General features: G+C 42.0%; 2 protein-coding genes across 3 annotated transcripts; one reads left to right on the top strand and one right to left on the bottom strand.

The window, feature by feature from the left end:
- Window positions 1–20,061: 20,061 nt before the first annotated feature.
- SPDEF (SAM pointed domain containing ETS transcription factor) lies at window positions 20,062–24,861 on the top strand. The gene is made up of 5 exons (XM_044451193.1): window positions 20,062–20,536; window positions 22,828–23,025; window positions 23,475–23,522; window positions 24,112–24,252; window positions 24,683–24,861. Exons 1-5 carry the CDS (start codon window positions 20,071–20,073, stop codon window positions 24,859–24,861), a joined length of 1,032 nt encoding a protein of 343 aa, XP_044307128.1. The 5' UTR covers window positions 20,062–20,070.
- A 9,204-nt stretch (window positions 24,862–34,065) lies between these two features.
- On the bottom strand, window positions 34,066–48,164 carry PACSIN1 (protein kinase C and casein kinase substrate in neurons 1). 2 transcript variants are annotated; one of them, XM_044451170.1, is made up of 9 exons: window positions 48,102–48,164; window positions 45,144–45,300; window positions 43,702–43,937; window positions 42,615–42,770; window positions 39,006–39,181; window positions 36,593–36,713; window positions 35,916–36,040; window positions 35,538–35,731; window positions 34,066–34,175 (listed from the first exon to the last, which is right to left on the bottom strand). In XM_044451170.1, exons 1-9 carry the CDS (start codon window positions 48,162–48,164, stop codon window positions 34,066–34,068), a joined length of 1,338 nt encoding a protein of 445 aa, XP_044307105.1. The 2 variants fall into 2 exon arrangements, with proteins under 2 accessions (XP_044307105.1, XP_044307115.1); XM_044451180.1 differs by having other exon boundaries at window positions 35,538–35,792; window positions 35,980–36,040.
- Between the last annotated feature and the right edge of the window lie 23,925 nt (window positions 48,165–72,089).

Raw genomic sequence — 72,089 nt, 5'->3', positions numbered from 1 at the left:
ATATTTTAACCAAGCAGTGGGTTTGAATTACTTAAGAAATAATAAGTCTATTTAGCATTAGAAAATTAGACCTAGTAAAAGGTGAAATCTGCAGGAAGTGAATGACTCAGAACAAAAAAAAAAGTAATACACGTTTGGGGAAGAATTTTGCCTTGTTACCTCTGGGACGTCCATATTTCTGGGAGAACATCTCAATGGGATTGGATCTTGAGAGTAAGTATTTGGTATTGTGGTTATGTTGTAGGTGTCCCTTAGCTCACCAGTCCATTAAAAGGTCCCACACCTATTAAAAGAGCTGCTATACATTTTAATTTATCAAATCTGGTATATTCTACACAGTTTACTGTAAGTAGCAAAATATCTTGGGCTATCCCTGTTTGTCTTGCATAAACCTCCCAGGAAGGGTGAAAGGTGCTAATGCATATAGCAAAATAAACAAACATAAAACAGGTCGACATCTTTCAAAACTCCCTCTGCTCTGTGTGGCTCTTGCATAAATTGGCTTTAGAACATCACCATTTCCAAGGGTCTGGTGGCATTGGTTTTGTATCCAGCATAGCTCAAAATTAAGGAAAGAAAAACTCCAGAAGATACCATAAACATCTGTGTCACGAGTAGACTGAGAATACAGGTTTCTTCATACAAACTTCCTGTGCTTTCTCCTTTTCTGCTTTAAAGACAGTGCTATCTTATATGTTTACTTATTGAGTTTTGCTCTGCAATTCAACCAAATCAAACATATTTGCCTGTGGAATTAAGTTTAATTAATAGGCTCATTGTCTGGGGGAGGCTTTATCCTCTGTTTTCCAAGTTGCTGATCTGGGCTCTGCTCAGGACAGAATAAGAAACAACATATTGCCAAAACTGAGTTTCATCATGACATTAGAAAATGCTGCCTGGTTACTGGTCCTAAATCTGACCAGCTACACAATGTAACATTAATCCACTCTCAAAGTAAGAGGAATTCAATGAGAAAATGAAGGTGATCTGGATAGTAAATTCCAGTGCCCTAGGAGGGTCTTTCTGATCCACCAGAGTTGAAGTAGCTGTTTTTCCATCCACACAAAATGTTGGTGGATCTGGCTTTTGCCTCTGATTAAGCAGGTATTGTCATAGCTGTGATGACACTAACTATCTGTCAGCCAGACTTTCCTGTGCATATCTGACACTTCCTAGAGAGAAGAGACCATGTGTTGCTTATCCATGCTTTTCTAACCCTTTTAAATGGCCGTGGTCAGATATTTTGCTGCCTGAAGCAAAGAATTAAATGGAAACTCCCTGTTCCTTTTACAAAAACTGAATGAACAGGCAGCGCAACCTTCCTTCAGATTCAAGGGCCATGACTGTGGGAGAGCACCTGCTCCGCATGCAGAAGGTATCTCTGGGGATAGCTCAAATAAACCTTGCCAGCAGCCTGAGAGAGCCACTGCCCATTGGTGCTGATGTGACTGGTCTCAGTGAACGAACTGTCTGACCCAGCAGAAACCAGCTTCCTATGTTCTTCAGCACCAGCCTTGGGACAGCATCTGTCATTACACCTGAAGGTGGCTGGCTTGCTTAGGCGGCAAAAAATAGGCTGCTTGGCTTATGGCTCTGTCCTCCATCATAAGAAGGCAGGCAATCCCTTTGCTACTCTGGCCTTAAGCTGCTTAGGCCTTTAAAGGTTAAAATCAGCACCTTGAATGGAGCAATTGGGCAATCACTTTCAAGGCTGGTGAAACAGGGTTCCCGTATGATGCACCAGTCAGATTTTTCTTTCATTGTTAAAGAAAAAGCCCCCATTATTTCCTCTGCACCAAAAAACATAATTACTTCCTCTTACACAGGCATATCATGCACAAGGTTAATGGTAAGGACTGGGGCTCATCTGCCACATCACTCAACTGGTAGTCAAGTTCATCACTGACTCACTCTCTTGTGCCATTTCAACTCTTTTTCGTGTCACAAGGTGTGGCTCCAGATGACAAAGGGACAAACTATGGATTACAGCACACACGTAGTTTGGTGTATGTTTCTTATAAAATAGTGAATGTGTGGACAGAAGCATTCAGGACTGAGAAAATAGTTCACAGGGAAGGGGGATCAACCCTTTGCTCCTACACTACAATCTCTGACATATCCCTGTGGCGATTTTTTTAAAGTATTCATGATTATTTTTTTGGTGCATTTCCTCCATCATCAGGGCTGGTCCTGCCATTAGGCAGAGTGAGGAGCTTGCATTGTGCCCCTCTGTGGCAGCAGACACGGAGGGGCACGATGCAGTCAGGGCTGTGCGTACAACAGGACCTTCCCTTTGCCCCCAAAACTAGGAGCAGTAGAGAATGGTGCCCCAGGTAGTAGTAGAGACTCAACTACTAATCCAATTGGCTTTTATACAGGGAATTTGGAGAGTGCTATTTTGTCCTTCACCTCAGACAGCAAAATATCTTTGGCTGGTTCTTTCAGTCGTGGAACTCAAGGCAACGCAATATGGTTTCCAGGTGGTTTCCCACATGGTCATTTCTCCACTGTTTAATATTAGTCTTTTGGCTGTCTAAAAGTCATGGAAAATTCACTTATGTTGTCACTGTGATATGTTCTAAACAGCAGGCAAATAATTTAGAGGACATGTGTATCATTTAATCTTAGGGAGTATTCAATTTCTAAGTTCTACTGGACACTGCCATAAACTGTGGGTAAACAAAGCATCAGTGGTATCACACCTCTAATAGATTGCTGATTTATACAAACTCTTATTAAAAACCCTTATTTAAAAAATGTTACGGTGTCCAGTAAACCCAAACAGAAGTTTTGCTGAACAATGCATAACTTAAGATTCATAGATTCTTCTGCCACAATCATATTAAACCACTATTCATGCTTATAAATGCTTATTATCTGTGAATAAGTATGATACGCAGAGTCTTAGAGATGAATAGGATAGTTCTGTATTTCCTAATCAATGGAACACTGATCTGCTGTGCCGTTTGGGGAATGCTGGATTACTCCAGTACACTTATTCAGAAGGCAAAGTACCAGTGGCAACAGAATTGGGAAAGACCTGACAGAAGCAAATTTAGGATGCTTTAGTGAAAACTGGGAAAACTTCCTCCTTAGATATTCAACAACATGGACAGAGATTGGTGAGAAGTGCTCACGCATAGGCAACTGGATTAGTTTTACTCATATATTTTATTCATTTTACGCTCCATTTTTGAAACTTTCTCTAGAGGAGGCTGAGGGTGAGTCAGTGGCATGTTTGTGGCTTTCTTCACTTTCAGTATAGCTGTGCTCAGTCTCTCTTCCAGAACACATCAAGTAGATGCAAAAATAATGCAAAACCATAACAAGGCTAACATAAAATACCATGATAACATGGTGGTCTTCAAACGTTCTTAAAAGCTAAAAAAATCAAGAGAGGCTCCAATGCTGAACTGCTTATGGCACCATTTTCACGAGGAGATTTCACATTTCTCTGTCTAAACATGCATAGAATTGCATTCTTCATTCATTTGTCTGTTTGCTTATTTATTTATCAGTCACCCAATAACGGGGGGGGGGGGAGTGTTAGAGACTATAACAAAATAATTTCAAATTACAGAATCTTTTATAAAAGAGAATGGGTAAAAATGTAGACCTAAAACATTTTTTTTGGAGAGTAAAATAGCCACATTAAATGAACAGCATCATTTAGGTATCAGAAAGTATCTGAGTTCAAAAGCCTGTAACAAGTTGAAAATGCATTAAAGTAGGTACCAGGTGAGCCCCTCTAGAGACAGCATTCTATAAATGAAGGACTAAGCTGAGAAGGCCCTTCCTCTGGTCACCTGTCCTGTTTCAGTTTATACGGACACTGGGAGATGAGTCTTCAGTGATGAACTCAGGGCATAGCTCAGTAGATAAAGGGAAAGGTGATCTTTTGGATACCATGAGTATAAGACATATAGGGCTTTAAAAAGTAACTTGAACTGGGTCCAGAAACATGTTCTTTCTTGGAATCTGTAGGACAGCTGTTTCTCAGAGCACTGGCAATGGGACATGGCTTGAGTTACTACTGGAGAAAACCACAGCAGTAATAAAGAACAGAATAATAAAGGTAAATAAAGGAAGAATAAAGGAATTTAGGCCCTGGGGTAACCATTGTGGTGGTGGGATTCCCCTCTTGATTCACTCTGAGGTAATAGAAGTCCAATTGCCATGTGCCTCCCACATCTGAGAGGAAAATTTCTTCTCAGAAGGCTGCTTTCCTTCTTTGATAATAAACTGTAGGTAGATTTGAAAGCCTGTTTGATATGTGTGCAGTCCTCAGGATTTCTCCCACTTCCTTAACAGTTAAGGTGGTCAACAACTGAAGCTCATTGTCCCTTTCTTGTGCATCTGTCTTGCTACCACAACTGCACCATATGCAATCATCAGCCTAATTGCATGTCAGCTCTAGTAGCTGCTGCCAAACCCTACAGTATAGAAGGAATGGCTTGCTTATCCCATATTTCCTTTTATTTCTTAGTGGCTTTTGCCAGTGGTGGAAATGCTTTATTTTTCCTTTCTTTTTTCTTCTTTTGGTTGAATTGAGAACGGGTTAAGATGGGGTATATTTTGTTCAAGCTTGTAATATTAACAAATTAACCTTTTGCTTCCTAGTTGAGTCCCTGTGAAACACTATTTTGCAGCTATTTGTTAAAAGGTGCCATTGTGATTGTTTATGCAAGTTCCTGAGCTCTCCGACCAGCATGGTTGCCAGTGAGTCTTAAGACCTATTCATACATGCCCTTTGCAAATGTTATCCCTTTAAGGAAACAGCCAGGAGTAATTTCACAACATCCTCACTTCCTCTACTCTGTCATTTGTCACAAAAAGGTTAAATGTGGATGGCGAAATCCTGCTTACATCTTTCTTCTTATGGCATAGTCCAAAATCAAAGAATTAGTAGGATAATGCCTGTAGGAATATTAGGGGTAATAACCAATTTTGAAGTTGTCATGAATATAGGCCAGGTCTAGTCATAGCTAGCTACTATTGTTAATACATGGTGCCAAACAAATTAACTTGGGATATCACAGCAGATTTCTTGTTGCTCTTAGGACATAAATAAAAAGTCCTGCAGTTCCAATAATTTTACAGCCACCAATGTTGGAGTTATAGGACATTTTCCTCTCTGAATATGCATAGGACTGCACCTTTGGGGGATTAAGAGAGGTCAGTGAGCAGGCCTAATATCAAAGTTTTGTAGCATTAACAATAATTCTGCACCAACTAAATTAAAAAAAGTATGAAGCATCTCATACTTACATTATGGAAGCTAAGAAGATCTCCACGCCTTGCTTAGTTTTTCACCATTTATTGTACCTCTTCTAGATGTTAAAAACAGTGAGCTGCTACACAAGGCACATCATATCTTCATCCCTGGAAGATCAGTCAGTATTCCCATTTAGCTACTGAGATTTCCACAAGCATTGGCCACATGTTTTCAAGCCTCACATGTTTTCAAGCCTCACTCAAGACTTTCTTACCAAATGAATTCTGAGATTTTCAGCTGAATTCTGCATCAGCTACTCAGTTGTGCATCTGTTGTGTATGTGTTGTGCAAACTTTCTCAACCAGGTGCCCCTCCAGATTTTTCAGACTATGACTCCCACCAGCCACAGCCAGCATGTTGGGCATTGTAAGACAAAATGTCTGAAGGGCACCAAGATGTGGAAGACTGGTTAGTGCACATGCAAATTGCAAAATGCAGCTAAAATGCAGATATGCAGTGCTAGAGATGGGGTGTCTGCCAGGTAGAGTCTGATTAGTCCCAACCTGCTTCAATACCCATCATTTTGGCACAAGGCGGTTTAGCTCTTTCGATATACAGATTTGGAAGAAATCTCTCAAACTGCCATTTGACACATGCTTAAGGCTTTAGTCTCAAGCTCTCTCCAAGGTGCTGGGGCTGCTTATGAGGAAGTAGTAATAATAAACAAACAAACAAACAAACAAACCCTACACCTGTTCCATGATTAACTGCTGTTTGCTTTAGTCCCAAGCAATTAGATTGCCTCTGCAAGCTGCTGGCCTTTGAAACATTAATAGAAGCACAGAAAAGAAATAAAATTTCACCAGCCACCTACCTCATGCATTGGAATTGCAGATTCAAAGCCAGCCAGTCTGTTGTTCCTCCTTAAATCATTAAAATTACAGGATTTAAGTTATCATCATGATTCAGGGATCATGACCCTCAGTGTGTGAAAAAAGAGAGCTGAGTGAGGAAAATATGTTTGAGGGGTGGGAGAAAACGAATATACCTATGAAAAGGAGACTGATTGTGGGAAGTTTTAATGGAGTTGGGAAGAAAATGCCCTGATTCATTAATATGTTGGGTTCACCAATGAGAATATAGGTTTATGGGAAGAAAGAAGCAAGAAAAGCAAAGAAGATAATGCACCCAAAGGATCTACAAATCATCCATAGATTCCTACATGGATGCAGCAGGAAGAATTTGGGAAGCTGATAAGGTTTCTGAAATCACACATCAGGTGGTGAGGTCTGGCATCATCAGGGCATGATGGGATGGGGTACAAAATGGGTTTAGAGAGAAAAGCTAGCTTTTGCTTTCTTTGTTTCATGCAATCATTCTCTCCTTGGCTTGCTGTTCCAGTGAATCTCCTCCTTGTTTGGAGCAGCTTCTCCAAGTAAATAGTTCTCCACCTATCCCATAAAGGCAACAAGCAGTCTGTGTGCCAAAGCAAGAGAAAGCCAAACAAAGGTCCCCACCCTTAGAGTACAGCACATTTTGCCAGAAGATTACTCAGGCTTTTCACTCTCACAGCCTAGAGGTTCTCCTCCTGGCCAGGTTATCTTCCCAGGCATTTGGTTTCTCAGAATGACATTGGCACGCATATCATTGGTCTGGAAAAGGAGAGGGCAGGCATGCAATTTCTATGTCAACATGACTTTCCTTCCACCATGACTATTAAGTCTTGGGGTCAACAGGTCCCCTTCAGTTCTCTTGGATAACAGTCAAGTGGCTCAATCAATTCACATCCTTGGTCTGGCTTCAAATGAATGGATACTTACTGAGGCTATATATATCTTTCCTTACACGAGATCAGTTTGATGGTGCCACTTTTTGCATAGTAAAGAACTCTCCCTGGCATGTTAGGACACTGGAACAAAGCCTAAAACATAGGAAGCTGGCTTATACCGCTTTAACATTAGTCCATCTAACGGCTTTCCAAGACTTCAGGTAGAATTTTTCTCTATCCCTCTCCGGCAGTGCCAGGGATTGAACCTGCCAGTTTCTGCACATGTTGCTTCCCCAATGAGTACAACTCTTCCTTTGGTGCATTTTGCCTTGGTTCAGCAACATGCAGAGTTGAGCACACGGTGGTGAAGTTCCAAAAAAGCAGGCCAAAGTACAGTTGCAATTCTGTGCTGCAATTAAGCCAGCACATTCTTTCCAGAGGCACTGCAAATTCTCCATTGCCCTTTCACATGTGTCATGCATTGTGGGGCTCACCCCTTCCACCTGACACAGACAGTTTTTGTGTGATTTGAAATGCAAATATCATCCTTGATCCATTAGCTTAAAGGATAGTTAATGTAGCTGGAACATAGCAAACACAAATTCTATCTGGTGCAAAGATTCAGACAAACTCCCAGCAGATTAGATTAGAGGTGAGGTCTAAAGCTGTAAAGCCTTCTATGCCAGAAAGTAGTTTGGCTGCACCTCGTTAAAGCCTTTGTAACCATTACAGGTAGAACATTTTATAATTTTTGATTAAGACTTGTGTCTGTGGGTCCTGCTTGAAATCCTGATGTTAAAAGTGGCATTTTGGCCTATCTTTTTCTGGTCAGGACATAATGGGGCTGAGTGTGATATGTGACAGTGAAAAGCCAACAGGCAGCCGCAGCTTTATTGACATCAGGCCCACAAAACGTCTGTCATCCCTATCATCTTTGTTATCTCCTTTGCTTGTGGTCAAGGCAGGAGCACGATCTAATCCCACTTCCAAGCAGCTCCCCACTGTCACAATTTGGCAAAGAGCTTTCTCAGGACTCAGGCCTTGCAAGCTGTTACCAGATTCCCTTTTGTCTTGGAAGCCACATGGGGGCCGGATTCAGGGCTGATTTTTTTAAAGCCTTAATTTAATCCAGAGCAAATAAACTAGAAGCTTGGAGCTGGGCAACATCTCTCTGAGAAACCTAGAGGCACAAGCACCCCATGGTGATTCCTAGTTTCTGAAACATTACCGACAGACAGACAGACAGACAAACTGGAGAATTTCTGAGCAGCTGGCATTGTCCCTGGCACAGTCTCTGGCCTTTGGAGTGTCAGTCTTCATGGATATCTCACTGGAAAAGATGCATAGCTTTTCCAGGACAACTGAATTACAGGTTGATACAAACAGGCTTCCAAATTCAAACACATACTGCCAAATAGGACCATTCCCATATGCGCCTTTTCTTTGTGCAACCTCAGTATTCAGTCCACAGATCAACTCAGAGAATGGGATGGGTATGAACATGTCAGAATATTTTGATGACTTCTGTAAATTCTATAGGAAAACTTTTTCTGGGTCATTCATTTAGTCCAATATATTCAGACTCTGACAGGGGCTGCTTAAGGGGAAATGTAATTGCCCAGAGCACTAGTAAAGACTTTGACTTGTTGTAGCAATAACCCATGGTTCGTTTAACAGATGGGTTGTTGAATTCTGGGCTACTATAATGTGCAAACCCAGGTGCACTAACAAATCATGATTTGCTTAACCACAAGCAACCCATAAAGATAAACCAGGGTTTATTATAGGGCTGTCAACTTGGGATTGTTTAAACCATGGACTATAGTTTCACGTGAATTCAGAGCTGTGAGTTGTTAATGGGTTGTTTCATCAGTTTATTGAAGCAGTGGGCAGGAGCAGTTAAAAAACAGCTTAAACAACCCTGGATGCTCTGCATGTCATTACTGCTGCAAAGGGATTTGGAATGCAGGGAGGGGCCAGGAAAAGGAGGGGGGAAACAAGCAACCCAGAACCTGAGAAAAGAAACCATGCTTTGTTCAACTGTCTGCCAAGGGTTAAACATAGATTTACTACTCCAAGAGATAGAATCCTTGTTGGTCACTTTAAACTTCTGACAGTTTATTCTAAACAGAAGAAGGTGGTGGCTTACTCATCTGTCTAGTTCTTGTTTGAAATTAATGCTTACCATGCTATTATTGCATTCTGTGGCCATGAGTTCCTAAAATATCTTTATCTCATATGTATGTGTGTGGATGAGGGAGATTTAAAAAACAACAGCAACCTTAGTGCATCTTAACTTCATTGGGTGCTTTCCCATGTGAGACAAAACGTGTCTCATTTTTAGCCTCTCTTGTGCTATTTATATCACATGATAATGTTGTTAATATGGGATAGAATGAAAAAGTAAAACTAAATATTGATACTAGCTTTTGTTTTCCGCTGGTGTTCTGCATGACACTAAACACAAAGGTCCCTTTGTCTAGTTGAAAAGAAAGTTGTCTTTTACCAAGTCAGGCTGTTTGGCTGAGATTTTACCACCTGTTTACCTGATCCTTTGAACTGGAGATGCCAGGTAACAAACATGGGACTTTCTTCATAGAAAGCATGAGCCTCAGCACCTTGCCTAAATGTTCTTCAAATGATTTACTATCAGGCAATATTTTCCACATTGACTTATATATCAAAGAATCTCTGAGCATTATAGAGGATTCTGGACTATCATTTAGGCCGGGACATATGCTCATCTTCCTGGCCAAGCTTCTTATTCTTCATTATCACCCTATATTAACTATGAACATGTCCACAGCCAACACTCCCCTGAAGCTGCAGCCAGAAAGTGCAGGTTAGTAGAACTGGGCTAGCTATCTTTTACATATGGGACTTTGTCCACCGTCTCTTGATCTTCTCTTTGAGGAACCTTGGACAAGCCAGAACATAGTTTGAAAACAAATGCAAAATACTAAACAGCTGTTATTTGCTCACTTTCCCAGAAAGATGCATTATTCTATATGACCATTTTCCTAACTGAAGTCCATCCTTGTCAATAAATGAACAAGAATCACTGTCTTATACAGAAAATGAAAATGAAAAACTGATTACTAGTCTTCTGGGTGCTGGCAGAGGGAGAGACCCCTTCAGGAGACTGCTGCATTTCGACAGCGGAGGATAGGACTTTCCTCCTTGGGCAGACAGCTTGATTTCTTGACTCTTGCGTCCCTCCTCCATCCCCTTTCTGAGCCCAGCATGCTCACTCATCGGGATGCAATTCCACATGCTCATCAGCATTCAGTCCCTTGTCACTGTGGGCTTAAATACAAAGCTTCAAAGCTGATCTATTTTAGCCTCTACTGCTTGTAACAAAAAGTGTATGCGGATTAATCTATGATGTCCTTTTCTACACTTTATCCAGTATTTTTCTTTCATTTTGGAGTGAGAAGAGCACCATATCATAGCCATGGTATGGGCAGGCCATGACATGCGGATCACCATTGCCATACAATATCTTTTTACCTTTACTGACAAACCCTGATATTTTCTGTACTTATTAATAACTGTAACCTCATAATATTGCTTTCAGGGAATTAATCAGATCTATTCTGTTCTGAGCACTGAATTGCAATAGCTACTTTCCAGCCCAGCTTTTTTTTTTGGTAAAGTCCAAGATCTTGGTACTTTAAAATTCCTGTAAATTTAGAAAGTGCTCTTTGTCTAAGGGTGCAATCCTATCATTAGGGAGAGAAAAGACCTACAACTCCCAGCATTCCCCAGTCAGACTTATCTTAAACCAACCTTTTTCTATCAATCTGGAAAATCTCCTGAGGGAGATTTGCCACCCAACACACCTGGAGGGCATCAGGCAGCAGAAGGATGGGCGAAGTAGAAAGTGGAACTGGTTCATTCCAGCAGGATCTCATGAGGATTCTGTTAAGTTACATGCACTGCCTTGTTGATTCTTGACATATAAATTGTATGTGCAAAAGCCAGCATGCACACGTGTGTATTTCCCCTGCAAACAAGAGTCTGAGAAAAACCTCTTCCATTTACACTCTCTCCACTGTAATGGATGATCTCCTTTCCTCCTTAACACATTCAGTCATGACATTGCATTTGAGCATCTACCTGCCCACCTGCCCATGTCTCTGTCTATCCAGATTTACACCCCACCTTTCAAATAAATGATTAGGTGGCTTACAATAGAATCAGAGTGGCTTACATATGACAACATTCACTGCTTGCATGTAATCCATTTCCAAAGAGGGGTCTGCAGTGACATTAATGGGAGGGGGCATTGTTATTGGAGGCATTCATCCCAGCTTCATGTATACATAATAACAGTGCACAAGAGACACAAATATTCTTTAGACTCCCTGTCCCTAATATCCATTATTAGTGTTTCTTTGCAGACTGTAGACCAGAGACCAAACTCATTTACAATGCTCAAAATGTTCATAGTGTTTCTCCTCCTTGGAATCTGGGGTCAGATTTTACTGGCCTGTGACAACAGACGCTGTTCAGGACAGTGGCCAGGCAAGGCTGCTCATTTTGGGCCTTCATAAGTGTGCAATTCAACACTTGCACAGTGAACTGATTTTAAAAAATTGCACCCATTGGGAACACTCTCTTTCTAGATGACAGAGACAGAGACAATACAGGTGTCCAATGTGCCTTTTTTGCACTTTGGAGGGGGCCTCTTTGGCTGTCAACTTGAAGATTGGTTACTTTTTATTTATTTTATATTGTTAATTTTAATTTTATATTGTTATTTTTGTATTTTATTGTATTTTATTGTGTAGTAAGCCGCCCCGAGGCTTCGGCAAGGGGCGGCATAGAAATGTTCTAATAAAAAAAAAAGATTGCGAAAAATGATTTCTGCAAAAAAAGAGAAGAGGGGAGAATTACTGTGGGAGAAAAGGAGCTTGTTACTGGCAAGGGGAGAGGGCAGCAAATAGGTCCTGCTGCTGCTGAGATACTTGTGGGAGTACTAAAGGGAAGAGGTGGGCAATCCATGGTAAGCCTGATTGTGTGCCAGTGCCCTGTGGCTTGTTTCATGAATAGTCTGCACTATGCAGCTGGTTCAGGAGGCATGTCATCATGTTTTGTGAAGTCACCCTGTGTCAGTAAATAGCTGAAAGCAGCTTGTACTGTTGGTTCAGTGCAAAGAAGGAACTGAGTGCTTGCTTTGCAGAGGTTATGACATTCCTTTAGAGCTTTTTTCAAGAAGAGCCAAACTTCCAGAGATTTATGGCAATGATATGACTTTTAAAATGTCAGCTTCTTAAATTGTGCTTTGATTGGTATAGTATGCCAGGTTTCCAAAGCTCTCCCTCTCCTTTAAAAAAAAACTTGGTGGATTTTCTTCAAAACTTTTGAATTTTAACTTGGCTAAGGATTTTAATTGGAGTAAAAGGATTGATTATTAATTATAATACTTATGTTCTAACATGTTGTCATCAAAAAGATATTATTATCCAGGGGTCACTCAGAGTTCATGGATGAAGTCTGGAACTTCTGCACTTTTAACAGCTCCTGCATTCATGCACATTTGAGTAACCTCAGGCAAATCCCCTTACTTGCTCTCTCTTTTTATTTATTTATTTTATTTATTTATTTTTCGATTTATATCCTGCCTTTTTCCTACAAAGGGCTCAAGGCAGCTTACACCATTCTCCTCCATCTTATCCCCACAACAACAACAACCCTGTGAGGTAGGTTGGGCTGAGAGTCTGTGACTGGCCCAAAGTCACCCATTTGGCTCCATGGCTGAGTGGGGACTAGAACCCAGATCCTCTGAGTCCCAGTCCCATGCTCTTAACCACTACACCACACTGGTTCTCCACGTTTGAAACCTGTAACATAAGAAGGTCAGATCCACATGCATTTTTAATTAGTTTTAATTATCCCTCTACGGGCCAACTAGGAAATCTTTGGATGTCAGGCTCCTCTGTGTGACGAGTAGGAGGCACATGTGTTCCTAGATATAAACTGTAAGGTTCTTTCTCAAAGTAGTCTTTCAGTGGCTAATTGAGGATAATGAGTCTTTGGCTTGCAGCAACTAGTGAGATTTAATTATCTCTTATTTATCCTACATAATTTACAAATATGGATCTAGCCCTTGGGCAGAAACCTGTAAAAACAACAGCAAAGAAATACTACTACTACTACTAATAATAATTATTATTTTGGCATGTTGGAGTGAGCGAAGCTAGTAATATACTGTACAAAACCCTTCTGCAAATAAAACTGCTACACAACAGGTACATTTACTTGGGCAGATGGGCCTCAGAACCTCTAGAGAGGTCTTCACTGCTGTTGTTAAATGCGAGTTAAGATTATAGCGAATCTGAAGCATGGTGTAGCTACAATACTGGGGCCAGATGCTGCCAGCCATCATGGTGTGATTGTAGTGAGCCAACCAGATACCTCCTACCCATACTCCTAACGCTTATCTGATGACTGGGCCATCTACCCCTATCCTGCCAAACTGAAATGGAAGCGTGAAGAGAATGATAATGGAGCAGGGAAGGATTTTTCAAAGCTCACCATTCCCATCCATTTTTATCAAGAGTGTCTACTGAGATATTTCCAAAGACTATCCCCCCATTCCACACCTCTGGATGTTTTGGACTATATTTCTCATCTTTTCTGACTGGCTGAGTCTATTGAAACTAGCTGGAAACTAGTTCAAAATGCCTGGAGAGTTTTATGCTAGGGAGAGATGGCTTAGTCTTTGGCCATCATGATCTAGAGATTATTTTGGGGGTCAATGTAGATTTGCACTGGATCAACAGTGCTGGTAGTAGTAGACCTCCTCACACTCTCCTTCCCATGGCAGCCCCTCCATGAATATTGCACAGAGAGCTAGTTTGCATGGTATGCAAGGCTCCTCAAGGTGTGTGCAACCAATGATGAACTGGGTGACATTCTGAATATACAACCCCACTCAGGTTGATTGAGGGGCAGGGCCATGGGATGTGCGAACCTGGTTACCATGCCTTATTTTGGGGTTAAACTAACCTTGGAGAAATTACCTATTGAATTTTAGGTGCTAGGCTACTTCTGGGTGTCCGATGTGTGCTAACTTTTCACTGGTTTACTTTCAGTACAGTCCTATGCATATCTATGCAGAAGTCTCACTGAATTAAATTGAGCTTATTCTAGGTAAGTGTGTCTAGGACTGTAGCCTTAGATAGTTTTGCATGAAATCTCACTTTGTATAAATTGATATGTGTAGTCTGGCACTCTCCGTTAATTAGTTTATTAATTTATGCAGCCTAATAGCTGAGGCTCTCAGAGCAGCTTTAAGAGCCAAGATCTATACTTGGATTTAAAGGATGGAGTATGGGGAATGGCCACTGGTGCTGGATTTGGTCACTGTTGCACCTTGCAGTAACCAATTTCTAGAATTCCAGATGAAAAATCCTCCTCCTCCTCTTCCTCCTCTTCAACAACAACAACAACAGAGAAATGAGTTATTAGCTTTATGTGGGGCACAAAAAGAAAGTGCATGTTAGCAATAGACTCCTGCTCAGATGTTTTGGGCATCCTAGTATCTAACTGCACTCTCATTTCTGAATGATCTCCCCACCCCAAGTCCTCAGGGAACAGCCAGGATTCTGTTTGGTTACTGACAGTTGCAAAGGTTGCTATGGAAATCCAGGAGGCTCATCCCCTTCTCTGTTGAATCGAGGCCTCTGTACTAAAGACAGATGGATGTGATGTTTTAAAGGATGGATTAAAAGCAATATAAACTGAAAGGTCCTTTCTAATCACGATTTCAGGGTTTAAAAGGGTTATGGATGAAGAATCCCTCAGACGTCACCTGTTTCCTTGGTTTCAAGCTGAACAGATATACAGGGCTATTCTTTGAAAAAAAAAAAAAATGTGCCATGCAAAATATGGGTCCTGGAGTAGCCTGGGATTCAGGGGATCTGGGTTCAGTTCCCCAGCTTCCACAAGCTTTCTGTAGGATTCTGGTTCATTCCCCTAATCTCAGTTCTGCACATCTAACATTGGAATTACAAGCCCTCGGAAGGCTTGTGAAGACATCTCCAAGATTTCAGTCTCTCAGTTAGGGTATGGCCAGCCTACTTTTTTGCCAGAATCCTAGTATTCCAATCCTGTACATGGTAAAGATTGGAATAAATAAATCTGCTTTTGATGTTATGAGATGTTACATTAAGGATCAAAGACAAACTCTAGTTTCTGTCTACTTTTGTGCACTCTAGTCATCTAAATGTGTGACCCTTGCTTGTCTGTAGCACCTAAGATAACAAAAAAATACGTTTTGCTGCACAGATTGAATGATCGATCGATTGATAGATCGATAGATAGATAGATACTTTCAAATCCAAATCAAATCCCTCAGCTAGTGGAGAATTAATAGAATGAACTTGGGAAAGCTCTGACTCAAAGAATAAAAAGGCCAAATTAGCCTGCTGGTGTATGAAAAAAGCCCAAAATCTGCAGGTGGGTAACCAACCAAAATTCAAAAAGATTGTGTAGGCTTTCAAGTTCTCCCAAACTCTTCATCAGGTTAAGTGATACCACCTAGCTTGATGAACTGGAAAGCTTGCATAATTTTGTGGCATTTTGGTTGGTTCCAGTAAAGATATTGCCCAACTGTATATTTTGGTTTACCAAAAAATTCATATAGAGAGCCAAATCTCCCAGGAAGACCCTGCTAGTCCTTGGGTGAGCTTGCGTATCATGCTTGCACATCATGCCATCCTGAGAGGAAGCCACAGTGGGTGGAAGCCTCGTCCATTAGTTCTGACAGATGATCACCTGCTCAGTCGCTTGTGGTGGCCTGTAGCTCCTTCCCTCCCTCTCAGTCCTTCATTTCATTGCTAGCACATATCTAAGGGGCCTTCATTGCAGGAATCCTTGTTGCCTCATTCCCTTCATCTGCAATGGTCCACTGGGGTTACTGGCTCATTTTGCACAAAGCAACTCTCTTCCCCTGTATCAGATTGCAAAAAGGAAATACTCTTTGGAGGCCTTATGAGCATGGGAGTGTGTTCACAGTTATTTGCTTCTGGGTCTTACACAAGTCTTTAGGATCTGTCATTTAGCCAAGTGTTTCTATACCCGTCCTTTTTGTCAAAGTTCTTGTCAATTTCATCCTTCCCTTCTGGGCTTCCCCTGAAAGCAACCCCTTTTTAAAGGAAGGCTGTTTCATATTCTAATGAAATGACAGCACCCTTAAACATTTTCTCTTCTGCAGCCTCCAGCTGCATTCAGCTCCTCATTCCAATGTTGTGCTTGTCACCTCCCTCCCCTGGTCTTTGTTGCTATCAATCAGATGTGTACAGGGGTTACAGTATAGTGAGTAGGATTGCTACACATAGGTAAATGTTAAGGCAGAACAGGGATTGAGTGGGTCAAAATGGGCAAATTTCAGGCAGCCAAGAGAGGCAAATGACTGAAAATATGAACATGTTATGGCTGAGTAGTTAAATGGAAGGGGAAATTATGTGAAATTCCTAGCAGCATGCATTCAGTCCTACACACATGCTCAGGACCAAAAATTTTAAATTGTGTAAAAAAATTGTGAAAGTGTTTGTGTTGTCCTTCTGTGTCCCTTCCTCAAGAATTCTGTGCAGAAAATAAAATATATAAAAAGCCATCCTGAGGCCAAGGGTGCTGTGAAGGTCAGTGTGAAGGTCAGTGGGAGGTCCAGTGTGCTGTAGTGTTTAGAGTGCGGGTCTGAGATTCAGGAGATCTGAGTTCTAGTCCCCACTCCACCTTGAAGTTCACTGGGTGATTTTGGGAATCTCACAAACTGTCATCCTAGCCTACCTCACTGGGTTGTTGTGAAGATAAAGTGGAGAGAAGGAAGACAGTATAAGCTAGGTTTCTTGCAGGAAAAAGATGGGGTATGCCTAAAATAGGATATAAAATAATAAATAAATACGTAAATAAGAGATGAGGGAACATGGCAGTGCCAGTATTGAGAGCAGCTGGGGTGTTTGCTTGCTTGCTTGCTTGTTTGCTTGCTGCTCTTGCTGGGTGTCTCTCTAGCGGTTCCTGACATCCCATGACAAAATTGCCCTGCTAGGTTCAAACATCAGGCTTTTCTGGGAGCAAGATTCCCTTACCAATTCTACTACAAGCTAAGGGTTTTCAGGGTGGCTTGTTTTTGAAAAATAATCCATTATGGAAAAGTTGCTCTGGATTTGGAAGTTACACTAAGCCACCTTGCAAGCCCCAATGATAACATCATGGCTTAGTATAACCAGGTTATTTTAGCAAACAAGGGTAACCTGTTAGCTCCTTGAACATGCACATAGTAGCCATCCTTATTGCTTCTATCTTCTTTAGAGGAGTTTTTCTTTTACTGCAGATGTATTGTTTAGTTTACACATGTTTTGGATGTCTCAAAGATATGCAAATATAAATGTATAAATGTAAATGTCAGAATGCTGTGTAGCAACATTAAAAATTCTCAGCCAGTGAGCCATCTGATAGAAAACATGTGCCATCTTGGATTATGCAAATGGGTTTTGGAAATGCAACTTTTCCAGATGTGTAATCTCCCCTGTCAGTTATGGAGGAAACCAATGCAGGGGGGATGCAAGGTTCTGAAGAAAGGACTATGCTGCCATCCATAGCACAGGCAGCGGTGTTTGAGCTCTTAAGGGCAGAGTACTATGCCTCATGTCCTCCCTGCATGCAAGCCCCCAAACTCAGAGACTTATGTGCATCTTGTGCCTGGAACCAGGTGCATGGCATTGAGCTCTGCCACCATTGTACCTCACATCAGGTATTTTCTATAGATGCCTATTCTCAGCAATTTAGAGTTGGTGCTGGAGGGAGGAAGGGAAGGAGGCTGAGGTGCTGACACAGGTCAGCGTAAGTCCCAGCCTGGTTCCTTCCCTATCCCCCATCAGACCTGTTCCTCCTGCAAGGCCCAGCTGTAACCCTGTTTCTAGATGTGATGAGGGTGGGGCTCAGCCTTTGGAGTTCCAGCTCTGAGATTGCAGGATCTTGGAGCTGAGATACCAAGTAATCCTATAGGAGGCCATAGGATTGTGCCCCATGTAGCTTTACCTGAGCACTCTGAATTTTTTCTAATCTGTGTCTTCTGCCCAGAGAGAAATCCTAGTGGCTTGGACCTGCTAGGCTCAGCATATCTTCACATCCATGTCAAGTGGAATAGTTCTAATTCATTCATTCACATGACAACACTGCATGGATTTCATCACATGCATGTGGGAAATTAAACCACTGAGGTTCTTTCCATTCTAATTTAAACAGCTGCTAGAGTTGGGCTATTTAATATATTTTTAAGAAGAAAATGGGACATTTTGATATCTCACGAAATATCATGGTGGCAATGAGTTACGCTATGGAGATATGGAAGTCTTCTACCCACACCGGGTCCCTTCAGTCTTAGAAGGCAAAGCAAGATGCTGTGTGGAGCAAGCTGGCTCTTGGCTACTTACACTTGCAGGTGCTTATGAAAATGGATTTCTTTTCAGATACTGGCCTGCACTTTGAAAGGGTCCTATTTTGTCATCATTGTTATTAGTCGCAAAGTCATGTCTGACCCATCACAACCCCATGGACAACATTCCTCCAGGCCCTCCTGTCCTCCACCTTCCCCCGGAGTCCACCTAAGCTCAAGCCAACTGCTTCAGTGACTCCATCTAGCCACCTCATCCTCTGCCGTCCCCTTCTTCTGCCGTCAATCATTCCCATAATCGTTATATTTTGTCTAATATAAGATAATTTGTTGGGGAACTCGGGCAGAAGGTTGCTGTTGCTCTCCCATCTCTCTTGTGGGTTTCCCAGAGGCAACTGGTTGGCCACTGTGTGGACAGAATAGAGATAGGTGGTATATTCGTCTGATCCAGCAGGGCTCTTTTTCATTCTTTTAATTGTCTGAAACCATTGCTTCTGCCATAAGTGTCTGAAGGCAGTTCTGTTAATCACTTCCTCTGATAGTTGGGGAACCATTGGCTGTTGGAAGTTTTGGAGGTGGGAAGGATTGGAAGTTGGGGAACGATGGCTGGCCCAAAGAAGGCACTGAGTCTGCTGGTCTGCATACTATGTGAGCAGCCAGCATTTGCTTGCAGGGCTGTCAACTGTACGTTCCACCCCACTGATACTTTAAAATGTTAGTTTAACCACAGTTCTAGTCACTGGGCAATTTAACATGTGTAAATATTCACATAAGCAGGAGTTGCCCTACATTTGGATAAGATGAAACACACAGCATCCATAGAATGGTTTGAGCCCCAAATAAAATAAAACATACTCTTTCTCATGACTGTTATATAACAGGCTGTATGAAAAATGCCCGCAATATTTCATACATTTACATTTTATAAAAATGGAGATAACAGACTGAACTGTTTGGGAAGAACGATCGCCATTTGTTCAGGTATGAGTGATTGTACTTTAAGCACATAGAAAAGGAGCTGACCCGGAAACAAAGGTGCTGCTATAAAAGACAGCGTGAAGACTTTGCACGACAAATAAGGACATTTATGTTCCCTCCCCTAAAAACAGCCCTCCCCAAGCATTTCTGCATAAAGACACTCAACTCTAAGTGTTCAAAATTCAGCCCCAACTATATTTGGAGTCAATTTGTGTTGTGCTGAAGATGTCATTTTCCCACAAGGGCTGTTTGACGATAGCTTCATTGCATTAAAGATTTTGCTCCTTCCTTTTTCACAGGAAACGAGAAAGATTACTTTCATTCCCTCTCTAGAAAGTTATCACCTGATGCTAACCACGGGCAATTCTTCTTCTCTTCTGCATTCAATTATTCCCTCCTGCTTGGGGACAGGATTCCTTCCCTGCCCTCTTATTGCCCAGTGACCCAGAAGAGAAGAGTTGCCTGGGCCCATGAAGAGCTATTTAACCTATTTTCATCTAGGGGTCTCTTTGGCCACAGAGTGACTCTTTGGTGGTTTCTTTTCCTTTAACAGGCTTAGCTTTCCTCCATTGTGCCTGATCACTGGGCAGAAATGCAGAAATGACTATCAAACCACCTCTCCTGACTGGTGCATGTGTTTCCACCCCCCTTCCTTCCTTCTCCCTTTCTTTGATGACAGATCCGGAGACAAACCTGTGCAGAGTGATGGGCAGTGCTAGCCAAGGCCTGATTGTTCTTCCACACAGCCAGGTTGCCCTACAGGATCCTGTGCTGTTTTCTAGCCTGGAGAAGCTACCCCTTGCTCGAGACCCTGACAGCCAAAGCTGGAGGTCCCTTGACAGTCCGAGTCCCCCAGCCACCCCTGAACAGACTCTGCCCACGTTCTGCCTGCAGTACTTTGACATGCTCTACCCAGATGACAGCAACTGGGTGCCCAAGAGTCTGGGGGAAAGTCAGCCACCCACCAGCCAAGGGGGCAGGATGGAAGTGCCCAAAGAACCTGAGCAGTGCCCTATCATTGACAGCCAAGGGCTCAGCCTCACGCCTGATATGGACTACCAAGCCAGTCTCCATCTGGAGGAGCATTCCCTGGAGCAGGTGCAGAGTATGGTCGTGGGAGAAGTGCTCAAGGACATCGAAACAGCTTGCAAGCTCCTCAATATTGCCGCAGGTGAGTCCCTTCAGCATGCCTTTGTTCTCAGCCTTCAAGCGACACCAGGCAGAAGTGGTGGGCAGGGCTTAAAGCAGCCTTCAAGTGATATCAGGCAGAAGAGAGAAGTACGTTGGCAGAGTAGTTTGTGAGGTACCTGCTCAGAGCAATCATATATTTCTCTTCACTATCTAAATTCTGTTAAAATCAATGAAAAATCAAGCCCCTGATGGCTTCTGTGATTTGTAGGCTTGCCATTTGGCTTATGAAACAGAACTCTGTGAATGAAGTGAGTTTTGGTGCAAATCCCATTAATCTGAAGACTAAGAATAGTGTTCTAAAGTAGGTTGCATTGCCTTTTAAAGAAGAAATACTTAACGTGGTAGATGCAGGAAGCTAGCCAGAGCACAATTATAAGTTCCATTCCTTTCACGGATTGCTGCTTGACTAGGCATACTGCATCTGCTAAATATATATCTACCATCATGAGAATTTAAAAACTCACATTTTTAAAACAGAGCATGAGAATTTAGGATTTAAAGGAAGTTCTTGGCATGTGTTAAAGGACAGATTCCACAATAAGCACCAACTACGAGAACTCAGTCCTGTCCCCCCATCCCCAACCCGTAAATTTAAGATTGGAGTCATTTAAACAGATTCAACCAAATGCAGCCATGACACTTGTCAGATGAGGGAAAAACTGTGGGAGAAAATAAATAGGGATTAACTGGTGCTAGATGTTTGTTTGTCTAAGAAATACACCGCACCCTTTGATGATCTGGTTTTAAAAAGGAAACATTTCTGATTACATTTGGCAGCAAGGATTCTATGACTGCAGAATGGCACTGAGTTTCCCACTGTAAAGCTCTGCATGCACAGGCCAAGGGAAAGACGCTGCTGGTTGATCCAGTAATCTTGTGCAGTGTTTGCCAGCTGCAGGTTCTGGCTTTCAGCTGCCATCAGGCCCAGCAAGCATTGCCAATGCTTGGGAATTCTGGAAGTTTTGATTCAAAACACTTGGAGGGTGCCAGGCTGGGGAAGGCTGTGCGACAAACTTAACTCGATGAGAGCAAAAACCTCTGTGCTGTCAACAAGGAAGTGAAAAAGATGAAGTTTATGAAGGGGGCTTACATTTATCGGTGGTTTGGGTAAGCCCATCAAAACTTTAAATCAGACTTCCTCAACATGGATCTGTTCAGATGCTGTTAATCTATCTGTCAATTATCTACCATTACTGTCTGCTTTAAGTGGTGGGTGCTTCAGGATAGGACCAGGTTTCTCACCAAGGTTTTAGATCCCTTACAGTCTCAAGACTCACAAAACACAAGGAAAAGGGGAGGGGGAGGGAAAAGGAAAAAAAATGAGGCAGTTTTTGGGTAAGGCTGGTGGAATGGCCTGGCTTTTCCTCCCATCTGCCTTTGCTACAACCCACTGGAATGGCTGCTTCTGGTGAAAACTGAAGTTGAAGAAGCCGAAGGGAGTCATGTCAGCAGGGTTGGTAAAATAATAATCGAGCTAGGTAGCCTACCATCAGGATCATTTGTTCCCAGCTTCCATGAGACTCTTGCCCATACCACCTTTCCAGAACAAATCTTAGACATGATGCCAACACAAATCCAAAAGAAATACACACAAAGGCATTATGGCAGAACTTCTCAGCCATTGTCCTCTCCCTCCATGTGAGGAGGATGGCAGATGTGTGGATATAAGAGTGCTAATCAGCATGTTGCACAAGGGTCCTGTAACTGCCGGGTACATGATCCAAGTCAACAGTGTGTTGCTTTTATTCCCATTCCCTTTGAAGCTATTCATGATCAGCAGATGGAACTTCTCAGCAAGCTGCTGCAGATTTCCTTGTTTCCTGTAGTTTCAGGACTGTCAAGGAAAAGCAGAATTGTGGTACTGTGAGGGAGCTAATTTGATCGTACCCTGTCCTTTGTGGGCTTAATTCTCATTACTAGTGACTTCTATTACTACTCTCCCATTGGCTCAGGGTCTTGGTTTGATATTAGCAAGCACTATATACCAGGAATAGTGTCACAGCTTAGTATGAAAGATAGGGATTGTATCCTATGTTTATATAACTTGTAGGACTAAGCTACAACAATGGAATTGGGAACTGAGCTCTTGCTAGCTATGTGTAATGCTATGCATTGCTTAATGAGGAAATCTGCAGACCAGAAGATGGGAAATTCTGCTCTCCTTGTTGCTCAGAATACTCCCTTTAAAGCATTTGCTTTGAAGATTGATAATTGAGGAATGATAATGTGCACTGTGTAGTGTTTCTGAAATATATCTCATTTCTTTTGTAGACCCAGCAGAGTGGAGTCCAGGAAATGTCCAGAAGTGGATCTTATGGACAGAGCACCAATACCGGTTGCCCCAAATTGGGAAATCATTCCAGGATCTATCTGGAAAGGACCTGTGTGCCATGACTGAGGAGCAGTTCCGCCAGCGCTCCCCAGCATGTGGTGATGTCTTGCATGCTCACCTGGACATTTGGAAATCAGGTATCTAGTGATGAAGCTGGGAAACAGCTGGTACAGCCAGAATATTTGCATTTGAAGAACTACTTGCACCCTGGGCAACAGCCAGCTGTCATTCTCTTACCCTACCTGGCTGCCTCTAAATATTCCTGGGAACCAAGAATACAGAGAAAGGGAAATAATTTTTTTTGATGGATTGACTTCTTCCATTGGTTTACTGCCATGTTTGGTGACATTGTGCCAGCTTTCAGCCTGGTGGCACAACAAGTCTTTGAGCTGGATCAGTGCTGAGTAAGTCAAATTGTGGTGGAAAGGTGGGATGATAGATGAACCTATCACTCAGTGAGAAATTAGTCTTTTGCTTCCTTCCAGTTCTATGAAGGAGCCATTTTCTTGAATAGGCTTCAAGACAGGAGAACTGTGTGTGTTGGAGGCCAGCAGACCACACTTTGACAGTTGTGCTTCTCTTCCAGCTGCCTGGATGAAAGAGAAAACTGCTCCTGGAGAGATGCTTTACTGTGGTGAGTTTATCCTTGCCATCAAAGAACTGAAGTCCAAAAAGTGATAGGAAGAAAGAAAGCAGGGAGGTGATTGGCATGCAGACAAAGGGTTTCAGTAATTTCCAGGCCGGGGTCTTCCAGATGTGTTGGACTGCAGCTGCCATTGTCCTCGTCATGTTTGGTGGAGATGATGTGCGTTACAGTCCAACACTTCAGGAGGGTGGGCTAGGTTGCCATGGCTGGACAAGGTTGGAATAAAAGTAGTGTTCCTAGGGATGCACAGAATAGAACCCAGGTCAGCCCTGCCTCAGGCAGTGTGAAACACAAGGCTGACCTTCCTTGGACAGCTGCCTGGGAGTATCGTGAAAAGGCAACCTAGTCACTGCCAAAGACAGGTGTTCAAATAATGTGCCTAGCCTTGGATATTACGCACCTTGACCCGGGTCTCATTTGAGGTGTCACCTCAGGAAGCCAAAGGTCTTGGGATGATTTTGATAAAAGAACAAGCCACCACATTCTTTACCATCAGCAAAGTTTTCCGGTCACTTGTAAGATGCCCTTCCTGGCCATTGCAATTTGGGCTTTTCTGATAAGTGCTATATTGCTATAGGGAATGAAGAGGGTTGGACGGACAATGAGGTGGATTCATCCTGCTCAGGCCAACCCATTCACCTGTGGCAGTTTCTGAAAGAGCTTCTGCTGAAGCCCCATAACTATGGACGCTTCATTCGCTGGCTTAATAAGGAGAAAGGTGAGTAGTGTTGATTCCTTCCTAGAAATTCAAAATATTTTCCTGGTCTGGATAGCAGGCCTTTGCCTTAAGGTTCTGTTTATGCAAGAAGCAGCTTAATTGCTCAAATGTTTGTTGGGCAGTAGGTAGGTCTACCAAGTTGGCATACAGAATCTCTGCACTCCTTTTCTGGCGTTGCTTTTGATTTCAATATGTACTATTCCCATTATGCTTCTCACTGTCCTGAGCACATTTACAGCATTCAGTCCCAATCGCTCTTCACAAACTTTCCTTCTGGCTTTGATGTTCTTGTTGTTAAATAAGTCACCTTTTCCATTAATCACTCTTTTGATTCAAGCCTTAATTAGAGGTCAATTTTGGTTAGATTGTAAGTAGATTATGCATAAGTAGATACATATTACACCTTGTATTCATTGTGTTTATGTTCAAGGTATATTTAAAATTGAAGATTCTGCCCAGGTGGCTCGTCTGTGGGGAATCCGGAAGAATCGACCTGCTATGAACTATGACAAGTTGAGCCGTTCCATCCGGCAGTATTATAAAAAAGGGATCATCCGGAAACCAGACATCTCCCAGCGGCTGGTATACCAGTTTGTGCACCCAGTCTGAATAACAGAGATGAAGAAACAAAATCAGAATTGTGGGCTACTTTATGGTCTGGAGAACTTCTGGAAGTATAGCACCCTTATCCTCTACAATCCAATAACTTTAACTGAGCTGAAATCAAAGGATGGACAAGGGGCTGGCAACCTGTTGGGTTTCTCTGTTGAACTTCAGAGTTTTCTATGTTCCCTGATTGTGTACAGGGAACAGGGGGTTTTTTTTTAATTGTCAAAGTAAAATGGAAAAGATGAATTAACTGCTGTCAAATGGAGCACAAGCATTTCATTTGAGGGGTGGGGGAGTCTATGGTATTGTCTATAAGGAATCTTTCAAAAATATTATCTCCAGCTACATGCTACAGGAAGTCAAAAGAAAGTGGGAAACAGGTGGGTTGGGAAGGAGGAGGATGGTGATACAGAGACTCAGGATTTAACTGGTAGATGTGGCTTCTTTTCCATTGAAGTCACTGGAAGAATACTAGAAGCAATCTAAGCTCTAGGACAAATTGATTACAGAGCTAGAAAAGGTCTCATATGAGCCAGGTATCTGCAATAAAGGTGACTGGGAAGGACTTGAAAGTCCTGCATTGCTCCATATCCTATAATGTTGTGCAATGGTTTCATAAGCTGTCTAAATGCTCCAGCACCCCATAAATTGTCCCTGCTTTCCACTTAACAAGCAAAAAAATGATCAAGGGCATACTATGAGACAAGAAAACAGCTTTGTAAACTTTCCATTGGGTGTGTGTGTGTGTGTGTGTGTAATCTGACTTACTAATTCACCCAGTCAGCTCTTTTACTCTTTGTAAAATAGTTTTGAGGTTGTTGGATGTGTTTGCTTTGATTCCAAGAATAATTTTGAGTTTCAGTATAATGGTGTGAATCAAGGGTGCAAAATCTCAGTTCAAGGGACTGGATCTGACTTTCCAGGGCTCACTCACAGGGCAACCCCTTTTTCTCAACCATCAATCATTCAGTAGCTGCCCAGCTTAGTGCAGTTTTTCCTGCATTCTAAAAGGTTAAAATGCTTCTCTTAAGAGCTTTCAGATAAATATGCTAATTTTTGTTTTGTGTTTTTGGCCTTGCCCCTTTTACCTTTGGGATGTTTTTCCCAAGCGCTCCTCTGCAATGGAACTGTGGGCCCTCTTACCAGAAGAATTTCTGCATTCCTGATATGAGCAATAGCTCCGAATGTAGCTGACATGATTTGGGTCTGTGTTGATTGAGAACCTGATTGCAACTTACCTCAAGAAAGCAACCAGGGAAGTCTATCCAGGTTGGTGTTAGCGAACCAAACACTTTCTCATCTAAGCCATGAATGAGAGTAGTGACTGTTTCAAGGTATTGTTAGCAGAAGGACAAAGTCACCCCTTCCCAGTGTGTGAATGAGTCTTGCTGAAGAAGAAAGACAATAGGATCATGTACAGCAGCCTCCTGCCAGGGCTCACATTGACCTCAGGCTAGAACAGTGTGGCACCTGCATGCCTGTGGAGGCCAACTGTCTCAGCATCTGGGAAAGGCTGAGAAAAGCTGAGTCACAGCTAGGCTGCCTGGAACATTGGGCGGACAACCTCACGGCTTGCTGTGCTGCACAAGCAGTACGCAGGCAGAGGCAAGGGGCATTGACCTCTGGGGATAACCCACCACCACCACAACAGACAAAGCCTTCGCTGAGGCCTCTGTAACAATGTGGTGCAGGTAGAGTAGCGAATTCTGGGAACCGGAATCGCCTCCCAGGCTGTCTTCACACGGATCACTCCCTCTGTCACCTCCCTGCCTGCTAAATGATCTGTGCCAAGTTGGACCAACTGTGTGTACTTTGTGAGGCAGTGACTCTGACTGATGGGCCAGATGAAGGCAAGCATGGGTATTTCATGCATGTGGTGACTCTCGCACTGCCAACTGGGAGGAGAGAGAAAACAGTTGAATTGGGTGAAGCTCTTCATCAACCCTACACAAATAATGCCTCTGTTTCACCTGCACCAGAACTCATTGAGGCCACCAAAGACAAGGAGAAGAAATTCTACAGCACAGGAAAAGCACAATGTTTAGAGGCAAGGGAATTCTGAACTAGCCAGAAGAGAATGTGTGTGGTGGGTTATTCACAATAAATCAATTCCTCCCTCCCTCTTTCTCTGTGTGTTTGGACTGTAGGGATGCACAATACAAGTTGGGAATGTAAATACCTGTTGTAAGAAATACAGTATTGAGAAGAGACATCTGCAGAAATCTATTGTTGTCCCAGAAAATTCTTGCAGCAAAAATAAAATGCCAAAGGAAATCCAGATGACTTAATTTGCCCTCCTTCAATTAATGCAGCTGCCAAATCTTTCAACACATCATTCCATCTGTCCCAATGGACCACCAATAGTTACTACTAAAAGATCTTGTTCTCCCACTTTTTAATATTTCTATTGATCTCATTATTCTACCTCAACTAGTTTCCTCTTCGATGGAACACATGGTGGCTTACGCTATCCTTTCTCTCCATTTTATCTTCACTCCAACAACCTTGTGAGGTAGCTTAGAATGAGAGAAGGTGACTGTTCCAGAGTTACCCAGTGTGCTTTCATTACTGTTGTAAACTGCCCAGAGAGGTTTGGCTTTGGGTGGTATAATATTTAAATCAATAAATGACCAAGTGAGAACTAGAATCTGGATTTCTCAAGTCCCAGTTCAGCACTCTTATAGACCACACTTGAGATATTGTATTCTATCTAATACATTAATGAGAAGAATGACACCATCTTCAGAAGCACGGGTGTATGCACAAATGTTATTGTGAAACAATTGCACGTAGGTATGTGTTAAACTTTGAAATAATTATACTAATCTTAGAACATGTTTGGACTGTTGCTTCTCTTGAAATTTCGTAGAAGTTCTGTCTGATGAAGAACACTGTATTTTGCCTCTGGTTTAGTTTTAGGTGAAATTGAGAGACAAACTGTTACCTCCTCTGAGAAAAGTCACCTGTTTTAACATAACTCCACTGGCTTATCTCAAAGTCCAGATGTTTTGCTTTGAAATACTTTTTAGATGAAATTTTGGTAGCACCTGTGAATATGAACAACTGGCCTCAAGAGATCTAATGTATCAGTCTTCTTCAACCTGGTCCCCTTCAGATACGTTGGATTGCAACAGAGGCAGAAAATAAGTGTGGATTTTCTGGTGATTTGTTACAGATGAGGAATGATTTCTCACTCCTGGTTGTTTAACAATAGTAGCAACAAATGGCCCCATTCATGCCACACAAATGAATTTGTATAACCAAGGCATCTTTTTGTGTGGAACTGTGAGCTCCACACTTTCTGGTACTCACAACACATTATTGGGCTCATAATGCTGCAATGCTATGTCTTTTGCACCAGACTCCGATTGTTGGATAGCAGGTTTCTACTGGAAAGCAAAATATATCTTGCAAGCCTTTCCACCTTGGGACTACAACTCCTGCCATCACCAGCCACTATGAGCTGCCTGATAATAATGGGAGTTTAGTCCAATACAGCTGGAGGATGTTAAATTGGGGAAGGCTCAATGCAACAGGGATCTCCTGGACGTAAGAGTTTCATAAAAGAGGTAATTTCACTTGACTTTTACTTTTGAGGTATCCAACAGCATCAGCTAAAATTCTTTCCTCTACGTAGCTGTCAAAGGTATAGGAGTACTATTTTGTGCTGCACCAAGTCACCCAAATGGAGTTGGCATTTGCTATGCTATAATCTGCACCAACACAACACACTGTGCATGAATAAAATAATCATTTTATTATTGTATTTCTTAAGTATAGTTTTTGCTCTTTATGGAAGAAGAGGCAGACTGGCATGACACAGATATATAACTCTCCCTCTGATAGTATGTAGCTTTGCTGACAATGACAATTGTGTTTAGCTTAATTCATTCCTCCCTAGTCCCACAGGGCTTTAATCAGAAGGATTCAACCAAGAGGCCATTCTATCTTCCCCTCTTGTTTTGGACTCAGCATTCATGGTTGCAGGATGAATATAGCAGCCGATTCTCAGGACTTCTGTTCTACTGTACGTACTGTATTTCAGTCCCTTTGTTTGGAGGTACATGGAAGTAGCCATGCAAATGCTGAGGTTTGCAAATATTTTGCAGTGACTTTGAGCATCCTGTTGCAGGTGCTCAGGCAGCCATTCTGTGATCAGCATGCTAAAAGTCAATGCGTATGGAGTTCTGACTATGTCGGTTTTGACACAACTGCCTCCATGCACATAATTGCTTGGAAAGAGGCACAACTACCATTCCAGAGATGGGTGTGAGAATCGGCCCTTAGAATGTCAGTAAACTCTGTTAAGAAGCACAACTCTGCTTTATTCTCAGCAAGAATTGGGGATGGGATGGGGGAAAACCTGCATTACTGGGACATGTTGTCATCTGTTAATACCTTGGTGGTGGTACAAGGATGGTGGTGGAGCAGGATCAGGCCTATTTCAGCTGGAAATTCTTTCTGCAGGAATCAAAACTTTCTGTAAATCCTGTTTTTTCATCTACCATTAGATGCCAAATAGACATAATCAGCTCCCCTTTCTCATCTTAATTTTCAGTTTTGTACCTCCCCTTCCAAAGGGGGAAATGTAAACTCAGGCCTTTCCAAGCAGAGCACAAGTTAGAAAACAGTGCTTAATGTGAAAACCGATGTCAAGCTACCCAAAGATCTACTTTCTATGTTAGATTCAGATGGAGCTACTGAAAACATTTTGAGCACTGTGAAAACTAAACAGAGCTTTGTCACACCTTGTGCTATATAATTCAACTGTCAGATAGGCCAGAGGTTGATTTTTGGTATCACATTTGGTCTGGAGGTCAAACTGAATTTTGAGTTGGAACATTGAAAGTGAATTTAGATTGGAAGTTCAGTATCAGCCAGCAGTCTAGAAGTCAGAACAATCCTCTTGTTCACCCCTGTGGCTTGATCAATTCCAACAATAAAACTCATTTTGTAAACATGACAGCTACAGCTACATCTGGAGATGTTAAGAGTACAAGAATCAATCAAGAATTAAAATCCATATAACATTTACATAGATCAGTCATCTTTTTTTATACACAGTAATACAGTCAATCTCTTTTAGTTTTAAATTACACAGTCAATGTACAAAACAGGTGCATTGCTGAGACAACAGCATTCAATTTTCTTTTCTTAACCTAACAAAACAAAAAAAATATTTGAAGGTCGGAAAAATCTTGTCTACAGTACGCAGCATATTTGATTCATTCAGGAACAACACCTGGTCACTGGGCTGAAGAATTTGTAAGATAAACAGATTGCATTGGAGGAGCCAAGACTGGGTGTTTATAAGGAAACTATGGGATTGCTGTGGAAAAGACTGACTATTGGCATTCGGGGAAAGACCCTGGGAGTCATCATGAAAAGAGAAACACCACCTAGACAAAACTAAAGCAGCCACAAGCCCCAGGAGAATGAATCCAATGGAATGGGGCATTGTTAACAAAAGAAATGTTATCAAAATGTGCTAGAGTGTGTAACCAGGCATGGAACGATTTCTGGAAAACAGAAGCAAAAGTATTGTGCTTTGTGAGATGGGATGTGTGAAAGAAACAGATTAGTCAAAGGGAGGTAGTTGGATGATAGAGTGATAGGATTCCATCGTTCAAATATTTCAACCAAAAGTAGGACAACGTGCAGCATTGATTATTATTTCCATCATTAATGAAAGGGATATTTTGTTAATTTGAGGAAAGGGACCAGGATAAAGCCTGCCAAGGCTTCACTGTAAATTATCCTACCATAATCCTTTTTTTAGTTTCTTAGACAGGAAATCTTATCTTTGAGCAAAGGCAAAGATTCCCTGCCCCCAGTGGTAAGGAAGACTGAGAAGGTAAAAACACAAGGAAAGCTAAAGAGTGATTATTCCAGCTTCCTTTCTCTTGGAGAAAGAGTATAGGTATGCAAACCTTGCTAGAAAAAACAACCACTTATCCAACAATTCCTGAATAGACAGTCTAAAAGGAATGTCTGCATTTGAGGGATTTTTGGATATATGGAAAGTTTCAAACCTTATTTAAGCCATACTTTCTCCTTTAAAACAGGGGCGAGAAAACTGTGGGCTCACCAGATATTGTTAGACTGCAATTTCCATCATGTAACTCCAGCCAGGCAGGCAGGGATGAAATTGTGGCCAAAGATTTGGAGGTGATTGCATCAAGTGATTGCATCTAATTCAGCTTTGCTGGCAGTTTCAACAACTGTTTTACTTCTCTTTTGGCCATGTACTTTTTTGATAGATGCAACCTGGTTTTAAAACAGGGAATTTAACAGCATTGACCATGAATGGAAGTTGCTTCTGTTTGCAGAAGGATCCCTTTGATTTGTGCAATTCCCCTTTTGTTCAGGATATGGGAATAGTTGACAGAGACCAGCATTCAGCCCATGAAGAGTGTTCTAATTAACATCAGTCTGTCCTGTTGCTGTTGTAATTTCTATGGAATATGACAAAGTTAGTTATTCTGACTAGGGACATTCCTGACATTCCTGAGCAATTCATTCCATGACCACCCTCTAAAAACTCTGGGTTTAAGAATAAACCCAGCTCTAGGGAGGTGTTGGTTCTTCTCCGGTAGCAGGGACACTTCCAGTGCTACTTAGAAAAGTGCTGCAATTTCTCACCTTAACATTTTGGCAAATGCTTGATGCTCAACAGGAAAACAAAATGTGAAACTCTCATCAGGCAAAACTTACTAGGAAGGTTCCCTACACACACACTAAAATCAATACAACTTCTATTCACTGAGGTTTGTGTGGGAGACATTCTCAATAGATGTTTTTGCTGGCCAATATCTAGGTAGTAAGATCATTTCACTTGTTCCTTTGTTCACTTTTCAGGTGCTCATTTCTTGAGCACCTGAAGGGCTTTTGGGAAGATCCAACTCATTAAGCACAGAAGGGCCCTTAAAGTAGTAAAGGTTCTTTATTTAATAGCAAAACCCTTGGAGAAGTTCCTGAAGCTTAAAGATGTTTAGTTTCCAGTTTTAAAGTTCAAGAATATCTTTAGCCAAACATAGTGAGGACTGAAATTGTTATCCTTGCATCTGATTACTATGACAGCTTATGCCACAACGAACCTGTTAGCTTTTAAGGTGCTAAAGGACTCTCTGAAGATTTTTGTCATCCTATGCTAATTTTACTGCATTAGCTCTTTCCATTGCAAAAAGCAGTTTCTCCTCAGACAATTGTCAAGGATCTGGAAAGCAGAAGATGGGAAAATACAACTTTTGTCTGGTTTAGGAACATGCCTATTCCTTACCAGTTTCTTGTTTCTGACAAGCACAAGCTATTTGAAAGAAATCCCTTTTGGTCTTTAATAAACCCAGAATAATTTTGGAGAGTAAAGTGGATCAATGTTTGATCCATGTGGCAAGAAACTTTAAGGTTTTGAGTTTCCATTTAACTAAGTTCTAGGCATCCACAGATACAGCTCCCCATTTCAAAGTATTTGGGTTCAAGTAGATGAGAAAAATGATAATTTAAACAGAAAAATTTACATTGTGCAGCTGAAAGAATTCCTGATTAAATAGGAAAAAGTATCAAATTTGATTCCCCTTCCCACCCTTCAGGAACTCATGATGAAAATGCCCCTTAGCAATCTATTAATTCTACCTGAAGTAGACATAGCATCTCACCCGTAACTGGGTCTTTTCAGTGATTTCTCTGTATTTCTCTACTCCTTCACTTACCTGGTTGTATCCCTGGCTCTGAAACAAAGTTGCAAATCCATGTACAAATTCAGCTGCATGTTTTTGTCCATAGCAAACAGGCATAGAAATCTAACTGGCCTCTTCTTTCCACCACCTTTAGGATAACCTTTGTCTGGCACTGGTACTAATGCCTATTACAAATCCATGTCAGCTACTGAATGCCTTCCATGCCATGTGCTGCTCATGATACCACACCAACTGCTGCATGCTTCCTTTATCATGCATCTTCTATGCTGATGGCTCTCCTCCTCCAGTTGACAATGGAGATGCAGCTGCAACATCCCGGTATGGGGGACCTAGCCCTGCTCCCAGTTCCCTGCTCTATTTAGTGCGTGGTATTTCCAACCAGTTTCTGAGTGGTTCATGAAACACATTCCTTGACTTAGATCTCCTTCCAAGGCGGGCTTCCACCAGCATTCCAACCTCAACAACTTAATGGCCAATCTCAAGAATGTAAATCTGACGTGTAATCAGTTTCCAATAAAGTTTTGGAGTTGTATCACATTAAATGCATTTCTCTATCAAAGCCTGGTGGACTCTTTTTTCTGCCTCAGTAGAGAGCTCTCAGACTGAAAGCAGCAGAGATACCTATGCTATGTTTGAGTATTAAAGACATGCATTGTCCCGCCACCTGATCAGGTCACCAGTACTCAAGAGAAGCCACGTAAAAGGAGCCATACACTTCGATGATTGGCATAGGATGTCCACATTGTTTTCAGAGCCTCTGCTTGTCTCTAAACTATAGGAATGGGAAGCCATTACATGTCCCGTTCTCATGGGGGAAATGGAATCTCAGGGCACTGTGGAGGGAACCTTTTAATTCATGGCATACACTCTCAGTTAATACAATGGTTCTGAGTGATCAGCGGAGCAACAGAAATATTACAGCATAAGAATATGACTGTGGTTTTTTGGAGAAGGCAAAGAGTATTTGTCTTTTCCTTTTCAAAATAAGAAAAGACCAAAAGAAAAAAGAAAAAAAGAGGGGGGTACAGAAGGGAGAGGGGTAGAAAGAAATAACAAATTAATGAGGGTATACTTCATTTCCTCCCTATTTTTGTTTCATTCTATTCAGGGGGTTGATTGGCCTCAGTAACTTAAGTGACAGGGGATGCAAATAGTTCAAGCCAATTGGAATGTGGGTCATAACACATTGTCCTTAAAACCAACCAATCAGAAGTCTCATTGGATTGGTTTTAAAGGCTTGAGGTATTGACTTTCACTAACAGGACAAGCCCTCTGTAGACAGTATCGACCTTTTGTATCTTATTATTTCAAAAAAAGATTAAAGCGACCACAAAATACTCTTCAGAGATGGCTATTAAAAAAATAAAGGATTGATTGGAAAATACATTTAGATTTCTAACTGCTGAGTGAGTGACTGGACGGCAAGATGGCTACTTGGCTGGCATAGAGAGATGGGAAATGACAGAGGGTTGGTTGTTTTTCTGACAGCAGTGAGAACATGACAAAATTAGATAGATTCCACGTAGTTAGCTGGATAAAGACCAAGCTGCCCATTGTCTAGGCGACCTTTGCACCACCCTTGTTCATCTTCTTCACCTAATTTGGTTAATTCATCACCTAGGACAATAACAACAAATTAAAATTGGGATTTGTTGTGATACCATCCCTCTACCAGAGTAAGATCAAATTACACAAATGAATGTGTGTCTAATCATTTCCCCATTGGCCATTTTTCTTCTATCGAAGAGAAAATAGATCTTTCCCTGTATTGTTCCAGATACATGTTTAACCTTTGATAAATTTTTGAGCTGAAAAATGGTCATTGAAGAATGAATAAAGCACCTGTCCTCTGCGTCTCCTCAAGTTCAGCTACTCATGAGTATTTTTGATTAAATAATAAAATTGGGGCCTTGTTATATGCATTTGAAGGTGGAGTTAAATTAAGAATTTAATTTAATTCTTAAATTATCCCTTTAAGAAAGGTGCTAGGTTTGGTGCGCTTGGCACAACTGAAATGCTAGTGGTGTAAATGTCCATCTTACATATATCCACACCCGATATCTTCCAGCTTTCTGATATCTTTCTGGTCTTCCAGCTTGGCAGGATGCTTTAGACAACTAAGAGCACAAGCCAGTGTGATTATGATCCAAGCAAACATGGCAGACATGTGGAGGCTATGATGGCCTTTGCACTCCCCTTGTCCAAAAAAACCAATGAGATGGCTGATTTTGTCCATCTAAATGTTCTCCTCCTCATGAGTAGCAGCAGCTGAGGCAGGACAGTGGCAATGCCTTACTCCTTTCCTCCTTGCCCCCAGAATATAGCCTCAGTGCATGTCCCAAAGACAGTCTTCCATCTTCAGGGCTGTGGCCAGGTGACTTTCCAACATGGGAGTTCCTGCTACAACCTCAACTGAGTTTTCCAAGGCTGCAGAAGGGACTCCATGTTTTCCTGTGGCCAGCTGGGCAGTGTCTACTGGCCATAGGATTGTGCCCTTGTGACTGGTGTATGTGGACTTCACTACTCTGGAAGTCACCTGTGACAGCTCTTCAGGTCAAAAATAGTGTGCACCCCTGTACTAAGGGGGCCAGCTAAAAGAAGAGGCTATTTCAAGCCTTCTAATGGTGTCAGGTGTTAGCCTAAGTGCTTTCTAAACAACCCATCTTATTTTAGATAACACTACAATTAAGAGAATAGGCTGCCAATATGTATAAGGGACTTGAACTTTGTAAGGATTTTAAGGAGGAAAAAAGGCAGAGTGGATCTATTTTCCATTCTTGAATTTTGCTGTAGTTCCATATATTTTTAGAACAGGCAGTTGCTAGGACACATGTTAGCTAAAGTCCTAAAACGAGACATCCACTGTGGGAAGAAATTTCTGAAAGATCTGAAAGACAGTCTCTGATCACTGCTCTGCTCAGGCTCAGAGGGCCTCATTACCTCCCGAATAGCCATAGCTTATCACATTTTATGCCGTACCTGCTTTGAAACTCAGTTCATCCTGTTCCTGCCCATCGTAATCGTACAGAGCTCGTACGCGCACGCCTTTCCCAGCTGAATCTTCCTCAAAGGAGTTGGCACCGCCGTTGGCTTCGCTGGAGTTGTAGGTGTTGCCGCCTTCATCATCTGACCACTCTGCAGCGTAGGCTTGGCCACGTTCATAGCTGCTCACACTGACATGGCAACATGGAGACATGAAAACGGATGTTGTGTGTAAAGTACTCAGTGATATCCAATGCTAGGGGACAACAGCTGATCCTGGATTCTACTGCCATGATACGTTTTGCCCAAACCCTCCTATTCCTTCTGGTATAAATGTTACCAGAAGACCCACTGGAGGATGCTTGGCATACTGACCTGCCGCGGTCCCCAGCCTGTGCTGTAGCCTCCCCACCCGCACTGGCATTGGATGTATTGCCTGCTTCATTCTTTTTAGGTTTCTCTCTCCTGGCTATCGTTTGCGTTGCATCTGGATTCCACTCCTGCAGGTGAAGAAACATGCCGTGAACTCATAACAGCAGCCCTGCACTAATTTTCTTCTAAGTCCACTTGTGCTGAGCCCTAGTCCAGTATCCTCTTTCTTGCTGGAGGCTGCCAGATGTCTCTGGGAAAACCAAATACCGTCATTATTTGTTTTTTGGCGCCAGGCTAAGAGCTTTTTATTTAAAACTTATTTTAATTGTTAATTTATTATGTAGTTTTTTTTTTTAAATTAAGCCGAGATGCACCGGGTTTTAATATTTTTATTGTATAATTTTTATATGCTTTTGTTTGTTTTTGTTGTGAGCCGCCCCGAGGCTTTGTTGCGATGGGGGCAGCATAGAAATGTTTTAAATAATAATAATAATAATAATAATAATAATAATAATACAACCTCTCTAGTTATTGCTCCCCAGCAGCTGGTGTTTATTGGAGGTTCACATCTGCTCTGAGGATCCAGAAAATGATCATGACCAGTCACTTTTGACAAATCATCAAGAGCTGAAGCTGTTCAATCTACTAATGCAGCCATTCCTGAGAGAATAGTTTCTTACCTCTAGTTGTGGCCAGTTCATAGGCATCCCTGGGCCACTCGTGTTGCGGAACCAGCGCAGGTCCTCCTGAGCATCAGCCACGCGGATGGTCTGCTCCAGCTCACGGTAGACTTTAGAATAGCTGTATATCATAAACAGAAGTATAAGACAACACATTCTACTCAAAACTAGACATGACTGAAGTAGGAATCCAGCAGGGGAGTGGGAGGACCATAGCTCAAAGGTAGAGCATGTGCCTTGCATACAGGAGGTCCCAGGTTGAATGGGTGGCATCCTCAGGTAAGGCAGGGAAAGAGTCTTACCTGAAACTCAGAAGAGCTGGTGCCAGTCAGTGTAGGTAAAGGTGAGCTAGATGAACCAGTGACCTGGCCTCATACACAGCAGTTTCCCAGATTGTTAAAGAAAGGGTGGGGAATCTGCGACCTCCAGAAGTTGTTGGACTCCACCCCCTAAAATCCTGGCCACTGGCCATGCTGGATGGGGCTAATAGGTGCTAGAGTCCAGCAACATCAGTAGGGCCTCAGGCTGCCCACACAAGCTTTTATAAAATAGGAAAACAGCAGTCAGATTGCTCTCATCAAACACAAGGGGGCACCAGTGACACACGCATGTCTGCCCAACAATTGTTCTCTCGTTTAAAATACAAGGGGAAATTCAGGATGGGGTTTTCATTATATAATCACCAGCTGCCTCACTTAGAAATTTAGAGGGACCATGCAATGTCATTGTCTTCTATTTGTAACCATGTTTTCCCCTCACCACTTCCATACTTTTTTCTTAGTCCAGAAACTTTTCAGGAGGAAAAGATGGAATAGCTGCACAATGTCTTTTGACTGGCTCTTCTAGAAGCACCCCAAGAAAGATGAAATGCTTCTTTGCTGTTTTCTCATCTGTGACTTATAGTGATGTCTGAGCATCCATGCCAAAGATATGGTTGTTATCCATGGATAACATTTCCCTCAGCAGGCACTGAATTGGGAGTAGCCTGCAGCTATTTGTCTGTAGCTCCTGTATCATTTCCTTGTAGCTCACGGAATGCAATAGGACATTTGTCTGTAAAATGCCAGGCATACAGCAAGTTTCAAGAACAAACACTGGTATTGCTAAAATAATTTAACCAAAGTATTTCAGAGGAGCACTTCCTGACATGCAGACCATTAAGTATATTTATATGTGTTCAGGTATTACACTGACTGTTTTATTATCATGAATAGATTTATACTAATAGAAGAATGGGAACAATGCCTTCCATCGCATTGGAATTTTGTTAACACTGGAAATGCCAACTCTTCTCTCTCCTTTTTTCTCCTATGGCTGGATCTAGTTGCAGGAGGAGGGGCTGAAATAGCAGAATTGATTGCATCACTTAAGACTGCAACTGGGAATCTTAAATACTTCCCTTTACATAAATCCTCTGCAAGTAGAACATTAGTGCAGGGAAGGCCAGGTTAGACTGTTTTCACAGATGTTCTCGATTTGTATTTCTAGGAAGGATACAACCTCCAGATGGGTAGCAGGGATTCCACCTTCATTTGGAAATGGTACAGTCCACCTGATATGTAATGACTTTACCACTTCTTTCTGCTTCTTGTGCTGATATGGTTATGGCTGAAGGAAAGATCTGAAATGCTGGACTCTAGCACTTTCTTGAATGTGGTCAGCTCCAGACTTCTACAACATTTCACCGGCTACTGTTTCCTTTTAGCTCAGCCTGAGTACATCCAGTCTCTGCAAACTAAACATGCCTTAAGCTGAGTCTTTTGTCATCCCAGACACACTGTAGATTCATAGAGTTGAAAAGGGATTGCTACTCCAGGACTACAGCATGCCAAACAGGTGGATTCCTAGTCTTTGTTCAAAGACCTCTGGTGAATGAGAACCCATCCCTGCATTGTCACACAGCATGGCAGGCAGGCAGACATGAGAGCGGCACTAGCGAAGACTGCCTAGTTTGCATGGCCCGAGGTGCAATGGCAGAGTGGTGTTCCCCTGCATCACATTGTATGCCCTCTGGGGATACACTTTCCCCATAGTTGTTATTTATTATTTATTTATTTATTTATTAAAACATTTCTATGCTGCCCCTTGCCAAGGCCTCGGGGCGGCTTACAACATTGAATACAAAATACATTAAAACAATGACAATTAAAATATATACAGTAAAATAAAATAAGCCGCCCTGGCCGAATAAAATTCAATAATATTAACATTTAAAATGCTGCATAAATAAAAAGGTCTTCGCCTGGTTATTTGGTGTTGAAGTTAGTACAAGAGATGCTTCCATACATACATATCCAGCAACACTGAATGGAAATGAAGGTGAGCATGATGGAAGTGCTCATGAAGGTAGCATCCCTCTCAGCAAAGAGTTTCCCACTTCACTACTGCAGAGTTTCAATGGAAGGTGATATACCTGCTGTTCTCTGCCAGGTTCAGGTGCCGCTTGATATCTAACAGCACCTCCTTCAGGAAGCTGAGTCTCTTCTCTTCAAACTGCTGGCATTGCTCAAAGACCTGCTCCATACTCTCCATGTATTGTGGGGTACACTTGCTCAGTTCCTCCACAACCTTCTCATATTTTTCCTGAGTCTGCAGGAGCAACAGAAAGGTAAGATTAAGATCTCCAACCCAGTATAATTCAGGTAGGTCAGAAGTGGGCAGAAGATAGATTCCAAATGTTTTAGACATCAATGCCAATAAACCAACACAAGCATTGCCAGTCATCAGGAGTGCCGGGAGCTGACACCCAAAAATCTGTAGATCTACTTTCTGTCCATCTATGGCTTAGACAGATTTTCTGGACTGGATATTCAGTGTGCTTAAACATAGTTAGCTTCACTATACTGTACTACAACTTTTACAGACCAGTCCTGTGCAAGATTATTTAATGCAAGTCCCATATAATGATATAGGGCTTACTCCCAAATAAATCTGCATAATGTTGCCAGTCTTAAGAATGCATCTGCATTATGGCTTTCTTCCAGGTCAGTACTCTATTAAAATTAATTTTACTGTCGGTCCTAGCCATCTATACTGAAAAGATGTTGCTTTGAAGAAAGGCAAATGTGGGTGAAATTTATTATAGAAACATATTAGAATGGCGGTCCCAAGTTAATTTTGGATTTCTTCTTAATCACAGTTCTGACAGTGATAAGAACTGATAGAGAGGTTTTGATAGTAGTTCAGGTGGGATATGGAAGAAGAAAAGACAGCTGATATAAAAACCTGTAAATAACTAATTTGCACTAAATAGTAAACCATAGTTACCAGTAATTCCAATAACTATTTTAATAACAATAACGCTAAAGCCCAAGAGCACCAACAGCTGGAAAATGATTTTGTCTGTGTTCCTATTCTTTTCCTCTTACTCTACTCTTATTACAGCACAATCCTATGACTGGTAGATCCTTTCAGGCCAGCCGTAGGAAACTGCAGGATCATCATAACAATTGAGGAAAAGTCTTCAGGACAAGGGCTGGGGGATGTTCTGGGGACAGGGAGGCACCACTGGGGGGGGGGGGCATTCTGAGGGCACCACCAGCTCCTGCCAAATCCAGGAACTGTCTCGGTCCTTCATTCTTGTGAGGAGAGGGAAAGCATTTGGATGGGCGAAATTGACTATCTAACTGGTTTCCAGTGTAAGGGGAGCTCAGAGGCAAGCCTCCCCTGCTTAATTGGATGTTCGTTGCCTTCCAAGTCCAAAGGTTTATGGGCAACAACACAGGACTGTGCTTTAATCGGCTGAGATTGTGCCTGCCCTTGGTGTGATTTCTCCAAGTTTTGCACAAAGCTGGAAGTAATTTAAAAGAAAAAAATGACTTTTGAAAATCCATAAAAGAGGTTGATACATAACTTTCCTGTCAAGAAGACTAACTGAATGTGAGAGTGGGATTAGCCCGCAGAAGACCCGGTGGGTACATGTAGGGGGAGAGTGCAGCCTACAAAGTAACAGCTTGTGTCCCTCAAGTTGAGAGCGCTCAGCTGGAAGGCAGTGCCCAATTGCATTTCCTAGATGGGGACTGTAAGGCTTTATTTCTCCAGTCCATGGTCATATAGCTTCTCATTTGCCTGCCCCTTCTCTCCTGTTTGTGGCATGCACAGTGCAGGCTTTGCCTTGCAACAGTGGAGAGAGGCAAAAAAGTGAGGAGTAGGTCCAGCACCATGTTTTTTCTAGTGCTACTGAATTTCAAGAATTAAATTTCAAGCATTAAAAGGCTAGTTTTGTGGGGGACACAGCAGTGATTTGGGTATGCTTGATAAAACAGTGCTCTTCTATTTACAGCCAGATTATATGACATAGAAAAGACGTGCACACCTGAAGTGTGTAAGGAAAGCTGATGCAGTTGCAAATATGAGAAGAATGTATGTAACCGGATACATAAGATGTAGAAATGTACATGTATATGGAGTAGTATACACGCGAGAACTGTATGCATTGGCATGAAAGTCCATTGTCAGAGGAGTGTGGGCATAGAGAACGGAAAGGGTGTATATATACTCAGAAGCATGATAAGGGACCTTTCTTGTAAGGATGGGCAAGTGCATGAGAAAGGTGATTCATGGTTGTGTATGAGGAAGTATTGCAAAAGAAATGGTGCATGTTTGGTATTTATGTCTGTACCTATGTCTTCTGTGTATGCACATTTCTGTGTGTGATGGTTAGCTGTGAGGGAGGCTGGATTGTTGTTTCTTTGCATGAAAGAATGAACTGTGAATGAATGTACATAAGAAGGGGCCATATCTTAGTGGTACAGCATATGCTGTGCATGCAGGAGGTCCCAGTGCAATCTGTAGCATCTCCAGATGGGCCGGAAGAACTCCTGCCTGAAACCTCGGAGAGCTACTGCTAGTCAATGTCCTCAGTGCTAGACTAGACACACCGATGCTCTCACTCAGTATAAGGTAGCTTCATGCTCTTTAATATTTACACGAAACCACTGGGAGAGGTCATTTGGAGGTGGGGGCTGAGGTGTCATCAATATGCTGATGACACCCAGCTCTACATCTCATTTTCATCTAACCCAGGTGAGGCAGTCTCTGTCAAGCTGGATGGATTGGATGAGGGCCAATAAATTGAAACTCAATCCAGATTTGACTGAGGTGCTGTTGGTGGATGATCTGCGTGCCCAGAGGGTGGGCCTTCAACTTGTCCTTGATGGGGTTGCACTCCCCCTGAAGGACAGGGTTCATGGCTTGGGGGTGCTCCTGGATCCAAAACTATCACTTGGCTTTCAGGTAGACTAGGTGGCCAGGAACGCTTTCTTTCAGCTGTGTCTAATTTACCAACTGTGGCCCTAACTGGACAGGTAGAGCCTAGCCACAGTTACACACACTCTGGTAACTTCTCGGCTTGACTATTGCAACACGGTGTATGTGAGGCTGTCCTTGAAGATGGTCACTAAACTTCAACTGGTACAGAATAGAGTGGTGTGACTGCTGGTACAAACAAGTTCACACACCCATATCATCCAGCTCCACGGCCAATTTAATGTGCTTGTACTAACATAGAAAGCCCTAAATGGCTTGGGACCGAGATACCTGAAGGACTGCCTGTTCCCATATATATCTACCCAGTCCCTGAGAACTGGTGAGGTGGCCCTTATGAGTGAGTCATCCTTTAGGGAGGTGAAGAGGATAGCAAATTGAAGAGGGGCCTTCTCAGTGGCTGTGCCCCATTTATGGAATGGCTTTTCAAAAGTAGATCGCATGGCACCATCTTTACAGTCTTTTTGGCGCCAGACAAAAACAGTCCTCTTCTCCAGTTATTTTAATAATTGATTTTATTTATACTGTTTTTACCTTTAATATATTTTAACTGATGAATATCTGTCCTTGGCTGCATATTTCTCTGTTTTATTGTAGGTTGTTTTTATTATGGTTATTTTATGAAATATTGTTATTTTATGTGATCCACTTGGACTAGTATAGTGACATATAAGTTGAACGAATAAATAAATAATGTTCCCATTAGTGGGTGCTTAGGCATTGATTCTTCAGTTCCCTTGGTTGAAGTCACACCTACCTTCTGCACATCCTGCTTGCATTTTTCCACCTTGTCTTGCAGCTTCTTTTGCTGGTCTGGGGTGATGGACTGCTCAGTTTTGCTGTTGGCTTCCCGAGTCAATGCAAGCTTCTCTTCTTTGCATGCAAGGTGATATGCTTTCTTAGCTGCCTCAAGCTGGTTTGAGTTGAGACAGAAGGAAAAGAAGCCAGTCTCAGTGCAAGGTTTCATACCCCATCACTTTCGAAGCCTCTGCGTTAAGACTGCAGCTAACAATCTACTCCAAAGAAAATCCTTCCCCATTGCAAAGCATCTACCTCTTAATAAAACTTACTATGATTTTTTTTTTTTAAGTAGAGCATCCCATGTATGTATTTCGAAGCTTCTTTCTGGTTATTGCAGTAAACTCTACAAACTACATAGTTTGTACTTCTTAATTTAGCCATGTCAGCACATTGTAATATTTTCTCTGCAACAATGATGGCTGGACATCTCTTTTAATACTAAACCTTTCGAGTGTCCAGATTCTGAGACCATCACCAGGCAAACAGATTTATAGCAGTAGAATTATTGCTTCATCAGGACCAGATGCATTTAGATGCAGAAAGATCTCTGAAGGAATTACCTAAACCCTAAAGGTGGAACTTAACAGATACCGTGAACATAATGCATAATATTCTCCTTTCCATGCTGGTGACCTTCATATTATCCTGCAGGTATTACTTAGTCCTTGGGGAGAAAAAGAGATCCCAGCTCATGTCTCCTGCTATGCTTCTGTGGTTGCTTCAGATGGAGGTCTCCTAACATCCCAGTCAAAAAGTCTTGTGCAGTTGACTCTTTTACTTAACAGATTATCTCTGCTAAGGAAAAGGATAGAAAAAATGGTGGGGAAACATGGGAAGTTACGTCTTGAAGACATGATTATCTACGGCCCCTGTCAAATTCCATGAATGAAGGAGGATTGCAGAATAAAAATCACAACTGGAAGCACCCTGGAGACTGGGAGTGTTATTTCAACTACTATTCAAGGAAGCTGTCGGGCTTCTTTCCTCCTTAAAACTACTGAAGTTGTGAGGCACGTTGCCCTTCCCCTCTCCATTCTTCCTACCTCCTTCATCTTCTTGGCCCAAGGTTTCTGTGCTTTCCGAAAACCATCCTCTGCTTCCTTGGCCTCTTTGAAGCCTCCCATGATCTGTTTGTGGAAGGCATCCTTCTGCCAGTTCTTCACTTTCTCGAAGTCCTCATTCAACAAGCTATTCTTCACCTCCTGATGCAACTCGCTCACCTTGTCTGCCTCTGTCATTATGGCCATCCATGCTTTCTCCAAACTGCCATACTGTGGGCCTGTGCACCGAGAGAACCAGCAAAACTGGGGTAACCATTTGGCATCTGAAATAACAGCCTGTCCTTCTCTTACAGACAACACATGCTCATAATCAGCCACAGGATAAGGCGCTATCCTCTTTCCCATTTTTCTTGTAGAAAAACTGGCGGAGAGCTAGGAAGCATGCCATGGCAGTGCTTGGGAGAATATCAAGGCACTCTAATTGCAGACTTCACCATTTTCATTTGTGGACATTTACGTTATGCAGTTGTGCACTCCCCTGTCCAACACTGGAGTATGTATCTCACCTCACTGTTTTTAAACCAGTATATTGGAATATGAGGACAATGAGGACAATACAGTGAATTTGTGTAATCGGCAGACCCCTGAGATCGCTTGGAAGATTGGGGAAGTGCCATTGGGGCAGGGCTGAGCACCCCATCCCCTTATAGCCCTTCCTGAATCTTCAAAGCAATAGAATGAGAGTATTATTTATTTTTAAGAAATCCAAACACCCATCATAGATCTCCCTCTTCATATTTAGCTTGGCCTATCATATCCTGGTAAGGTCACACTTCCTGCCCTCCAGTATGGAATATCTTGAGTGCTGGCATTGGACTTGCAAGAATGGAATATCTTGGTGCTGGCACTGGCCTTACAAAAGTATAAGTATACAAGTGAGGTGGCAATTATATGGGCCCCTATTTGTCATTTGGTCCAACTGAATGCAGTAGGACTTGGTGCTTAGTAAACACATATTTGCTTGAAAAGGAAGGGCAGTTTTGAAACCTTTGTGGTGTGTATGACAACCACAAGGTTTTAATGTTGCTCCAACTTGTTTTTATGAATGATTTAATATACTGAATTTAGAATAATTCTTCTAATTCACAACATTGTTGATTGAAAAGTCTTGGGCCAAATGTTTATCTGGAAATAATACATTTCAAAATAAACACGTAATTGTTTGGGGAGGCTCTTTTTTAATGGGGACATGGCAGTTTCCATTACAGGCCATCAAGTCCGTATTAATAAAGCTTCCAAATGAAACTAATTAAACTGAAGAAATTCCTGGGGAGATATTAAACCAAGAAGAAAAAGCTGATACTATCTTGCAAATTTCAAAATTCCTGGGGAGAAAAGCTGACACTATCTTGCAAATTTCAACTCCACCCTACCATCCATCCTTCATCCCAGTAATAGGAAACATGGTTAGGAGTGAAAATTACCTTTCTCTATCAGCTGTCTCCACCGCTTGGACCAATCTACCAGCTGCTGGGCATATGCCTTCTCAATCTTCGCCCGCTCATGTACACAGTTCATCAGGTCATTGCACAGCCGATATCCATCATCAATCCGTTTCACTGTCCGTTTGTAGTTCCCTACCTGTCAGACACATGTAGAGCAGTGACTAGCTGTAGACCCAGAAAGATTCCTGGACACTAGCTTGGCTCACAGCACAAACCAGGGGCAGGAAAAGAATGAATTGCTTGTGAAGCGTTGGCTGAGGGACACGGCATTTCCATCAAAAAATATTGGTGTATAGAATCATAGAATAGTAGAGTTGGAAGGGGCCAGAGGTCCATCAGCCCCAACTCCTTGCTCAGTGCAGAACTCCAAGTTAAACCATCCCTCTCAACTGGCTGTCCAGTTGCATCTTGAATGCCTCTAGTGTGAGAGAGCCCACTAGGTCATTGGTGCCATTATCATACTGCTCTGACAGTCAGGATGCTAAGCTGGAGTCTGGCTTCCTGTATCTTGATGCTATTGTTCCATGTCCTGCCCTCTGGGATGATTGAAAAGAGATCCTGCCTATTCCCTTTGTGACAACCTTTCAAGTACTGGAAGACCACTATTGCATCTCCTCTCAGTCTTCCCTTCTTGAGGCTAAACATGCCCATTTGTCCTTTTTGCAGCCGCATCACATCATTGATTCCTTTCAGCTTGTGATCTACAGCAATTCTAAGATCCTTCTCACTTGCAATATTGTTGAGTCAAGTATTCCCCACTTGTAATATTGCATTTGGTTTCTTTTTCATAGGTGCAGGACTTGGCATTTGTCCTATTAAATTTCATTCTCGTTTTCAGCCCAGCACTCCAATCTATCCAGATCACCTTGAATCTTCTTCCTGTCTTCCAGGGTATTAGCTGTCCCACTCAGTTTTGTGCCATCTGCACATTTGATAATTGTTCCCTGCAAGTTTCTCATCTAAATCATTAATGAAAATGTTGAAGAGCACTGGGCCCAGGGTAGAACCCTGTGATACTCCATTTGCTACCTCCCCCTAGTCTGAAAAGGTGCTGATGAGAAGCACTTTTTGAGTCCAGCTCTGTGGCTAACTGTGGAGCCTCCTGACTGTTGTTCCATCTAGCTTACTTTTACCTAGTTTGCTGATCAGGAAATCATGGGGCACTTTGTCAGAAGCTTGGCTGAAGTCAAGACAGATTATGTCCACAGCATCCCTGCAATGTATCAGGGGGTCTACCCAATCAAAAAGTGAAATCAAATTAGTCTGGATGAAAAGGTGGTTTCTGTGGCCATTTTTGTACCTCTTTGCCACTGAGTCTGTGCCTCACTTGTCCAAGGCACAAATGGGCTACTTGTAACCCTACATAAATTGTTGGACTCCCATTTCCATCAGTAGCTAGGGTGTTGGGACTTGTGGTTCGGCAACATCTGGAAAGCTAGTGGTTCCCACCGCTGGTCTAAGAGCAGGTCCTCTTCTGCAATAGCAAGAATGGATAGACCACAGATTTTTAAAATCTCTCCTGTTTGCACGAATACCAGGAAAAGAACAATTGCGAGGGGCTTCCCCCAGAGACTAAGCCCTAGAATCTGTTTCCAGAGTTGGCTCTGGGGCATCTGGAGATATAATAAACACAATTGCTCCAAATAGGGCAGTGCCAAATGTGTGCTAATTTCAATTTTCAGACTGGAATGTGTGTTTTTTTGGTCAAGCAAAGATGGCTCCTGATTATTGCTCTCCCACACTTTGAGGATCATGTATCTCCTTTTCTACCTGTCTACAACCTCTGCTGCGACACTCTCTTGCTCTTTCAGTCAATTGAGGATCACTTCAGTGAGCCTGAGGATGTCATTAGTGTTAACTAGTCAATCAGATCTGGCCACCTGAAAGCATCACTGAAGAGAAATGAAGTGGTCTGATCTCTTGTTTTGGAAACTGAGTACTGAAAGAAACCTACCTGAGGTGTTGGAACACATTCTAGCACAGCACCTCTCAAACTCCCCCTCCCCAATCCCTTGTCAACTGCTTGACTCCTGAGGAATCTTGGTGGGCCACTGAACATGTTTTAGGTTTTGTCCTACAAAGCAGCACACATCGTATTTTAACAACTGTAGCCTTGTTTGAATGTGATGGATGAGCCTGTTCTTATGAGCAACAAAGTGGGAAGCTGGGTGCCATATTTGTCAGCCTTAAGTTCAGATGACATTCAGCATTCATCCTGGTGTGTATGTTTTCACAAGCATAGATGAACCAGAGTGTAAGAACCTCAGTTCAAAAGTGGAAAGTTTCAGAAGTCCTGTATGATTATGTCCACTGGGCTCCAGAAGGTTCTACTCATTTCCTCCCCAGCCAGATCCATGGCATTGACAGCCCTTCCTATGACAACACACAGCTTCTCTTCTCTCAAGCCATGGGTTCTCTCAAGCCAAGAACTAGTTTCTTGCTAGTTCAACCAACATCACCAATGAAAAAGCTCATTTGCATGAAGCTCACTGGAAAACTTTGGCTGGACCTTCAAAGGGATAGATTAGAGTGCCTCTCTCCTTAGCCAATATTGTATTGTATGTATGCATGGCATACTGTACAGCAGGGATGGAGAACCCTCACTAGGAAGGCAATGACCCCTCAGCAAGCCCTCTCTGGGCCATGTAACATCAGAGGATGGCTCTATTGGAGTAGTGAAATGGACTCGGTCACCTTTACCCCAGCTTTGCTCCATATGGGTTTTCCCTTTCAAGGGAGTCCTGCGTACTGTGAAACAGCAATGTGGGTAACTCCATAAGGATTCCTTCCCATGTATCCTTCACAATCCCCAGTGAGGTGGCACTCATGGGGACAGGTCCCATGGAGGAGAAATGAGTCTCTGCAGGTTGAATTTAGAGCCTTTGCAGCTTAGATTCATTCCATGGTCTCTAGCTTCTGCATCCCTTTCATTCTTACCTCCCAGAAGCTGTCAGTTATTTCTTCAGCGGATGCTACAGACTCATCGTAGGAGCCTGACATGGTTTGCTGCCCTTGTTGTCTATTGCCAAATGTTCAGCCACCCTGTGGGTTGCACGAGACCTCATTCACTGCAAGGAAAGAAGAAAAGAAAAAGGTCAGGCAGAGGACTTTGTTTCTGCTTATTGGAAGGAACTGCCCTGCATTTTCAAGCCTTGAGTTTCTGCTTTCAATCCATTTATACACCAGGTCTCTCCCCTTAATTTGGATCAATATCTTCATAGCAATCAATCTATGAACTGCATGAATGGAACTTTAGATGTCATGACAAGTTAGGAAATAAGACTTTTGCACTGGAAATAATCTATACCATGGAAATAAGCTATTAATCAGCCTTTAAATGGTTCCCACTGTGCATACAAGGAGTTCAAGCCATATTTGGTCACACTTAAAATAGATTCATTGATTCTAATTGATCTATTCAAAGTATGAGTAGGTCTGAATCCAATCCATTGCATGTTGCTATAGGACAGGGAGGGGAATAGAAGATGGGAGAAGATGGGAGGAGTTAGTGGGAGAAACACATCTAACAGTGCCATAGGTGAGATAATTTTGATTTATCTAGGAAGGTCTGCCTTTTCATTACACATATTGGGAAGGAGTGCTGGGTTTCCTAAAATTTTAATTTTTACTCATTATATAAGGCTAAGCTATCCAGGTTTGTCTTTTTTCCCCTTCTTCCTTCAGAGACAAATCTATTAGAATATAATAGGACAGTCATATCAGTTGTATTATCTGTGGGCAGATTTGGCAATTTGAGAACCTGTCCTGGCCATAACTACAAAATGATTGCCGTGGAAGGCACAGCAACAGACATGTCTGGGGACCAGTTAAAAATGTCAAATGTGGGAAGGCTAGATCACCTTGGTAGGTCCTAGAAAAGTGTCTGAGACACATGGGTGGTTGCAGGGACCATGTTGTCTACCTCTGCTCTAAGCCTTATTCAACAATGTTGTTTAATCCTCAACAATACTGTCCAATCACAAGGCAACAAACCCAAATCCAGAACATTCAGTGTTGCATGCATTAGACGTGCTGGCTGGGGTTGACAGGAGTTATCTTCAAACATACCTGAAGGACATCAGGTGGGGGAGGCTGGTATTGTGGGTAGAACTGAACTTCCATGCTCAAAATGCCTCAGAGCTCTATACAATGAGAGCCCATTGCAGAGTATGTTCCAGTTAGCTAAGCTGGTGGGGTCTCCCTCCCTTACGGCTTCTCTAGGGAAAGTGAAACTCCCATTCCCACTGCCCAGGAATCTCTGCACCTTTCTCTTCCTTTCTGAATGTGAATCGTTCAGCTTTTTCGTGAAGGCATGAACAAGGAAAGGGAAGTGCCCTTCATTTTTTGTCTTTATTTACTTTCAGCCTTGAATATACATTAATGGAAGCTGACATGTGTTAAACATTGTCTTCTCGGGCTGGGGCAGTGACTCTGTAAACAAGCACTTCGAGGACGCTGTCGTGTAAGGCAGTCGCATCCAGGTTGGCATCCCATGCCTCTGGCACTTGTCCTCAGCTGTGTGGCAGTGGAGCCAGGCTTGCAGGATCTAAGTGCAGGAATGTTTGATTAACAAGGATGAGGACAAGGATGTCATCTGCCGACCACTCAGGCTTCTTCGCTCCTTCTGACTTTAACAGGAATCCCCACAGTGGTTTGGCAAAATGGATTTTCCAGTATATTGCAATATACCGTTGTGCGCCATCCCTGCTGCAACGCAAAGTATTTGGGGGGTGAGGGTGGCTTGGTCCTGAATGGGACCTCAGTCCAGCTGAGAGGGAGACTGTTCGAAACAGCCAGTGGATGGGGTTGAACAAAGCTCTTCGCATTTTTGTCCTCTCTTTGAGAATGCAGCTGCAGAGTTTGTCATGCTGAATGCCTACACTTCAAAATTTCAGCACAGCACCACAGGCTGTCAACATGCATTCTCACATGAGCAGCAGCCCACCAATCTCAAGTAAAAAAGCAGCAGTGACGGATGGGTGCCAGTTCTAGGAATCTCCTTGGGGATGAGACGTGGGTGGGGAGGTAGGAAAGGGAATGATGAAAGCTGAAAATATGACTGAACAACACTCCCTCTGTCATCTTAGGCAATCAAAGCATGTCCTCCTCCCTGCTGTGTCTGAGCTCTGTCTGCCTTTCCCTCAGCAGTCTGAGCCTGCCTTCTCCAGTCTCCATCTGCAGTAAATCCAGAGACAAATTAAAGTCAGGCAGCAGGAAGCGCTTGGAATTGGAAAGCATATTCTCCAATCCTCAAGGGGGGAGAGAGAGAGAGGATTGTGTGCACTGGAGCTCTGATAGATTTAACCCTCACCCCACATTCCCATACTAGGATACATCTATGCCTTGCTGTTTTATAACCACCAGTCCTTAAAGCTCTGCTCAGTTATAGGGGATCATTATATAACACCTGGAATGAGATGCCTGGTATTTGCCTGTTATGAGGTACAACTAGCCCAGACTGTAGGCAAAACAACTTACTTAAGGAGGAGGGGCAATCCCTATTTCCTGCCCTCTGATGGGAATCATGAGGAACAAGTAATTTTGGTTAATCTTTTCTGATTTTCAGGAATGCAAGATCCCCAGAGAATCCCTTGAGAATGCCTTGCTACTTAAGCCTTCAGCAATATCATCCAAAGGAAGAGACATATGAAGCCAGGACTACTGATAAGGAAGTCTAGAGAAGGAAGAAGAGGCACACAGTCAGTGCATAGGTGAGAAAAGAGGGCAAGGCACCTGCATTGTGGTTTTAGCAGTTCAGCAGAAGAAGGAATGTTGGCAGGTGCCACTGTACTTGCTCTTGCAGCACTGTGGCAGTATGAATTTTAATTGCCAAAATTCCTTCTTTTGCATATAACCATTGAAGTTACAGGTACCATTGACCTCCGTTGGGTTTAGCCACTCTATTTGTGTGCCACATTTGGCAATTTTAAAGTGAAATGTAGGATCAGAATAGCATTGTGTATGTATGTATCTATCACTGGTGGTTTCTGGTGCCTGGAAGAAGCTAAACTAAGCCTCTGGGTCCAGATGGAATTTTAGTTTCTCCCAGTGCTCCCAAAGTAGCATGGCTGATGTGCTTTATGGGAAATTTAAATGTTAAAGACATTTTAATGTGAACTTTACTCATGGAATTGGTGTAATGAATTCTGAAACATGTTCCAGATGAGCATTTACTATGTCTAAATTAAAGCCTACTTCTAGGAGAATGTATCAAGCCAAAGAAGGCAATGATTCTCTGCGCGTGGTGAATCGGTGTCATGTTCAATTATTTAATCCGCGAATTGTACACAGCATTCTGTGGCATCTTTTAAAGACAAGGGAACCCTCCTACAGTTGTTTATAACAGCCTTCCCTTACCTGGTATCCTCCAGATATTGGCATCTTTTAAAGACAAGGGAACCCTCCTACAGTTGTTTATAACAGCCTTCCCTTACCTGGTATCCTCCAGATATTTTGAACTACAGCTTGTACCATCCCTGTCTTTTAGTCATGCTGGCTGGGAGCAGTAAGAAGGATAAGTTGAGGGAGGCTGTTTTATATATTTTGTCTTAAAAAATGTGCTTGCTCCAGAAGGCTGCTAGCCATGAGCCCTCAGAAAGGCAAAAAAGCAAAGATTCTACAAGATGAATAATTGAGGGCTAAAGCAGCATTTAGAAGGAAAACACCAACCATTCAGATCCAGAGTGTTGGCAACCAGCCTGTGGCACTGACTTCAGTCTTGGGGAAGTGCTAGATATTATGTGATTCAGCTTGGAGGTGGCAATGGACCTAATACTGAGCCAGATCACTGGTCAGTCTGTCCTAGTATTATTGGCACTGACCAGCAGCAGCTTGCCAGGGTTTCAGGAATGAATCTTTATAGCCCTACCTGGAGATGCCAGTGGTTGAACCTGGAACCTTCTGCATGCAGAGCAGGTAGTCCACCACTGGACTAGGGTCCCCCCTTTACTGAGCCAATCTTTCAGGAGCCAAACACAGCACCTCCCAGTCTAAGCAGAAGTCACAGACTGCTTGCCCTGAACAAGCACAGTATATTATCCATTAATGTGCAGCATTTCTATTATTCTAGCTGTGGGGAAGGAATGCTTTGCCTTTAGTGACATGGATGCATGTGTGTGGGGAGGGGCCTGTGGTTTGACAGGTCTGATCATCATGTGGCTTGAGCCTTCTGGATTCTGTGTTGAAATGGTTACTGCAGCATCTGAGCTTGTCATGAAAGCCAGCTTCTAGAGCTCACTGCAGTGGAACTAACAGTACCTTGAAGGGGTTTAGTGATATAACTCAGAAGCCTAGCAATGCAAGCCTAATAAATAATAATAAATAATGCCTGACTGAGCCCCCCACATGCAGACACAGGGACACAACTGTGTGCACCTGCTTACAGAGTATGCACACTCAGTTGACATTGCATGTTTGCACACACACAAACACAGCAACTTACACTGCTGCATAGGTACAACACGGAATAGATGTAGGCAGCTGTAAATGTGAAAACACAGGTGCAATCAAAGTAAGAATGGAACAGTTGCAACTTGCACATCTGGAAAAGCATGATATCTCATAGACTTTGTTATCTTTGTATGCTGCTCTGGGAGCCTTTTTTGGCTGAAGAATAAGGATAACATGCCATAAATAAAATAAGCATAAAATAAGCAAATAAGCATAAGTAGTCAATAATAGGTGCATCCACTTATGTACCAGTCACAGAGAAATATGCTTATAGACATACACTGAACCCTGAACAATGATGGTCCTGTATATAAACACATGATTGAAATGCTCAGACATGATGTTATGTGAGAACTGGAGATAAGTACAGATCTTATCATATTTTCTTACTTTCATCAAGAAAAGCAGCATTCAAAAGGCATTGAGTGATAAGGTGAACATTATGGACACTGCTGCAAAAATGGCAGAATTACCTCACCACTGAGCAAACCTGCTGTCTGTGCACTGTCATGATAGCATCATATTTATTATGTGGTTCCTGATTAGTTGGAAAAGCATGGAAGGCACTTAAGGTAGGGTTTTTCTTGAGGGTTAAGGTTCTTTTCAGTGAAGGAAGAGCAAACTGTATAAGAATCTCTAGAAGAAGGAATGGAAAGACTTTGCACCCGCTTCCCCAGCAATCTTGATACAGATGATTCTGTGCTTCTTGTTACAACCAACATGGAAAGACCAACCTGTGTCAGGATTGCTGGGAAAGACATCTTTAAGATTTTATTTTTGGAAGGATATAAATAGACCCTAACACCTAACAGCTTGTAGGTTTTGTTTATCTAGGTTCTCACTTAGCACATTCCCTGAGTCAGACTATAGAAAAGCCTTCCCTGTTTTGGAAAAGTGGAAGATGGATTGTAGGGCCAATTCCAGGATTGCAGGGGCCCCACAAAAATTGCCTTCTGGAGTCTCCCTCTACCAATGGGGGCCTCTGGTACATGGACAACACTCTGTCTCAACACTGAGCTTCTGGATGTAGCTGCAATTTTAGTTTGCCCCAGTGTTTCCAAAGTAGCATCTCTCAAGTGCTTTATGGGAAATTTAAATGGACACATCTGCTTGACACTCACCACAAAACCATAAAAAGGTTATGGGGAGCAGGCTTAGGTAGGTGTCAGTGAGTAGGTACAAATGTGTCCTGTTGGGAAGCTATTACCAATTATTACAGATTGGTATCCTTTAATTTTATGGGTTTTTTCCTATTTATGTGGACTGATTTTTATTTATAGCCACATGGCAGTGTGGCATGCATGAATATTAGCTATACACCAATGAGAAATTCCCCTTTGGAACTCTTTTCTGCCTTCGGGATTGGTTGTATCGTAGATGCCAGAGCCTAAAGCATTTACCCACATATGTTCCAAGTGCTGTAAATCCTGTTAGAAGTACTGGCTCATGCCAACTCTGGGATCTCAATGTTCCTGATTATTATACAACTTGTCCCTCCTTTCCTTTCCCATTTAGCTGCCATAGTCTGCTGACTTTTTCTGATTGCATTTAGAGAATGACAGAACAAATTATGGAATTTCTGCCCCTTACACATTTCTCATCTGGGTACCAGCATAGCTAGCAATTCCAGGGAACTTGTTTCCTTTTCCTTTTTGCAACATCTGAAGGCAAATGCATGGTACCAACTCTAAATGACAGACCACAATAGACACATCTGAAATATTCTTATTACTCTACTTCTTGGCTAATCCGGGAGAGAAAGCAATTTAAAGGAAGAATTTTAACAATAACCTTGTCAAGCTACAAGTTTACACTGTAGTTTGGGAGATTAATAAACTACTCCCCTCTGCTTCAGCTCATGTGGGAAAAATAAAGTGGCCATGTCGATATTAGTATATCTACTTCTTATTCAATTCTTGCCTGCTTCTGATAGCCAGGGTTAAGCTACAGCTGGGATTACTGGTTTTAGCTTCCTTTCTCTTCTATTCACAAAACTGAAGGTATATTTATAGCCAATGTTATATTTTCTTTTAGATATTTCCCCAAGAACCTTTGGGAAGGGGAAAGGTAGAACTAAAATGGCATCATAATAAAAGGATCACATGCCCATTTCTTTTCTTTTTTTCCTTTTCCTTTTCTTTTTGGTACCAACTGTAGAAACAGCACTGTCATTCTTGTTGGGTTTTAGCATTCAGCTGGTTTCAAGAAGTGACTCAGAATGTATGTGAATGTAATGCATGCATACATAAACTGTGACTCAATACTTTAATTATTTGCATAAATTAATCCAGGCTTGAAAGCATTGGTTCATTTTCTTCTTATGAGATACTATCTGCTCTTCTGTTAAACCAAGAAATACCGCATTAGGGTCGGCCTGGCTCTGATTACATGCTTTCCTTCTTTTGCTCATGATGTCAGGCAATGCTTCCATGATTTAGTTTTTTGGGTCAGTTGGTTTGTTTTGCAAATGCTTGCCTCTCCCTCTACAACCAAAAAAAAAAAAAAGTGGATCATAGCACAAGACATCAACCTTACCTACCAGCTAGGCAAAATGAGCCTGCTTTGGGGGAAGAAGTGCAATCCACAGCAAACTGAAACAGCAAACCTTTTGCAGAGCACAGGTTACGTTTCAGAAACTTACTGAAACTGTGTCTCTCTCACTGTCAGCAGAGCTAGAGAAGGCAAAGAGTACTAGTTTGGCCACATGATCATACTCCTGAAGGACTGAAATGTCAAGTATATTATTTTTGCAGTCTCTAACTCCTAACTGGAGATCCTGTGTGTGTGTGTGTTGATTTCTGTTGCATTTTTCATACTGGGACTGCAGGCCACATTATCTCCAGTCAGCAAGTGTACTTGTTTCTACTATAATATTCAAAGGCAGAACTGGTACACTTGGCAATCACCACTTCCTACAATATATGAAGCCATCTTAACTGGCATGATAAATTCTCTTGATATATAGCCCTGCATGTTCTCCCTTTAGCTGGGCTAACAAGCCACTTTGACAAGTTGGTGATGGACAAATCTCAATAGAAGCACAGAACCACCAGCTTCTTATCCCAGCAGTGACCCACCCAATTCCACTAAAAGAAAGATGCAGACATTTTTCCATTTAATTTGATAATTATTTTCATTGCACAACCTTGTGTGCATTTAGATAGAAAAGTACAGTGGGTTGAGGAACGCTGAGAGGTATCAACTTTTTTCTGCCTAAGCACAGATAGGAATTAAATAAGAAAGAAGATGCAACTATTAGTGGGAGTGAAGCAGGGGATTGACTTGGCTTCAGTCCAGTCCATAGTGTTACATGCCTTATTCATTCATTCACTTCTACATGGCACTTTTCCAGTTCGAAATATGCAAAGCATTGTACGTACTATGTTCTTGGTGATCTTTTCCTTTATTCTCAGGCCTGACTTACTGCCTTCTCATCATGTATTTCTCTTAAAATAAGCAACAACAAGGAATTTCAAGCTATTTTCTTCTCCTTGGGTAATTGGTTCCATTGCCATTGCCATACTGCGCTAACAGTCAAGAAGTTGTTCCTGATTTCCAGCTGGAATCTGGCTTCCTGTAACTTCTGCCCATCATCCTGTGTCCTGCACTCTGGGATGAACAAAAGGAGATTCTGGTCCCCCCCCCCCCCCCCCCCCAGTGTGGCAGCTTTTCAAGCACTCGAAGAGTGCTAGCCTATCTTCCCTCATTCTTCTCTTCTCAAGCTAAACAAGACCCGGTGTCTCAATCTCTCCTCATAGGGCTTTGTTTCCAGTCCCTTGATCATCTTTATTGCCTTCTTCTGAACCTGTTCCAGTTGCCTGCATCTTTGTTGAAGTGTGCTAGCCAAAACAGGACACAATTCTCAAGATGGGGGCTAGTGCCAAACAGAGGGAAACCAGAATCTCATGTAATTTAGAAACTATACTTGCATTAATGCAGCCCAGGGTTTTTTTTAAAAGCCATATCACATTGCTGGCTTATATGTCAGGTCAAAATTTCTAATTGTATATTGGAATGTTACACTGCATTTATCTGTATTTTTTTACTGTTATGAACCACCCAGAAAATATTAACTATTGACTGACATAGAAATAAATAAATTATACACTGTCAAAGCAAAGTGCAACTGCCATCTGTTTATAAAAGGACACCTGTTTTTATTTTATTTACTATATTTTAATCTGCCCAATAACTAACATTCTCCAAATATGCAAGTTACAACATTTTGTCTTTCCAAAACAAGGCATCTGTGTAAAAAGAGAGAAAAAAGGAAGGAAATGCTTTTCCACACTAGAGACATTCAAGAAGATGGGATGGTGTAACTGGAGTCCTGCACCATCAGGAGGTTGGACACGATGGCCTTCTTGGTCCCTTCTGACCCTATTTGATGATTCTATGATATAATTAGGAATTAGCAATTGATAAAAGCCATTTATTATTTGGGATCCTACTTAGGAACACAATGATACAGTCCACTGGGTGATAAATAAGCATAAGAAGACAGACAAAGAATAAGACTATAAATGTTTCATAGATAGGAAAACTCAGAGGTTTTGTCTGTTTTGCTGTTCCTGTGACACATAAAAGCCTAAGCTGAGATCTTGTCAATTCCTCTTACTATTGATGCTGTTGAGATGTTGAGTACAGCAGGGTAAAAATGTCAACAATTTGTTCTTGTTCTTCTACTTCGGCCCTTTCCTTCTTTTTCAAGACCACCCAGAGAAGCTATTCCTTTCATGTGAAACTCTTTTAAACTCTTATACATTACAGTCACAGCCCTTTAAAACACTCCACATCAGCTCACAGAGTGCAGTGGTAAAAGGAAACATAGCTGCCCGATAACAAAAGAATATGGGTGTGAGTGGATGCAATCTTGTCATTTTCACTTGCCACTTCAGGGAAGAAATTAAAGTGGAGGAGGATACCTCGCATGAAGAGGGAAATAAGTCTTCTTTCCCCATCCAAATTACACTGCTTCACTAGCAGAGAATAGAAGTTATCTTTTATTATAGTAGCTCTCTCTCACTCACTCACTCACTCTGTGTTTGTGTGTACATTCACAAGCACAGAAAGATGCTTCTTAAGATGGCTAGCAAAAAGATTCTCATATAAGTGTAAAGCTTAGTAGGAGAGAATCCCTTGCTGGGGAGATGTTCATACTGAACAGCTGCTGAGAGGCAACCTGCTCTTTATAGCTGCTCTGTTTCTCATTCTTCTGAACTATTTATGCACTGAAGGTAGGAGGTGCAAATGGAGTGAATTTTTATTTGAACTGATAGCCTGCGTTCTGAGGCTGATGAAACATCGCAAGCAGTGTTCTTTGCCGGCTCATCCTTCAGGGGAACATGACCTAGGCTCTCTCAAGTCTCAGCAGGAAGCAAATACAGCTGGAGAAGAACGGTCATTTTCCTCTGCAGGGAGCCAGCAGTGGCATTTTTTTCCAAGGAAGATTTTTGAAAGAGCCTGCACAGAAATCAGGCCACTGTGAGTGTGTGATGCACAGTGAATATTCATTAATGGGAGAGGTCATCCAAAGCGGGGGGGGGGGGGACCTGTTCTGGACATCAAACATCACGTTAGTACTTTAGGCAACCTGTTATACACCATCCTTAAGCTGGGTGGTTTGGAGCTTTTAACAGCAAAACAACCTTTCACAGGCTTAGGATGGTACAAAAGGTGTGGTTGCTTCTAATTTAGACAGAGGCTGCCTTCTTACAGTTATCATGCACTAGTGATATCCAAGCTTCACTGCTGCAGTATGTTGCATTTAGGGCAGAACTTGAAGCTCTCTCAGAAATTGCATTTAGTCCAAAATGCAGCAGCTGGGATGATGTTTGGCAATGCACATCTCGCCATTGTTGAGGCAGACCCACTGGCCTCCCATGCACTGTTGGGCATAATTCGGTACTGGTCTTAAACTTTAAAGTGCAACATGACCTGGAACCGGGTTTTGTTAAGGGCTGCCCATGCTCATATGAAGCAGCCTCTGCACTCAGATTATTTTTGCAGGGCTGCCAACCTGCTGTGATTAAATGGGTGGTAGCCAGGGGATTGGCCTCCCCTATGGGAACACCTCATTGGTTCAGTACCCCCCCTCCCCCCCAGTTTTATTGATCTGGGCACCAGCTATAACTCTGTTAAAAACCTGGCCCATTAATTTGACATTTTAAACTGATGTATTCTGTTCTTTCTGTGCTGCTTTGAATTCTTGGAGTTTTGAATTTTGTCATGGTTTTATTGCATTGTTACCTGCTGCAGAGGTGGTGTTTGGTCATTGCTTTTTATTATGTATTTATGTTTTTGTAACTTTCCTCAATCAACTTGCTGGTGAGATAGGTTTTAGCTGGATTAAGCAAACAAGCAAAAGATTGCATGCTTGATGGAACCAGCTAATTCAGAAATTCAAGAATGTCCATACCTGATGATTCCTGAAATACAGATAAGGTATGAAAATAAATTTTAAGAAGTAGGTCTACAAGGTTTTGCCATCTGGACTTGGTAAATATGGATATCTTTGTAAAGTGGATATTGTAAATGTGGATATCTGAGGGAATGCCTCTTTCCATATGTCCCCGTCCATGCACTAAGATCGTTCACAAAGGTTCACAATGGTGTGCCACCCACCAAAGAAGTGATGGGGGAAAGGAGCTTTTCGGTAGTGGCACCTTGTTTATGGAACATGCTCCCCAAGGAAGTGTGCAGGGCGCCATCATTGATTCATTTCAGGCACCAGGAAAAGACCTTCTTATTCAAACAGGTGTTTAGTAGCTAACTTGGTTTTTTAAACACTGTTTTAACATTCATGCTGCTTGCCTTTTTAATTGGACTTTTCTCTTTGTACTGTCAGTTTTGTATCTTATTCTTGTATCTCACATTGTTTCATACTGTTTTACTGGTTTTATATAGTTTCAATGAATTCTATTAGTTGCTGTTGTTTTAATTGACTTGATGTGTTATTATAAGCCAGCCGGAGAGCCTTTAGACAGCCTATACATGCAGCAAACAAACAAACTAGATGTGAAAAGCTGTACAAAGGAGGCAGATCTGGATCCAGTTAAGAGTTTACCAGAAAGATAAGAGGGAACCCTTGGCCTGTCTCATGAGATGTTGTGGCAGCTCTAAGAAGCTGGTTCAAAACAGCTACGATGCAGCTGTACATCCATCTGCTCTATCACTGCTCTCCCACAGTGTCTTTTAAACACCTTTCTTTGCTTTTCTGCATCAGCTTCACAGGCTGTACATATTATTTGTAACAGAATGCCTTATTTTTAGGCATTCAACGTTTCATGCCTGTCTGCATACCTAACCCAGGTCAAAAGTAAAGGGAAGTTCACAGTTGCAAGTTGTACATTTAGCTGTGCCATCAAATAATATGTCAAATCCCATGTACAGACATTAGGGGTTTTTTCCAGAAAATCTGAAACAGCAATGTAGATAGAAATGTTGCTGCTCTTTGTACACATGCTTTTTCCCCTGACCCACCATGGTCTCTGATGAAGCTCGTTTAGCATATTTCTGAAGCTGTATCAGATTAAAGGCCTATTTATCATGCTGTTCACATCAATAGTCAACCAGCTGCCTTTGGGTAGCCCACAAGTAGGGCACGAGTGTAATAGCAACCATCTGCTCATGTTCCCCAGTAATTGCCATATAGAAGTATGCTGCCTCTGCTATTGGAGGTAATAGACAGCCTTCATGACTGGTAGCCATTGATAACCTTATCCTTCATCTCTTTTCAAAGGCATCCTAGTTAGTCACCAACACTACATCTGATAGTGAATTCCCCAGTTTACTATGTAGTAACCTGGTTCACACAATCAGGGAATCTGAAAGGAGCCATTGTGGCTTGTTGCAGCTACTGCATGTGTCAGCCAGATTCCCCTAACTGGCCTGGCTGTTGCTGGGTTATTTGAGGGTTGTGGCCCACCCCATACAAGCCATGTTGCTTGTCTGGATTTTGAATGACATGGCAAACTGTGTTCAGTCTGGGAAATCTGACTAGCTCATGGAACAGCTGCAATAAGCCATGATGGCTTGTTTCAGCTGCCGTGAGTGTGAAAACCAGGATACTGTGTCGAGATGTACTCCCTTTTTATGTTCTCAATCTCCCTCCATTCAGTTTTATGGAATGACCCTAAGAGATGGAGAAAAACTCCTTAGACATGCTCTTAAGTTATATATACTAGAAGGAATGTATTCTATCTGTGCTTGACTAATAAAAATATAAATAAAATATTAAATATTTTATATATGTGAAAAACTACATGGATATAGCCTTTTTTAAAAAAGAAAACAGTGCAGCCATGCAAGCTTCCCAGTGTGGTGTAGTGGTTAAGAGCATGGGACTGGGACTCAGAGGATCTGGGTTCTAGTCCCCGCTCAGCCATGGAGCCAACTGGGTGACTTGGAGAGTCACAGACTCTCAGCCCAACCTACCTCACAGGGTTGTTGTTGTGGGGATAAGATGGAGGAGGAGAGATGATGTAAACTGCCTTGAGCCCTTTATAGGAAAAGGATATAAATCGCAATATAAATAAATAAATATAAATACAAATCCTCCTCCATTTAAGAATGTTTTATTTGATTTTAATATTTCCCTTCAGAATGACATTGACCAATTTCATCACTCTATTGCTTTCTATAGACTTAGAAAAACGAGAGCATTTAGAACTAGAACTTACCCCACAGCTATGCACTGAGATTTCCATTCTCCCCCATTATTTATTGCCAAGCTGCTACTGCTGCACTAGAATTTATCTAGGGAGAATAGTACCATTGCTCTTAAGTCATCAAGGGATGTACTTGCATGCATGAACCAGCATGTATGGAAGAGTCTTCAGCCAGCTATGCTTTTAGACACAGTCTGGATTTTCTCCTCATAATCTGATTCTAGCTCTTTATTAGATTGGTCAAAGATGGATATACCAGTTTTCCTACTTTGTGGCAGTGTTTTACCAGCATTGGTCATGTCTCATGCCTAGAGAAGGAAATGGAGGTGCTTGGTGCTCTTAGATCGGTATGGGTATCATATGAGTGACAGAGTGTAGCAGGAAGTTGTAATCTGGGGGTGGAAGCCAGGGATTGATGGATGTTCTCAGTGCTATGATTCCATACAAACTCAAATCTCTAAACATGAAATAGTGGTGCAGGTGGGAAACTCTTGGTCTATAGACCACTAAGGATGAGTGGTGAGTTGATCTTTCTGGAATAATGTATGTCTATCATACTTGAAGTATATGCTTCCATATTTGCTCTCCCATCTCTTCCCAAAGTGGGTTACATGTCACTGTCTCCTTGCTGTTACTGTAGCCTGCTGTGTATAACCTAGCAGAAAAGATAATAAAAGTCAATCAGAATAGACTGCCCTAGGGAAAGGTTATTAATCACAGATAAAGTGTCCAGTGCTGACTGAGTGCTTTGGAAGCACTCTGATGAGAGATAAAGCTGATAGAACATTTTCTGGCAGGAGCAAGAAAAGCTAAAAGCACAAGTCCTTTTGATTGCTGTAAAAACTGTATCAGCCAATCAACATCCTGTATAATGGAGGTGAAGTAGCCTGGAGGAGTACATGACCCTCCCTACCCCAGAGTGGCTTGCCTGCATAGAAGAAATGACAGATGTGCTAGAGTGATTTCCAGTACTTTCTAGTGGCATGCAAGGACATTCCTGACCATCTATGCCTTTAAAATCTGCTGGCATGTTTGTACAACAGGATTCTGTGCTAGGAGAAGAAACAGTCTCTCTCTCTCTTCCTCCTGGAACGTTCTTATTTGCAAGGTGTGCAGGCAAAACGCAGCAGTGGAATTTGCAGTGTGAAATGTTAGGCTGGATTGTTTCCTTATGAGTAGATCTGGTGCATGGAAGGAAAGAGGGAGGGCTACAAAATATTTCTCTTGAAATGGCAGCTTGATTTCTTTCTGTGTGTGTCTTGCACAATCCATAATTACTATTATGGAATTCATATTCACAAGATGTTATGATCTCTGGTAGCTATATGGTTAAATAGCCATAAGGGCATTAGACAAATTAATGGAGGATCAATACTTGTTATATGAGAAGGATCGTTTAACTTGGTGTCTTGCACTGAGCAGGGGGTTGGACTCGATAGCCTTCTGGCCTCTTCCAATCCTATTATTCTGTGATTCTATGATTCATTAACTATGTGTTAACTATGCAGTGCTAAGGATACTGATAGAGAGAAGAAGGCTTCCTTCAGGATCAAAAGTCAAAGGAGAACAAAAATCAACACAAACCTGCACAAAGAATATGTAAGATGACAATACAAGAGGTGGAAAAGGATTTTGAGATGCATATTATTAACAACATTATGATGAACAAGATTTTTTTTTTAAAAAAATGAGGATAAAGAGATCATAGAGTGGATTTGTTTTCACTGTAGAAGATATATGGCATATTCCTTTGGCTTCACTGATATTTTCAGCAAGGAAGCCTGAAGAACTGAGGCAATTAGTGGTGACAAGAGGTAGGTCTAGACTTTATTGATGAAAATACATCCAGACGTGTCTGAACATTCTTAAAGAACTCATATTTAAAATTTCTGATCTTCTAACAAAAACATTTAATGTCCCTAAGACTGGTCTCTGTGCAAGAACACTGGCAAGTTGATAGCAGAACATCATTTTAAAGGGTTTAATATCTGTTCTAGGTAAACTGATACAAAACATTATTATAGATAATGTTACCAAGCATTATCTTGCTCTTCCCACTGAGCCATGGTTCATTCCTACAAGCCACTTTAGGATGCAATGTTATACATAGACAGAAAGCAGTCTTAAACTCCCAGTACTTCCTGGCCAGTCATGATGGCTGGGGAATGCTGGGAGTTATAGGACTTTTTCTGTTTAAACATGTATAGGATTGTGACTTTAATATTTTTAAATTATCATTATGAATGTATAATAACATACGCCTTTAATTTTAATATTCTTTTTATTTAGGTAAATTACAGTATGTTGGGGGTATAGTATTGGAGATGTATAATGCCATTTAAAAAAATAAGTTAAAAGTCTTTGTCTGGTTACTGTTATTTACCATCTTGCTAAAATAGTGTGAATGAAAAGCACCCCCTTCCCAATATATAACATCATAGGGATTTGATGCTATTATATGATGGAAGTGATGCTTTGCTCCTATTTAAATATTTTTAAAAGAACAAATAGGAAAAGGTGCTACTTAAAATATTTTTCTAAAAAGCAGTGATAAAAATGTCACCTATTGCAAAACATGCTGTTATAGGTTCAGGGTTAGGGTTATTGCCCAGTCCTGAACACACTCTTTAAAAAGTGAGCATTAGCATCAAGAGCATCTACCTCTTTGGAGATTCCATCCTTTAAAAAAAGTCAGACCTTCTGCTCTTAGAAAAAAGATGGACACAGTATTGGGAAAACATGGGAGGTTGCAAATTGATCTCTTGTCAAATGTGACTGAATAAGCCATGGTGATGCTGCAGTAAATGTTCTTCTAGAAGCAGCCAAGGGCAGGGGAAAATTGTTGGTTTAATTAGTCCACATTTCATCCTGCACTGAACGTAGCATCTCATGCTTTAGACTTCACAAGGCTCCTCGTACAGGTGACTGGTGCTTGTTTTTTCGATTACATAGAATAATCAGTCATTCTGCATGATCCCTATGAAAAGCCCAAGGGTAAAAAATACACTTAGGGGTATCTACATATTGGCCTATTATGAGACTTAATAGAGACTCCATACCCTACTATAAGAAAAATTAGCCTTGGGATGTGGGCAGATGGGCCTAATTTCAACAACAAGCCCTTTGTAGAAGTGCAGTTATGATGCTTGTTCTTAATTTCAGTCAGGCTGTGGGAGAACCTTTTTCTCCTTGTTTGAGCAGAGGTCAGATTTGTACGATGATGACTGGTTAGTACTTATGTCAACCATAAAGCAAAACTGGGAGCAAAACTGCTTACATTGCCAAGTGGATGGCCCCTGCGTGAGTTGCAAAATCATGTTCGTCTCCCCCTGTCCCCACTGGAACACATATCAAAGGGTAAAAAAAAGCAGCAAACATTTCTAAAAGTATCAGTCAAATGTTTCATCAGATAACCATGCAGGTACTTGACAAAAAAGAACACAAAGCAGGTAGCTTGCCAGAAGTATGGCAGGACAATCAGTTTTCAATCTGCATCCAGGTACATATGTCATGATGTCCTAGATAAGTGAAGACAGCAGGAAGGATAACCACCAGCGCCTTGCCCTTGTTCCTGTTCCCATACATACACAAGTACAACCTTAATCCGAGCTTTCCTATTCATCATTGTTTTGGAATCGATCTGTCCTTACAATTCTCCCTCTTGATGCAGAGATCAATGTCTACTTGAGACCCCATGCTGTCTTCAAAGTCCTAGGACTAACGTCCAAAGTCCTGAATGGCTTGGGGCCAGGCTACCTGAAGAATCACCTCTCCCATATGCACCTACTTGGACCCCGAGGTCATCTTCAGGAGTCCTTTTCCAGGACCCCTTCCAAAGGAAGTGAGGGGGGTGCCTTTTCAGTTGTGGCACAGGGTTTTTTGAATGAACTCCCCAAAGAGGTGTGCCTGCCACCTCCTCTGTATACTTTTTGGCATCAGGTGAAGACCTTTTAATTTTCCCAGCATTTTAGCAGTTTAACTTTTTAACTTTGGTTTTATGTATTCCATGCTATTCTGTACTGCTGCTATGCTAGTAGGCAAATAGCAATAGTAATTGCAATTAATGGCTTTGTTCTTCTAAAGTAATGTTGTGTGTGTGCCTCTTTGACTCTTGTTTAATTTTAACTTTTATTAACTGCTCAAAGAGCTTCCATGATTGAAAGGTATAAAAAGGATATAATGAATAAATAAATCTTTCTTCAACTTGCTGCACTGCAGGAAGGGAGGAACAATCATGCAGCTGTGCTGGAAGAGTGAAATTGTCTCCACTGCCCATGCCTGCTTTCACCCATTATGGATTAAGCATTTAATCAAGCACAGACCTGCCATTAAGAAAATGGCCACTGGGGCCTTTGTTAAATGTAGGATCTGATCCCTGCCTCTCCTGAGAGGGTTGATGAAATCAGAGATGATATATGGGCAATCTCAGTTGCCCTAAAGGTCCAGGGTTTCCCCTTATTAACTAGATTATGGATAGTAATTGAAAGAGCTTTTCTACCATGTGCACAGCCTAGTAAACACAATTCCTTCCTCTTAAGAGTTTCAGTTGGACTGCATTTAGGCAAAGGTGGGGCATTTGATCTTTTTTCAGCGGTCCCCCCTGCAGCAGACATCATTCTTGTCTTAGGGTATATCTCTAGGTTAATAATAATTTGCTTTCCCTGGAGTAATTAATATTATTATTAGATTGTATTTATAATTTTTTCAACTTGTGAGGAACCCCTGGTAACTCGCATAGCTCCATTTTATCCTCACAAGAATGACCTTGTGGGATAGATGGGCCGAGTCCCTGTGACTAGCCCAAAACTACTGAGTGAGCTTCATGGCTGAGTGAGGCTAGTACCTGGGTCCCCAGCCCAAGACACCAACCACCACAGGACCGTGCTGATACAGGAGGCCTAGTTCTGTGAAGTGGGTAGCTGAAGATCTCTCCTGCTACTCAGCACCCCCACCAAATTACCACTACACTCTACCTATGACAACAGAAGGTATGATTTGCACAAGCCTGGCTCACGTACAGTGCAGGATAGCTTCAAAGTGCCCTTTAAAGGAGAAGGAGTAGCTGTGAGGTAGGGGAGGTTTCTGAGCATCAAGAGGAAAAGTGTTTGCTCCACTACTGCTCCTCTTCCAGTTCCCAGACCTTTTAAAGCCCACATTATCTTCCTGCCTCTTGATATAGCTGTGCTCCTGACTTCAGTTCACGATAAAGGAGGCAAAGCTCCCCTTTTGCGTGCTCGCACACGCACACACAAAGCTATGTTCTGGCTGCAGGACCTTTGTGCTGCCTGCACTTCATGTACTATGAGTCACTCATTCTGGGGGCTTTGGGGCTGGGAGAGATGTAGACAAGAGGTGTTTTGCAAGTGAAAAGCCAGGGAGGGGGGAAATCTCTGGCATTTAGTCATACCAAATCCCTGCTTGAGGTCCCTAAGGCAGTTAGTTGCAAAGGGTACACTGGGAGATGTCATTGCTGTTATAATTTGACATTTCTCTTCTCTCATTGAGGAGCTTGTCTCAAATCAAAGGGATTCAACAGCCATAAACCTTCTAGCAGACTTAAGGCTTTGCTAAAGGCAAAAGTACAGGTTATTATAGTACAGCTTTAGAAAAAAGTTTTAAGAGATTGTTTCTTAATTTAAGGGAGCACAGCCAAATCTGGAAAACAATGATCTGGAACCACTGGATTGGCAACAAGAAGAGTGCACATTCCCAGGAAGGAGATAGTTATTTATTTATTTATTTATTTATTTATACTGCTTAATTGTTGAGGTTGCTAAATAGTGTAAATATGAAATTTGTGATTCTCAGGGCTCTGTATCACAGAACAAAATTCTGTGCTTTGTTGCATGTTGCAGATATGACTGCAGTGCAATTTCAGTTATTCACTCTGTAAAAATGCTATGTATGGCTGGAAACAAACGCTGATTGATAAGAGCTGAATAGGGAAACCACCTCTCCCCAACTCAAGTTAGTGCTCCTTGACTGGATCATGCCACTGAATGGGAAGACTGAGAGTAAGCACTGAGTTGCATTGCTTTCCATGTCTTGATAAAAGGTGAACAGTGGTAGTGAGCTCCTGTTGGAGGGCAGTGGTTGGGAGAAGAGAGCAGGGTGGGATGCCAAAGCTATCCAAAATCAATTGCTCTGCTAGAAAGTCATGCTGTAGTTCAGAGCTGGGGTTCAGGTCTTCAGCTTTTAATATCAGAAAGCATAGAACATTCACTACCCATGATGGAAGTGACCTGCAATTTCCCATAGAATTATTCCATGTCTTTTTTGGGTGTGAGATGCAACAGCAGCCTCTCACCAGTGTCTGATTTCAGCTTTTAGTGTCTGGTAACTGATATGACTGCAGCAGCTACTGACAGCTACAGAAACTGCGACTGAATTTTGCTGAGAGCTGTGTTCTCTCAGATCCATGGGATTCTACAGCCATTAACTTTTTAGCCATTGGAGATTTGCTAATGGCAAAAACCAGTTTGTCTACAGCAAAGGAAAAACATAAAAGCCAAGGGACTGGTTCCTTGGTTTAAGAACTGCAAATTAAACAATAAGGATCCACAGAGCTGGCTAGAGGTAAGATACCTATTTCCAGGAAAGAAATGCCTCTAGTGATGGAAGGTTGGAAGGAAAAATGGAAGGGATTTCCTGTTCTGGGGAGAGTATTCAAAATAAATTGCTAATACCTTATTTATTTTTGAGCAGAGCAAGTGAATATAACATGTACCAGTAAGCCCGGTACTGCAAGGAAAAGGTGTTTAAAATCCAATTGATTTTTGATGTGTCCTTAAGAAATCTTCATTCATTTAAGAACTTGTATCAGGCTTCCTCGTTCTGATGTTTTGACTTCAATTTCCATGTGTCCCAACCAGCATGGCCAGTTGTCAGGAATGCTGGGAGTTATACTCCAAAACTTTTGGAGGGCACAAGTTGGGAAAGGCTAACACAGGCAAGATTGAATTAGCCACTTATTAGAGAAAGAACTCACACATTGATCTCAGTGAAACAGTCCCTACGAAGCTCAGGAAAGGTTTCCCTTAAGGTCATATCAATCTCCCACAATAATTAAAAGTAGCAGATTTTCATAGAAAACGGGTTTTTGTTTAGCCCAAATGATAAAAAAACTAAAGTTCATCTTAAAATCCAACAGTGTTCTCAGTGTTGTCAGCATATCAAATTTATATCTGATACAACATTGCTTAATTCAGACATCACACCAAAACATGGTTTGAGTTTCCAAACATGCAGGGAAACTATAGTTTATAGCTGCTTCTCTGCATTCATTGTCTGTCTGCTCACTATCATAATTTCTACGTGCAGTGGCCTCTGAATGACGAGCATGTATGATTTGTCAAAAAGAATGCCAACCCACAGTTTGCTAACTGACTCACTAAACATGGTTTCTGATTCTGGTGCGTGGGTCAATTACAAACCAAGGGTGTCGTATCAAACATCACACCAAACCAAGCTTACCTAACATACGGTTTTAACATGATCTTCTAACAGAGAAAAGGTGAAGAGACTCTTCTGATTATAGAACAAATCTCACATTAACTAGAGGATATTTTTCCTAATCATACATGGTTTTAACAACGGGACAGAGGATTAGAAAAAGTAGCACAAGCTAAAATAATGAATGTGATACAAAACCACACATTATACCTCTCACATGTGGACTATTTTCTCTTGATTTAGAGCTACTAAATCACCTTGGGGGAAGCTTCCTTTTGAATGCATCTTCACAGCAGAAATGGCTATTCTGAAAATGTATGGTGCTAAGGCTGTGCTTCCTGAGATAACAAAAATGTGGGAGCTGAGAAGTATTGGCAGGGTGGGAGAGCGAGTGAGCTGCTCCTGTAATCCTTCCTGTACTTGCTGAGTCACATCTGTAAAATGCTTTCATCTTGTCCCTCCAGAGTTGTTTTTTCGGCCACAGTAAGACTCAGTTCTGGTTTCTCTGGCATGAGGAAAAAGGCAGAACTTCCTAAGAGGGTATTCTCAGTGCATTCCTATCTACTGATTCTCCCTAGAATGCACTCCCAACTTCCACATTCATGTTGCAATGGAAACATGAGTTCCAATTCCAGCCTTAAGATAACCAAAATGCTTGTGTTCAACAGTTGTGTGCAACACCTAAGACACGATTTTTAAATAAGCAAGCAAAAATTATGTCTTGAGAAATGTACAGTGCATGGGTGGAAACTAGGTGTAAAGAAAGATTATGCAAAACTAGCTTGCAGCATTATTCCTTTACATTGTGATCTTTACAGCAAAATCATGTACGCATTACTTCCAAGCCACTGAGGACAGGACTGCAGCACTAACTCTTGCATGCTAGTGCTCAGACATGCCTACTTCACACTGGTTGCCTTCATGGTATCTTCCATGGCTATTTTATGGATCAGTTAGTTAGTTCCTACTTTAAACTTTGTCCAATATTAATTTAATTTCTTAATACCAGTCTCCTCTGTCATTAGGACTGTCAGAGTAATCATGTCTTCTCTCTGGTCCCGTTATTAGAAGGAATGTATTTTCCTCTTCCTTCACTGACTTTTTGCTTTTTGCATTATGCCTCTTTAGAGAGTAAGCCATTGTTTTAAATCAAATCCACACTAAGTATTTTGGCAGAAAAGTGGTACATAGAGTATATCCTTTTTAAAAATATTTGTAAAAGAAGGAATTGACTGACTTAATTGAGGACTAGCCATTTGGTTAGAATGCAAACAGCAGTGACAGCTGAGTCTAGCTCCCACCTAGAATAATTAGACCAAAGTGAGAGTAGGTTCACACATCATCAGACAAAAATCTACAGTTGTCAAATGCATGGTACCTCTCACCTGTGTATGGATACCAGACATTTTTTCTCATTTCCAGTATCAGCTTTACTGATATGGAACTGCTAGATGGAAAAGGATAGCTAAATGTGTTAGGAGGTAAATTACTGGTTACATGTGTTGTTAGAACTGGCAGAAGCTGTCCTGATGCCTGAGCTGGAGGAACATACTACCAGTGTCACTGCCTCCTTCCCGCAGGTGCACTCACACCCTTCCCCCAGGTGCAACCCCATCACCCCTTAAAGCAGTTGCTATGGCTGCTGCTCTTACAAGTACATGCCCATCCTTCCCCACGTCATCTACAAATGTTGCGTTCACCCTGTGTATGCCCCATCCACATCACCAAATGTTTGGCTCTGAGGGGTCCTTCCCCTTGGAGTCATGTACTGCCTAGAGATGTTTCTGGTGAGATGGCTTGGAACAGCTGCCCATTCTGGACCAGGTAGTTGCTCCAGATGAGGTGTCCCAAGAGATTACCTGCAGCACACAGGCAGTCTCCTAGAAGACCAATCAGGCCTGGCAATGTGGGAGGACCCCTTCAGGGCCAGGCAATTACCCCTAGAGAGCCCTCTGAAGAAAGAAAGAATTCTCAGTACGAGGGAGAAACCACCCATTCTTTGCTATTTGGATCATCTCAGAGCAAAATAGAGAACCACTGAGCTGGAACTCTTCACAGCACCTGCTAGAAGAGGTAGTGCCTGCTGGTAGGTTGAGGGACACCACTCTTTCCACACTGCTACCTGAGTCAAGAGAATCCTCCTGGTTCTTATATACAAGGCAGAACAAGGAAAATTTTGCCACATAAATGAGCATGACCTCCCCTAGAATGCTGTAGAAAAAGAATCATATAGCAGAAAACTGAAAATAAAAGTCATGGGGTCTTCTTAAATATTTGAGCAGCATTACTATTAAAGAAAGCAAAAGCCACACTAGAAATTAACTATTTTCCCCAAATGAATATGTGCAAAAGGGTGTCTTTTTGCTCCGAATTTCAGCATCAGCAAAGTAACATGATAAACGTATATATTTGACAGCAATCCTTTGAGATAACTGCATGACATTTTGATTTTATAGAAGAAAAAACTGAAGCTGAGGGGTCTTAAAAATGTAAGAACACTTGTACTCTTTCAGATCAATGGCCTTTCTAGCCCAGCATTCTGTTCCAGTTGTTCATGGGAGGCTCACCAGCAGGGCAAGGGGCAAAAATGCCTTCCTGCTCATGTTCCATTGATGTTGACAAAAAGAGGTATACTGCCTGTGATTGCAATGTTGCCCAGGACTAGCCATTGATTTCAAGCCCTGTCACTATTAAATGGACTATATCAATTATATTGATGGAAGTATACCAGATATATTGAACGGAAATGTTGCCAACATCCATAAAAATGAGCGTAAAAACTAGCTCTGTTCAGGTCCATCCCATGCAATGTGGATGTTCTGGACTAGTTAATCTGATTTAAGTTAACACAGAGATGCTTGGGTGCTATCACCACCACCACCACATGGCATTGCATTTATATCACAGCTTTCTTCCTTTTCAAGGACCCCAAGGTGGCTTACAAGGTTCTCCTCTCCTCTCCATTTTATCCTCACAACCCTGTGAAATAGGTTAGTCTGAGAGCCAATACCTGGTCCAGTCACTCAATGGGACTGGAACCTAAGATTACAGTATTCTTATCTACTGCATGACACTGGGTAGACTATTCTGCAGCAGAGGCCATTGCCTAGTGACCACAGTTGAGCATCATATTTCTTCAGGCTGTGGAAAAGTACTTGACAAAACTGGCCCTGAAGGTTTGGTTAAGTCAGCTAAACAGCTCCCTTAGAACACATGCCAGGGGGCAAGCCAGGTGCTTGGCAGTTCCTGAAGGGTAAGTCTTATTCATTCAACAGGATTTTCAGTTTTCTCAGATTTGGGCCTGCTATAATATGCTGTTATGCTCCAGATTAGAATGTTCAGGATGATCTTGAGA

The sequence above is a fragment of the Varanus komodoensis genome, unplaced genomic scaffold (assembly GCF_004798865.1).
Source record: "Varanus komodoensis strain SLA01 unplaced genomic scaffold, ASM479886v1 scaffold1, whole genome shotgun sequence".
In the NCBI taxonomy this organism is placed as follows: domain Eukaryota; kingdom Metazoa; phylum Chordata; class Lepidosauria; order Squamata; family Varanidae; genus Varanus; species Varanus komodoensis.
Note: the sequence above shows the minus strand (reverse complement) of the source record. Positions and strands in the feature narration are given on the sequence as shown.

Excerpts from the sequence above, each read along its gene's own strand:
- PACSIN1 (XM_044451170.1), bottom strand. The coding sequence starts at position 48,164 with ATGTCAGGCTCCTACGATGAGTCTGTAGCATCCGCTGAAGAAATAACT. Across the intron at positions 39,182-42,614 it reads GCAAGCAGGATGTGCAGAAG|ACTCAGGAAAAATATGAGAA; the intron begins GTAGGTGTGACT and ends TTGCTCCTGCAG. Across the intron at positions 34,176-35,537 it reads TGAACTGAGTTTCAAAGCAG|GTGATGAATTAACCAAATTA; the intron begins GTACGGCATAAA and ends TTATTGTCCTAG.
- SPDEF (XM_044451193.1), top strand. The coding sequence starts at position 20,071 with ATGGGCAGTGCTAGCCAAGGCCTGATTGTTCTTCCACACAGCCAGGTT. Across the intron at positions 23,523-24,111 it reads TGGAGAGATGCTTTACTGTG|GGAATGAAGAGGGTTGGACG; the intron begins GTGAGTTTATCC and ends ATATTGCTATAG. Across the intron at positions 24,253-24,682 it reads CTGGCTTAATAAGGAGAAAG|GTATATTTAAAATTGAAGAT; the intron begins GTGAGTAGTGTT and ends TTTATGTTCAAG.